This window comes from Pristis pectinata, chromosome 15 (genome assembly GCF_009764475.1).
Source record: "Pristis pectinata isolate sPriPec2 chromosome 15, sPriPec2.1.pri, whole genome shotgun sequence".
Taxonomy (NCBI): domain Eukaryota; kingdom Metazoa; phylum Chordata; class Chondrichthyes; order Rhinopristiformes; family Pristidae; genus Pristis; species Pristis pectinata.
The window spans coordinates 23654973-23723562 of record NC_067419.1 but is presented as its reverse complement, the minus strand read 5'-3'; the positions used below and the strand labels follow the sequence as shown (position 1 = coordinate 23723562).

General features: G+C 41.1%; 2 protein-coding genes across 6 annotated transcripts; both read left to right on the top strand.

The window, feature by feature from the left end:
- The first annotated feature begins 27434 nt into the window (after positions 1-27434).
- LOC127578400 (cyclin-dependent kinase inhibitor 1-like) lies at positions 27435-49107 on the top strand. 3 transcript variants are annotated; one of them, XM_052030382.1, is made up of 3 exons: positions 27435-27521; positions 28706-29109; positions 31536-31627. In XM_052030382.1, the coding sequence occupies exons 2-3, from the start codon at positions 28713-28715 to the stop codon at positions 31613-31615; spliced, it is 477 nt and encodes a 158-aa protein (XP_051886342.1). In that variant the 5' UTR covers positions 27435-27521; positions 28706-28712; the 3' UTR covers positions 31616-31627. The 3 variants fall into 3 exon arrangements, with proteins under 3 accessions (XP_051886342.1, XP_051886341.1, XP_051886343.1); XM_052030381.1 differs by lacking the exon at positions 27435-27521 and adding an exon at positions 27531-27845; XM_052030383.1 differs by lacking the exons at positions 27435-27521; positions 31536-31627 and adding an exon at positions 46037-49107 and having other exon boundaries at positions 28467-29109.
- A 10826-nt stretch (positions 49108-59933) lies between these two features.
- On the top strand, positions 59934-66813 carry gpr19 (G protein-coupled receptor 19). 3 transcript variants are annotated; one of them, XM_052030554.1, is made up of 3 exons: positions 59934-60022; positions 60562-60882; positions 64925-66813. In XM_052030554.1, the coding sequence occupies exon 3, from the start codon at positions 64945-64947 to the stop codon at positions 66175-66177; it is 1233 nt and encodes a 410-aa protein (XP_051886514.1). In that variant the 5' UTR covers positions 59934-60022; positions 60562-60882; positions 64925-64944; the 3' UTR covers positions 66178-66813. The 3 variants fall into 3 exon arrangements, with proteins under 3 accessions (XP_051886514.1, XP_051886517.1, XP_051886515.1); XM_052030557.1 differs by lacking the exon at positions 60562-60882 and having other exon boundaries at positions 59935-60022; XM_052030555.1 differs by lacking the exons at positions 59934-60022; positions 60562-60882 and adding an exon at positions 64343-64455.
- Positions 66814-68590: the final 1777 nt, after the last annotated feature.

Sequence of the window (68590 nt, the reverse complement as noted above, 5' to 3'; positions counted from 1 at the left end):
GGCATTGAGTAGAGGACCTGGTGGCCTGTCACGAGTGTCGCGGCCTGTCGGGGGCAAAATACTGACCTCCGCTCCAGTATCAACGAGGAAATGCCGTCCAGATTTCTTGTCCTGAACGAAGAGGAGGCTCTGTCGGCGGCCAGCCGCCGTAGCCATCAGCGGCGGCTGGCCCTGGCGTTTCCCTGAAACTTGCAGGGTGGGCGGCATCGACGGGCCTCCGCACCCCACCTCTGATGGTAGAAGCACAGCTGGTCACCCGTGTCGTCGTCTGCGTTCCTGGGGCGTGGCTGCTCGGTTGCTGGGGCCGGGCGAGGCAGGCGTTGGGCTCGCGGCCTGGTGATTTGACTGACGGACGAACCGCTCTCGTGCTTGGCCCTCCACAGGACATCTGCCCGGGCGGCCACCTCACGGGGGTTGCTGAAGTCGGCATCAGCTAACAACAAGTGGATGTCATCGGGGAGCTGTTCGAGGAAAGCCTGTTCGAACATCAGGCATGGCTTGTGTCCCTCGGCCAATGCCAGCATCTCATTCATTAGGGCGGATGGGGATCTGTCCCCCAGGCCATCCAGATGAAGCAGGCGGGCGGCGCGCTCACGACGGGAGAGGCCGAAGGTCCGGATCAAAAGATCTTTGAAAGCCGGGTACTTATCTTCCTCCGGAGGCGACTGGATGAAGTCTCCAACCTGGGCGGCTGTCTCCTGGTCCAGAGAGCTAACCACATGGTAGTACTTCGTGGAGTCGGAGGTGATCTGCCGAAGGTGGAATTGCACTTCGGCCTGGTCAAACCAGATGCTGGGCCGAAGTGTCCAAAAGGTGGGCAGCTTGAGGGCCACTGCGTTGGCTGCTGCGCTGTCGTCCATTTCGCGGGTCCAAAAGCCGTTTGGACCATCGGGGTCACCAATGTAGCGGTTGCTACCACGGAATAAAACAAGACTCTACTCGGAGGATTGCCAAACAGAACTGGTTTATTTTCCCGCCTTGTGCGGGCCCTTTAAGGGAGAAAAACTCCCGCCCAAAAAAACCGGCAATGACGTAAGTCCTACATCATCAGGACTTTCCCGCGCGCGGGTTCTCCCCGTCGCTCGGAAAGACGAGGCCCGCCGCCATCTTGGGCCTCGTCGCTCCGACGCCGCGCGACCCGACTGCCGAGCCGGTTCGCCCGACTAGACGGTGAGTCGCCACACATTGTGCTTTCTTTCTTCAAAGTCACTGACTGGCTTCAATTTAGTGATCTTAATATAATTATATCATAAACATTTTGAATTAACTCAATAGAATTATTCAGAATTAAATTAACATAATTAATAGCGAGCGAAATTCACACAATTATCAGATTCCCATTTAGAAAAATTAATATAAATATTCTTAACTGATGCACAGTGGGTTAGGGTGGTTCTGATTTGCATTGGAACCTTGATCTATCAGATTGTTAACCATTCATCTTGTTATCAGGAAACTGTCCTTCACCTTTCTACCCCATGAGATAGCCAAAAATAATTAAGGTTTTATCTCTTAGACCAGCCTATATGTTTGAACCAGAGAGTGCTTGATAAACCCACCAGAATCTATACTCATTTTTTGCAAGTTCAATTCATATTTTTATCTCCTAGCACCTTTCCTCTGCATGTCAGTGACTCACCATTATCCAATAGCCTCACAATGCATGAGCTCCTGCATTTATATTAACTATCCCTTACACATCATTTTCCACATGTCCTGCTCCACACCTTCCCATTTTTTTCCCACTTGGAAAGTGAGGATAAAAACCTTGGTTTTTCTATCTCAACTAGATGTCAAAAAGCTTGTGGGGGAGGGGGGAAATTAAGATAAAAGAATAAATAAGATCTATAGGATCTCTGAATTATCTACATTGAGAGGCAAAAGTGAAGGTGATCAAAAATAAGGATTTGAGATGCAAGGATAAAAAAATAAGAATGTTAGTACTTGAAATTTACTTTCTGCCCGTGAAAACTGGCTTGATTGTCATTAATGGCCATCATTTCCATGTCACATCTTGGTCAGGCCTCTTGAATCTCTGGCACCTTCTCTTTAAACATATTTTTCTCGCATTTACAGCTATGAATAGAATCCTCACTATTTGCCACACCCCCATTTGCAATTTATCCCCTACTCAAGATATCCACACTGAGGAACTCCTCCTAATATCTCTTGGGGTTGAAATGATGGATGAATAACCAGGGGCCATAGATGTAAAGCAATTGATAGCATTAGAAGTTATTTGAGGATTTTGTCCCCCACAGAGATGGTATGGAGGTCTAGAGGTCACTGCCTAGAAGGGTGGCAGTGTAGAAATCCTCACTGCATTTTACAATGATGATCATTTGAGATGCCATAACCCACCTGGCAATGGATCAGATTCCCCTGGATAGGCCCTTTGAAGGCTGGCATGAGCATGATTAGCTGAATTGCTTTATTCTTTGTCAGAAATGCTTCCATGATTTGAGATGTAGGCTCTGCACCAATAATAACAGCACAATGCTATCACAACTTCAGGATGGTCTTCCATGCAGGAAAAACCTTTCTACCTATGGCTTCAGTGTAGTAACTACCATCGAATTGGTAAGCTATTAAAAAAAGATTTTGGATAAATTATTGCTGTGTATCTTTTATTAATTGTATGATTGAGTTGATTTAAATAGTGAGATATATTTATATATTTTCACATTATATATTAAAGCACTTTTTTAAAAAAATATACAATTTCAGTCACTATTTCTAGCATTATAGTTCTGTGTGGGGAATTGAGAGGGAAAAATCCAAGTGCACAGTGAATAAAAGTTTATTTAAAAACACTAGGCTAACTGGGGTGGTGCAGGCCTATGGTATGAAGTGAGAGCTGTGCCAATGTTTATGATGGAACACCTTCCCCAAAATTTAAGTAAGCTACTTGTAAAGATTTCCAAACAGCTTGGTCTGTAGTATACTTAGTTTAACTACAAAATCTGGTGTGGTAACGGCTCTTAAAAGGGGGAGTTTGATTCTTGAAGGAAAAATTGAATAATTCTTCAAAATGTGCTCTTTTTGACGTTATGGACTTGGGGACACAGCTGCTGGAGATGTACCAAAGCAGAGTATTACTACATGAGTTCATGATCGCCCTCCACTAAATGACCAAGTCCATATACTAATCCAGACCCCTCACACTCAGCTATGACTGAGCATGATGGTTTCACTTACCTGGATGAGATCAGCTTCAACAAAACTCAAGAAACCTGACATCATAGAGGAAAAAGTAGCCCAATTGATTGGCACCAATTCCACCCTATTCCCTCCACTTATGGTGCGGTGTAGCTGCAGAGCGTACTTTCTATAAACTGCCATGCAGTTACTTGCCTTAGCTGCACCAAACCCACAACCTCTGCTACCAAGGTCAAGGTCTGTAGTGCAGGGGTACAGTTGGAAGGTTCCTCTTTGAGTCATTAGCCATCTTGACGTCATCACTGAATCCAAATCCTGGAATTCCCTACCCAACAGCATTATGCATTTAACGGAAGGATTGCAGCACCTTCAGAAGGTAGATCACCACCAAATTCTCAAGGACAATTAGGAATGGGCTATAAATGCTGGCCTTGCCAACAAAGTCCACCTCTTGAAAAAATGAAACAATACAAAAAGAATCCTTACATTGGACTTTTTCCAATTTGAAAAAGTTACTGCTTTGATAGAAAAACAAATCAATTCACTTTCTATCCAAGCATACCTTATTTAAATCTCACTGATATCATAGATTTGTAGTACCTTAAGACTTGGACATCTCACTAATAGCTATTGCATATTCTCCTCAGCTGCAGAAATAATTTTCCAAATTTCAAGTTGTTTTTGCTGTCCTATCACCTCTTAGGTTCATCTCTGGGTTAAATCTTAAACTTTATGTTCTATCTGAACATCTGATGGCCATGTGGAATATTATGGTACCATGGAAATCATCCAAAATGCTTTCATTTACACATTGATCTAATTTAGTCCTTAGGGATGTTTTTGTAGAAATATTTGGGTTTAATTACTTTGTTGACTTAATTCATCTTCTAAGAGGTTGATTGAAGTGGGAATATTTTAAGTTACTTTAATAATTACAGGATAATAGAGGCCGCAGTTAAGGCAAGTGAAAAAGAATACCGTATAAAAAAATCGTAAATGCATCACAGACTGGGGTGTGTTACACATAAGCTGACATGTGGGGTAGTATCTCTGTGTAATAAATACATTTGGAAGAAGTTACAAGGTATTCTATTCTGGTCACTGTGACACAACCAAGATGTTCAAGCCCCAAAGGATGAATGAAGACACTTTTCTGGAACATCGGGTGTTTATAGAATGCTGAAAGTTTGGAGAAACCTGGACATTTCAGCCTTACAAGAAAACATATAAAGTTAGTGACTGTAAACTTCAGAAAATTAAGGTTAGTACACCAATTGAAATTAATCCAGGATAATGGGACTGGAGGTCAGGTCTGATCACTGAAACATAAATTTGAGATTAGTCTAACATATGAACATACAAGTTAGGAACAGTAGTAGGCCCCTCAAACCTAGTCTGCCATCTGACTGTAATCTCAATTCTACATTCCTGTCTACCTGCAGTAACTTTTCACCACCTTGCTAATCAAGTATCTATCTACCTCTGCCTTAAAAATATTCAAAGACTCTGCCTACACTGTTCTTTGAGGAGGAGAACTCCAACAACTCACACCCATCTGGGAGAAAGAACTGCACCTCAAGCAAAACTTATTTTTAAACAGAGACATCCAGTTCTAGATTCTTCCTCAAAAAAGAAAATGCCTTGTAACATCCGCAATGTCAAGACCTCTCAGGATCTTATACATTAGAATTGTCACCTCCAGTGGATACAAACCTAGCCCATCCAAACTTTCCTCTCAAGACAAGGTTCCCATTCCAGGCTCTAGTTCGGTAAACCTCTGAACTATTTCTAATACATTAACATCCTCACTAATGCCTTGTATAACTGAAGAATAACCTCCTACTTTTGTATTCAGTTCCCCTAACAATAAACAATGATATTCTGTAACTTTCCTAATTACATACAGTATCTGGATACCAGCCTTTTGTGAATCATGCACCAGAACACCCACATCCCTCTGCAATCTCTCACCATTTAGATAATGTGCTGCTTTTCAATTTTTCCTGCTAAAATGGACAATTTCACATTTTCCCCAATCTTTGCTCATTTAACCTACCATATCCTTTTGTATCCTCTTTGTATCCTCACAGCTTACTTTTCTACCTTCGTCATTAGTAAACATAACCTTGGTATCTTCATCTAAGTCATTTATATGAATTATTAAAATCTGAGAACTAGCACCAATCCCTGAGAGTCTTTTCCAGGTTGGCACAGTGTGCCACAGGGATCAGCGCGAGGATGTCAACTTTTTAAATAACTATATAAATGGTTAATGGCACCAAAGATATGGCTGCTAAATTTGCCGATGTAATGCCAATAAGTAGGAAAGTCAACTGTGAAGGAAGCCACAAAAGGATGTAGATTGGATGAGTGGGCAAAGATCTAGCAAATGGAATATAATATGGGAAAATATGAAGTTGTCCATTTTGACAGGAAAAGTAAGTAAATATATTATCTATATAATGAGACAATGCAGCACACCAAGAAACAGAGGGAACTGGCTGTCCTAGCACTGATTCGCAGAAAGCTAGTATGCAGGTTTAGCAAGTAATTAGGAAAGTAAACAGAATATTATGATTTATTGTTGGGGATGAATTGAATACAAAAGGAGGTAATACTTCAATCATATAGGTATTACTGAGATGACACTTGAAGTACTGTATACTGTATTGGTCTCCTCATTTAAAAGAGGATATTGATGCACTGAAGGGAGTTCAAGGGCTTTCTAAACTAATAACTAGAATGGATGCCTTGTCTTATGAGGGAAGGTTGGATAGACTAAGCTTGTATCCGTTGGAGTTTAGAAAAAAGGTAACTTGACTGAAATGTACAAGATACTGAGAGAATTGACAGCATGAATGTGGAGAGGATGCTTCCTCCTGTGGGAAAATTTAGAATCAGGGTCATTGTTTAAAAATAAAGGGTCACCCATTTAAGACTGAGACAAAATTTTTTTTTTAATCTCAGAGGATCTGTAGAACTTCCACAAGGTGTGGTGGATGCAGAGTCTTTGAATATTTAAGGCAGAGGTATTAATATGAGGAAACGAAGCACCATCTTAAACTGAAGACACACTCCACAATACTGTGTGTTAGAACATAGAACAGTACAGCACAGTATGGGCCCTTTGGCCCACTATGTTGTACCAACCTATATAAACCTACACGATCAATCTAAAACTTCCCTGCTAAATAGCCCATAACTCTCCACTTTTCTTACATCCATGTGCCTATCTAAGAGTCTTTTAAATGTCCCTATTGTATCAGCCTCTACCACAACCCCCAGCAGTGCGTTCCAGGCACCCACCACTCTCTGTGTAAAAAAAAACTACCTCTGACATCTCCCCTAAACTTTCCTCCTCTCATCGTAAACTGATGTCCTCTGATATTGGCCATTACCACCCTGGGGAAAAGGTGCTGGCTGTCCACTCTATCTATGCCTCTCACAATCTTATACACCTCTATCAAGTCACCTCTCATCCTGCATCACTCCAAAGAGAAAAGCCCTGGCTCGCTCAACCTTTCCTCATAGGACATGTTCTCTAATCTAGGCAAATCTCCTCTGCACCCTCTCTAAAGCTTCCATATCCTTCCTATAATGAGGCGACCAGAACTGAACACAACAATCTAAGTGTGGTCTAACCAGAATTTTATAGAGCTGCAACATTACCTCGCGGCTCTTGAACTCAATCTCCTGACTAATGAAGGCCAGCACATCATATGCCTTCTTAACCACCCTATCAACTTGCGCAGCGACTTTAAGGGATCTATGGACTTGGACCTCAAGATCCCTCCGTTCCTCCACACTGCTAAGAATCCTGCCATCAACCTTGTACTCTGCCTTCAAGTTTGATCGTCCAAAGTATATCACTTCACACTTTTCCGGATTGAACTTCATCCGCCACTTCTCCGCCCAGCTCTGCATCCTATTTATATCCCGCTGTAACCTATGACAACCTTCTACACTATCCACAACACCACCAACCTTTGTGTCATCTGCAAACTTACTAACCCAGCCTTCCACTTCCTTATCCAAGTCATTCATAAAAATCACAAGAAGTAGGGGTCTCAGAACAGATCCCTGTGGACCACCATTAGTCACCAACCTCCAGACAGAATATGCTCCATCTATTACCACCCTCTGCCTTCTGTGGGCAAGCCAGTTCTGAATCTCCCTGGATCCCATGCATCATGACTTTCTGGATGAGCCTACAATGGAGAACCTTGTCAAACATCTTACTAAAATCCATATACACCGCATCCACTGCTCTACCTTCATCAATTTGTTTTGTCACCCCCTCAAAAAACTCAATTAGGCTTGTGATGCATGATCTGTCCCTCACAAAGCCATGCTGACTGTCCCTAATAAGACTATGCTTCTCCAAACGTTCATAAATCCTGTCCCTAAGAATCCTCTCCAATAGTTTGCTCGCCACTGGTGCAAGACTCACTGGTCTATGATTCCCAGGATTATCCCGATTAACTTTCTTGAACAACGGAACAACATTTGCAACCTCTGGTACCACTCCTGTGGCGACGGAGGATGTAAAGATCATCGTCAATGCCCCAGCAATCTTTTCCCTTGTTTCCCGTAGTAATCTGGGGTATATCCGGTCTGGCCCAGGGGACTTATCTATCCAGAACCCCATGCAAGTGTTCCCTAAACAGCCTCCACATTTCTGCTGTGCATTTCCCTGAGAACATTTGTTCCCAATTACTTTCATTGTAGTCAATGGAATAGCTATAGAACAGATCCAGCAGCTCAGAACTGGGCATCTGTGAACTCTGTAGGCCTTCAGTTGCAGCGAGGTCTGTAACAGCATGACCTCTCATATTCTTCTTTCTGAATTACCATCAAGCCAAAGTCCAACTGTGGTCCAAAGAGGAGTGCAGCTAAGCACACCAAGGGCAGTGCCAAGTATATGTAAAAATGTATAGGTATATCTAATCTGCTGAAGCTACCACACAGGACTACATGCACATTAAAGGGCAGAAGCAACATGGTACAGATATAGATTTAGCAATCCAACAACAAAGAGATATGCTCCAAGCTCTTTAGTTCTGCTTCATTCAAGCATGAGTGGAGATTTAATAACTAGCAGGTGTAGAAAATTCCCTTTTGATACTGGTGTACCACAATACTTGCATGCAAAGACCAAGGTTGCATTAATTCCTACAATGCAAAGCTGCAGCAGGTAGAACATTTCATCAAGAATGTCCTTACTGAAGCACAAATGCTTCAATGCACATTTCCTTGCCCAGGATCAATAGGAGATTTGTTCTCTGAACATATCCTTCTCCCTTGAAACAACTTAGAAAACACCAACACTTGTGGAATTGTATCAACAATCAGAAGATATAAATCAACAACCGTCCTGTAGATATCCTTTTAATTAGGATTGGTAGGTGAAAGCTGGTGGTGCAAAATACCTGGCATTAAAAAGAAATCGGCATTGACATCTGAGATCATGAGTTGCCCCCTCTACATACACCCAATCAATATTCATTGAACGTGTGCTGATACAATCACCAATATTGCAGTGACAAGATTCACCTCACAGTGGCCTCATGGATGCCTTTTTGGAGATCTAAAGGCATCCGTAATGCCTGGTTTCTTGTTATGTCTAGAACGAGCCAGTGACTTTAAAAATAGACTGGGTATCCTTGCTTTGTATTCAATACATACAATATGCAACAAGAGAAATAAGAGGATACACTTTGAAGCATCTTGCAACTAAACAAGAGCCTGCAGACAACCCCCACATTATGGTTGTTTGGGTTACGGAAATTTGCCCTTACAGAATTCACAAATCACTACCCAAAAACTTGATACAGAATAAAATTTGCGGAATTTATGTGAAAAGAAGTAAATAAATTAACACACAAAATGTTTTTTTTCAACTCGCGTTTCTTAACAAGAGATAGCAAGGCCTTGCATAATGGAAAATCACAATACCGCCTATTTTGTAGGAATGCAAACCCCTCCTCCCTATTACACAAGGGCCGTCTGTACACTCTGAACCTCAGAAATTGGCATTGTTACACATTTTCAGCTAAACTAAAAAAAGCTACAACTTGTCTCCAACCTGCCTGTGGCGAATGTTAAATTCACAGTGGTATTTGCCAAGTAGTAGTGAATTTCTGGAGGTTAAGACACAAATATTTCACAGTGTGCTTTCCCTCATTCTCTTGTTCTTGCTAATTACTTGGCTGATGAAACTGGAATAGATGCAAATCAAGTCACAGAGCCGCAAGTCTTAACGTAACAGATTATGAATTCATGTCATGCATGTGTACGTGTGTGTTCCCTCAGTGGTGAGAACATCGGACAGTGCAGTGACAAAAAAAAGTGTACATTTACCTGAAATTCCACTGATAGTTAATAGTAAAACATTGGCATATTAAAATTTGTGCACATGATCTATTGATAAACTTAGTAAATAAATACCAATAAAAACAAAAAATATGATGCATCCACCAATCAAATGTACAACTAGATCTCTGTAGAATCAATGTTAAGGCTATGATTGGCTACTGGCCAGAACGTTGATCTTTAACTGTGCCCACATATCGTGTATGAAGACTTTACCCACTGCTTCCTCCACTCATTCTAAATTTAAGCTCATTCTGAAATACCAGTTCATGTGTAGGCGAAGTGTTTAGACAACATTAAAACAAATTCTAAAATTATTTTACTTATGTTATATAGTATTCAAATGACAACAACGAACTCAGTGTTTCAGCACACCAATGATTATTTTCGCACTCAACTTCACTTACTGCCAAAACAATCAATGACACGTTAAAGGGGCACCGTCTTCTGCCTGCACACAGAAACCATCTTTCGTGGTGATTTTTGGTTTGGGAAAGAAAAAGACCCCCAAATCATTATCATGATAATGAAACACTAATAATGAGATTCTCTTCCATGTTTCAGTGTATTTTTTATTGATAAGAAAAAGTGAAAACCAAATTTAAAAAAGTGCCAAAGTGATGTCAGAACAAGTAATTTCATCTTATGGTTCAGCTGCAAGTTAAAAACTGTTCAAGTGATGTTTTCATAGTTTATATTATCTGAACTTTTGGGGAGACATACCTTTCAATCATGCTCGGATTACAGACCATGATCTGAAAAAAATGTTGGATAAGATCAGAACTTGCAAGAGTGCACTCCAACGAGATTATGCCTGTCATCTGTATACTGAAGATGCAACCTCAAGCCTCAAATTTTATCCATTCCAATGTATTGTTCATAGCAAATTGGAATCACTTGGCTCAATTTTGGAGGCCTCTTAAAACCCATGCCAAAAATACCTCATCTTGGTGCAAGAAACACAGACGCTGCTGTGTCATAAGTCAGAACACAGAAGCCACTCTGCTGTCAATGGGAGAAAGGAGACAGCAGCTCCCTGACCACAGCAGTCACACCTTCTGCTTTCTTCAAGGACTTTCCGGATTTTATTGCTCTTATTAGATCAACCAATTTGTTTATGATCGAGGTCATGAGAATGGCAATAGCTCTAACCACCCTGATCTTGCTGCCTCTCAAGACAGCAAGAAATCACCAGGAGAATCAAAATACGAGAAATGAGGTTGGCTTCTGTCAGTTCACTTTCATACTAATGAGATATCACACAGTTATTCTTGAAGATTAGAATTATGAAGGAAAAGTTCCCCACATGTCGACAATTTATTTACTCAGGTAATGATTATTGCTGCACCAGAGTTGAGGAAAGGCTAAAACACCGGCCACTTGCAGTCACTGTGCAGATTCCATTTGCCTTGCACTTACCCAGTACAGATGTGGAAGACTGAACTCATTTGCCGAGACCATCCTGGACTTGGCTGGCGGGGTCCTGGGTGGAGCCAGGGCCTTGCACAATGTAATCAAGTTACAAGGGTGAGTCAGAACAAGCTCCACCCAGAATGTCCCAGACGTTCAGAAACATTCCAAAACAACTGAAAATAATTTAAATAAACTTAATTATGAAAACACCCAAAATATTTATTTAAAATTATAATCATTACAGCAAGCAATTAAAACAAACTAACCTTCTTACCTTGCAGCTACAAAATCTCCATGGTTTTGCAGAACTGGTGCAGAATTCACAAGCAGGTTCCCTACCTTAAATACTGGCAAACTTTCAGCAGTTATATTTTATATTTAGTCTGGACGGAAAAATGGGTGTGCCTTTTGGCTTTGATCAAAGTATTGCACAGATTACCTTTCAATGTCATTGTCCAGTCACCTAGAATGCTCGACAACTGTTACTTCATGAGCCAGGAACAGCACCTTACCAACTCAAGCAGCAATGAACAAGAACTATCCTGTTCAACACTCTCAGTTATTACCAACAAGAGATGACGTGATGATTAATATCTGTAGTTTCAGGCTTTCTAGAGACATGCTTGCTAATAATCTCACTTCAGGGGCTCAGCCATGCTACGAGGTCTTTTTTCATCCAGGCATGTCATGATTTGATGTTAGAAATCTTATTAAATGTCCATCCAGCACTTGTAGTACAAAAGATACAACTGCAATGAAAGATAATACAGCTTCATAAGTTACAATGCAAGTACAGTTTAAAAGAACACCACTTAAAAGATTCAAATGCAAAATAATGCAAATGATGGAAATCAGAAATAAAAACAGGAAATGCTGGAAATATTCAGCAGATTAAGCAGCAGCAGCTGTGGAAAAAGAAACAGAATTAACATTCAGGTCCATGACCTTTCATCAGAACTGGAAAATATTAGAAATGAAACAAGTTTCAAGTTGCAGAGAAAGCATGGAGGGGTGGACAGAGCAAAAAGGGTGGTCCATTATAGGGTGGAGACCAAGAAAGATTGAATAACACATCTGGAAGTGGAAGGGATGAATGAAATCAGAAATGCCAGAAGAGGGAGAGAAAATTTAGGGAAATGAGCAAGAAATATAAAATAATAAGCATGGGAGATTGCAAGTACTCAAATTTTAACTAGGCCAAAGCAGTAGCTAAAGCGAATAAAGGATTGAAGTTCCTAAGATGTGTATTCAATATGCAAAAAGGCCAAGTAATGAGGAATGAACCAAAGCAGATAAGAGAGCTAAAAGCAGGGCAATTCTAACCACAAAAAGTAGATTAATAGGCTGTAGAAAAGCTGAGATAGAGAATAGAACTTGGGAGGGCAAATTGGGCAACAATATCGGCAAACAACAATGATGTTGAACAATAATGGAAAACATTTAAAATGTTCCTGACTTTATTTCACTAAAAGGAAAGAGCAAGTTCAACATTGAGGCTCCATGGATGAATAAAGATTTAAGACACAATTGAAGGTAAGAAAAGAGGCAGTATATCAAGTAATAGACAGCAGAGGAATCCATGATAAGGCAGAATACAAAGGATTTAGGAGAGAAGTCAAGGAAAAAAGTTAAGGCCAAGAACAACTACAAACTTAAATTTTTAAGGAACGTAAAAGAAACATCTTACAGACATCAAAAAAAAAGGAATCTTGGAATAGGATTAGAAGCACAATGGGAAAGATAATACCATGGGTAACAATAGGAAGAAGGTAGAACTAATAAATTATTCATTCGCTTTGGAACAGGTGGACATAACACTAAATGATGAGATGAGTAATAAAGTAGGTGTGGTTAAAATAGAAAAAAGGAGATATATTGAATAAACTGATCAGAAGAAGATAAGATCCCTGGTCCAGATGGATTACATCCACACATTTTCAAACGAATCAGAGGAAGAGATTACTAAACATTACAATACATGCTTCATAATTGATTACATAAAAATGTAGAACTAGGGGGCTGTTGGGTAGGTATGAAAATGTCTATATGCAAGAAGGGGTAAAGAACACATCCAGGGAACTACAACCCAGTCAGCTTAATAGTGGTGATAGATAACGCAATGCCTACTAAAGGGGAAAATACAATAGCTAGAAAAAAGTCAATAATTAATAGACAGCATGCTTTAAAAGATAATGTCTTGCTTGATCAAACTTGCTGTATGCTTTGAACAGGTAAAAGAGAAAGTAGACCACAGTAATTTATCCAGATTTTCTAAAGACCTTCTAAAGACCCTGCAATATACGAATGAATTGAGTCAGAGAATGCAAATCAGGGAACAAGCAGCAGAATAACTACTGGCCAGCAGAATTTCTAAATTAGCAGATGATATTTAATTGGAGGCAATGGGGGTTAAGTCAATACCGAAGACAACTGCAACAAATTACAAGAGGTCATTAAGCACAGAGTGGTTACAGTATGGAAGAAGCTCATTTGGCCTGTCGTCCATATCAGTTCTTTGTAAGAGTAATCCAGCTAATCCCACTCCCCAATTCTTTCTTTCAAGACACTTATCCAGTTTTCTTTTGAGAGCCAGAATTGAATTTGTCTTCACCACTATCCCTGACATTGTACACTTCATAAAAATGTGGGTTTTTTCTCCCATATGTCACCTATGGTTCTTTGACCAATCACCTTCATTTTATGTCTGCTGGTTATTAATTGTCCAGCAATGGGATCAATTTCTCTCTATTTACTGAGTCTTTATCTTTCCTGACATTAAATACCTCCATCAAATCCTTTGCATCCTCTCAAGGTCCTTCTCAATTTATTAAATATCATCCGCACCTTCTCCAAAACCTTTACACATTTCTTAACGTGTAGTGCCTGGAACTGGATTCCAGTTGTAGCCGAACCAGTGTTTACAAAGGTCCATCATTACTTCCTTAATTTGCAGAATGGACAAATAATTGATAAATGAATATCAAAACAGATAGGGGAGGTCATGTTACTTGGAAGGTACAAGTGTAGGTGCAGTAGAGTAATAAGAGGATCTCAAATTACAGATACATCAACTACTAAAAGTGGCACCATGGGTTAGCAAGGCCTTAAATAAAGTTATTTCCAAAGAGATATAATTGAAAGATGGAGAAGTTACGTTAAACCTGTAGCAAACATTTAGAGTAGTGCATATTGTTCACCACATTATAAGAGGATAGAGGAAATGCAGAGAAGATTAACAAGAATAATGTCAGAAATGAGAGAGTATACATGTCAGGAAAGGATTTATCTCTAGTTTCTTGATAAAACAGAGCTGAAAGATGACCCAATTGTGGTCTTTAACACGTCTGAAGGTTTTGATAGAAATTTTCCACTTTAATGAGAAAGAGCATAACTAGAAGCCATCAATATGATTATCACCATGAAATCCAACAGTGAATTCAGAAGAAAGTTCTAAACCGAAAAAGTAGTGAGAATTTGGAACTCATTACCACAGGAAGTGGTTTAAGCTAACAGTGTTTGGAAAGGAAGTTAGACAAGTATGCGAGGAACAAGGCAGTAGAGGTTATACTAATAGATTTAGAGGAGAAAAGATGGGAGGTTTGAGTGTGACATAAATATCAGTAAAGACTGGTTAGGCCAAATGGCTCGATTTAGTGCTGTATATCCTATGTAAAATTCTACTGCTCACTTTCACATTACTTAAGTTGTCACCTATTTGTGACACCAGTAAACTTAGAGGTGTTGCTTTCTGTCCCAACATTAAAGTAATTTATAAATGTGGTAAATATTTGCAGCCCAGTGTGCATACTTATAGGACACTACACTTCAAATCCGGCCAATCTGATTGCCTGTTCAGTACATGCTTTTTTTTTAAACCACTGAATTTCCTGACTAGGTCAATAATTTGCTTGATTCACAAGCAATTCCCTCTCTTTTATCAGAACAGCTGTGAAGTATTCATTAAAAATCCTATCTGCATTGTCCACCTCCATAACTAGTTTACCTTTTTGTCCAGTAACACTGTACTCTTTCCTTAGTTATCCCTCTGATCTTTATATACTTTGGATTTTAACTGCTAATATGTTTAGATGCCTCTCTTTGCTTTACTGATTCTGTTTTAATTTCACCTCTATACTTTCAATATTGTTCTAAGCCTTCTGTAGTATTATGTTCTCAATATATGACAAACTTTCTTTTTTTGCCTTATGATACCCTCTGTGGACCTCATCCTCTATTGGAGCTGCAGATTACACAGTCCCATCGCTTTTCTTTGTGGGAGCATGTTTATCCTGAATCTCTCAAATCTCCTTATTGAATACTTCCTATTGTCAGAGACCAACTTATCATGATTGTTCAAAGGATCATCAAATGAAGCTGTATGGACTGAACTAAAGAACAAAGGGGAAATCACTGTTGTACATTATAGATCTCCAAACGATCAGAGGGATATTGAAGCGCAAATACAATCAAAACAAAATTGTTTTACAATTATAACAGAAAAAGTAGGGAGGACAGAAATTAGGAAAGCAAAGAGAGGGCATGAAATCATAGGGCAAAATTCTTCTAACATATTTCCTCTCTTCACAGCTGTCACCATTTCTTAAAGCAACATCGTCACCGACTCTCTTTTCCGATCCCCATCTATCTCAGCCAAAAACTCATAGTCAGAATGCTAAGATGCCATTCCTGTCCCAACTTAAGCCACTAAGGCCAAAATAGTGGGGGTATTTTAATTAACCAAATATTAATTTGGAAACAGTAAAGAGAACACAGAATTCATAAACTGCATTCAAGGGAAGTTTTTTTAGCCAATGGGTTGTCAGCCGAAAGAAATTTGATGACCCTTGCAAGTTTCTTTTCATACAGCCTTTTTGTAGTTCTCTCTATTTTGGCACCTTTTGTTACTGTTTCCCAGTCACCAGGATCTATGCGAGTCTTTGCATTTCTGTATGTTTTTTTCTTTGAATTTAATGTGGCTGTTTTCCTCTGTAGTTGGGTATCAAATAAAATAAACCTCCTTTAATATTATGCCAATTAACATCATTAAAGGAGTTGTCCTATTTATTGTGGCATGCCATCATGTTGAAACTATCTTTGCCTTAATCTAGAATCTTGGGACAAAAGTAAAATAATGCATACTGAAATAAAAACAGAAAATGTTGGAGACACTCAGAAATAAGGTAGCATCTTCAAAAATGTTAAAAAGGCAAAAAAGGCAAAATATATCAAAGCAAATGCTGCTTTCACAACGAGGTAGATGAATTAACAGGGTAAAGTGAAGTGAACGTGCACGGTCTAAGTGCCGTTATGGAAATACGGATGCAGAGTCACCAAAGCTGGGAACTAAATATCCTGGAGTATTCAACATTTAGGAAGGACGGGTAAAAAAGAATGCTGTAGTAACAAAGGACAAGATTAATGCAATGATGAGAAATGGCATTTGTGTAAAAGATCCTGTAATAGAATTAGACTCAATTTGGGTTAAGCTAAGAAATAGCAAAAGGTAGAAAACCCTTATTTATAGGCCACCAAATTGCAGTGTAACGTTGGGTGTGGCATAAATCAGGAAATTTGAAGTGAAGTGACAGGGATTATACAATAATCATGGGGAATTTTAATCTACATACAGATTGGATAAAACAAATTATCAGTAGTAAAGTAGAGGACAAATTCATGGAATCTATACAGGATTTTTTTTTAAGGTCAATATGTTGAGAACCAAGTGGGAAGGTGGTTATTTTAAATCTAGTTTTGTGCAATGAGAAGGGTTTGATCATTAATCTTGTTGTAAAGGGCTCTTTAGGGAAAAGTGGCCATAATATGATAGAATCTAATACTAAGTTTGAACATTATGTATTTCAATCTGAATAAAGGAAACTATAAAGGTATGAACGAGGGGGATGATTGTTGTTGATTCAGAAGCTGCATTAAAAGGTTAGTATTTAAAGAAATAATATAAAATTTGCAAAGCCAATGCTCCTTTCGGGCACAAAACCCCAAAAGGATAAATGCTCTGACCATGATGGACAGGGGAAAAAAAAAAGTAGCATTAAATCAAGGGAAAAGGCCGAAAAAAATTGACAGAAATAACACCAGGCCTAAAGGTTGGGGGTGTTCCAGATCTCCACAAAGAAGGAATGAGAAATTGACAATGAAAAGATAGAACATGAGAATAAATTGACAAAAAAAAAACAAAGATTGAGCTTCCATGGGTATGTAAAAAGGAAATGACTAGCAAAAGCAAATATATATCACATATAGACAGGCAGGAGAATTTCCAAAGAAATTGATCAAATACTATGTGTCTTCATAGAAGATGTGAAAAAGCTGCCAGAAATATTTGAGAACCAAGGGTCTAGTGAGAATGAGGAACTGATGGAAATAATGTGAAAAATAATACCGGAGAAATTGGCAAGACTGAAAGCCAATAATCCCAGGGACCCAATGATCTACATCCCAGAGATCTGAAGGAAGTGGCTATTGAGATAGTGGATGCATTGGTTATTACCTTTCTCTTTCTTTCTCTTTATCAATATTTTTATTAATTTCAAATAAGAAGTACAAAATGCATGAAACAAAGGAAAAAAAGAAAATGTTACAAAATAGATTGTATTGAATCACACAAGAAATCACAATGCTTCGTATTGATAAACAAAAAAAATCAATGGATATTGACGTTGGAATAATTTTATTATTAAAAAATCTAACCCCTCTACCAAAACCAAAGCTGTTTAGTAACATCCTAAAGACATAGTAGTATTAGCCAATATCTTTCAAAATTCTATAAATTCTGGAATGGTCTCTGCAGATTGGAGGATGGAAAATGTGATCCCACCATTTAAGAAAGGAGGGAAAGAGAAAGGAAATAGGGAACAATCAACCTGTAGGCCTCACCTCAGCAGCAGGGAAAACGTTGGACATCTAGAAAAGAATAGAACTGAGTTAGCATGGATTTATGAAAGGAAAACCACATCTGACTAATCTACTGGAGTTCTTTGAGAATGTTACTGGCAAAATAAAGAAGAGGGAAACCAATGGATATGGTATATTTAGATTTTCAGAAGGCTTTCAATAAGGTTTCACACAGGAGTTTGAACAACAAGGAATTGGGGGTAATATACCAGCAGGGATCTGAGAGAAAGCAAAGAGTCTCAAAATAGGGGGTCAGGGAGGTCAACCATTTAGGACTGAGACAAAGAGAAATTTCTTCACTCACAGGGTGGTGAATCTTTAGAATTCTCTACCCTGGAAGACTGTGGAGCCTCAATCATCAAATTTATTCAAAACAGAGATTGACAGATTTCTGGATAACGATGGAACAAAGGATATGGAGATAGCCCAGGAAAATGGCACCGAGGTAAAAGATCAGCCATGATCTTGATGAATGGCAGAGCAGGCTCAAAGATCCAGATGGCTTACTCTTGCTCTTGCTTCTAATATTCTTATCCATGGTAGCTGTTGCATATCTTCCCTTCAGTCAGTACAATTATATTCGGAGAAAAAGAGCAACTGAGGCTCGCTCCTTAAAATCCAGTAACAAGGATATTATAAATAAAAATAGGGAAATATCAAATATATTGAATAAAAACTGTGTCAGCATTTACAGCAGAAAAAGAATAGCATGATGGGCATCCCAAGTTAAACATGTTTTCTACAACAAAAACAGAAAGTGCTGGAGATACTCAGCAGCTCAGGCAGTGTCTGTGGAGAGAGAGAAACAGAATTGACATTTCAGATTGTTGTCAGACTGTGACAGACATCAGAACATATTTTTACGCTCACATCCTGAAATACACTCTAACTAGCTCTGCTGGTAGATGCAATAGCTGGTGGACTGCATCTTCTTTAAATGTCTAGTTACTCAGGGTTGCTCTATCTGTGCTGTTCTGTTCATCCATGAGGTACTTGGGAAGTTTTGTATTTAGGTGATAAGGTTCCACACAAACTCGTGTGTGGAACCTTTAAAACAAATCTTCATATTCTGCAGTATCTTCCTTATTTCAAAGCAGCAGGACCAGCTTGTAAACTCTTCAATAACTTACCAGTGTAGCCAACAAAGCCCATGGATCTTGTAAGACGACACAGCAGCCAGGAGTAGCACGCTATAGAAAGCCTCCCACTTCTTGCTAAATAATTCAAGTTTGCCATGCTTAGGGTATTCACCAACTTGTACTCACTAACTTGCAGTTGGCTAGCAGGCTACCTGTAAAATGCAGATGACCAGGAGTTCGTCACCAAGTCAATGAAGCACCAGTAACATGCATTAATTACCTAGACATTTATGGACACTTTTTGATATGGGTGTAGGGGGCTTTTTTTCAAATGGCACTTAAAGAAAGTATGAATTTTGGAAGAGGATTGTAAATAAATCAAGTACTTGGTTTTTAAGCAGGCATTGGAATGGTAATGAAAACATTGAAATTAGCACATTGTGTGGAGCAAGGAACAATATGCACTGCTGGTACAAGTTTTCTAATTTAATTAAATGGCATTCACTTCAATAATATTAGAGTTATAGAGTCAAAGTCATATGGCATGGAAAAAGGCCTTTTGGCATGCCAAGTCAATGCCAACCACCAATCACTTATTTTATTCAGCCCACATTCCTATCAACTCCCTGTTTTGTGGAGGGTCGTGGCTGTCATGTGACAGCACTGCCCATTACCTGGTCAAAAGACACACCACCGTCAATCAAGATTTGGCTCCACCCCACCCATCAGTGCACACCTGATCATTGGTCCCTTTAAGCACCTTTGTACTTGGCCTCGGGCCATTGGCCTTTTGTGATCGATTAGCCCCTGCTGGCACTGGGCCATTGGCCTTTTTGAACTACCTGGGCTGGACCACACCCCCCCCCCAAGCCCTCCAGCACTACAAAGAGTGCCACATGTGCTAGGTTTGTCCTCGTTCACTGCTCCGAGGGATTCACCCTGCTTCATTCCAGGCCGAGGAAGTGTGGAACAGCACTGGAGAGATCATTGGTAAGGTGTGCACTGTCAATAGGATTAGGAGTGTTCTAGTTAGTATCCCTAGTAGTCTAGAGCTGTGCCTGCACTGAGTCAAGGGGTGGCGGGTATCGTATTGTTTCTCCTTGATTGTCTGAACCCAGTTTGTTGTGTGTGTGTGTGTGTGTGTGTGTGTGTGTGTGTGTGTGTACCCTTGTTGTGACTTTCCCACGCTCAGTATAACCGGTGCATGTGTGTGTGCATTGTTCCCGTTACCTTTTCCCTGCGTTTGTCTTTGTAAATAAATCATTTATCTCTAAGACTGTGTTCAGAGCCCTTGTCCTTCAAGACCTCGAATCTGTTTCGCAACACTCCCCCCTCCCCAAAGATATCTCTATTCATCTACATAGAACATAGAACGGTACAGCACAGAACAGGCCCTTTGGCCCACAATGTTGTGCCGACATAGCTATTCCCTCCTACCTACAGAATGTCCAGATCCCTCTATTTTCCTCTCATTCATGTGCCCATCCAAGCCCCTCTTAAAAGCCCCCAATGAATTTGCCTCCACCACCCTATCAGGCAATGCATTCCAGGCATCCACCACTCTCTCAGTAAAAAAACGTACCCATCACGTTTGTTCTGAATCTACCCCCTCTCACCTTAAATGCATGCCCTCTAATATTGGATCGCTCAATAATGGGAAAACGATATTGCTTGTCCACCCTATCTATGCACCTTATAATTTTATACACTTCCAACAGATCATCCCTCAGCCTCTGCCGCTCCAGAGAAAAGAGCCCGTTTGTCCAGCCTCTCCTGATAGCACATGCCCTCTAAAGGCAGCACCCTCTCTAAAGCCTCGACATCCTTCCCATAGTGAGGTGACCAGAATTGTACGCAATACCCTAAATGCGGCCTAACCAGAGTTCTATAGAGATGCATCATAACTTCTTGACTCCTATACTCAGTACCCTGATTAATAAATGCAAGCATTCCATAAGCCTTCTTAACCACCCTGTCCACCTGTGTAGCCACTTTCAATGAGTCATGGACTTGCACCCCAAGATCTCTCTGCTCTTCAACACTGTTAAGGGTCTTGCCCTTAAGAGTGTACTGCCTCTTCACATTAATCCTACCAAGGTGCAACATCTCAGATTTATCCGGGTTGAACGCCATCTGCCATTTCTCTGCCCATATCTGCAGGTGATCTATATCATGCTGTGTCCGTCGCCAGTCTTCCACACTATTCACAACTCCACCAGTCTTGGTATCCTCTGCAAACTTACTAACCCATCCATCAACATACCCATCCAGGTCATTTATGTACATCACAAACAGCAGAGGTCCCAGCACAGATCCCTGCGGAACACCACTACTCACAGGCCTCCAGCCCGAATAAGTCCCTTCAACCACCACCCTCAGTCTTCTACGGGCAAGCCAGTTCTGGATCCACACAGCCAATTCTCCACTGACCCCATGCAGCCGAACTTTCTTGATTAACCAATTATGTGGGACCTTGTCAAATACCTTACTGAAGTCCATATAATGACATCCACAGCTCTACCTTCATCAATCTCTCTCGTCACCCTGTCATGCTGGAGGAAATTTACAGTAGCCAGTAACCTGCCAAGACATGCATATTTGGAAGTGGGAGGAAACCAGGAGAAAGGCATATGGTCACAGGAAGAATGTGCAAGCTCCACACAGACAGCACTGGAGGTCAGGATTGAACCCACAGATCACTGGAGCTACATGGCAGCAGATGTACTGGCTGCACCACTGAGCCACCCGGTTTTTCAAGTGCTGCACATTGTTTTATTAACCAAGAAAATTGAACATATTCATAAAAATACTAATGAATCTCCATTCTATTCTTTTCCTTTGTGCAGATATTGTCTTTGGTTCAAAATGAGCTGTAGTCTCTAGGTATACCAGGCCCAGTACCTACAATGATTTTGGACCCAAGGTAACAGGGCATGATGAGCTAGCTGGAAGGCTAAATGGCTGCACAGGAGCAGTGAACATGTGCCTGAAACTCCACAAACCACCAAAACCCTGGTAACTTCCATAAATAATCTGCCCATAGAGACATCCAGAGGATTACCAGGAGTTAAATGTTTCCCACAGAAGACATCAAGCCTGTCCTTCAAGAACTGGGGGAGAGGAAGTGTGCAAAAATCCACTGGTGGTCATCGGAAAGAATGAGGGGCACAAACACTTTTCTTGGTATTGGTATTGGTTTATTATTGTCACTTGTACCAAGGTAGTGAAAAGCTTGTCTTACAAACCGATCGTACAGGTCAATTCATTACACAGTGCAGTTACATTGTGTTAGTACAAAGTGCATTGATGTAGTACAGGTAAAAACAGTAACAGTAAAGTGTCACAGCTACAGAGAAAGTGCAGTGCAATAAGGTGCAAGGTCACAACAAGGTAGATCGTGAGGTCATAGTCCATCCAGTTCAGCTTCACTGATCAAATTCTCCAGACATTACAGAGCAGAAATACTCACATCCACCTGTGCTTATTGATTCTGGCAACTGTGTAGTTTAGAGATCTCAGGCTCCTCCTCGGATCACCGCACAACCAGAAGCCGTGGCCCTTTGTTGCCCTTTATGTAAATGTGGGCACTCAGAACTGGGCGAACGGGTCGCGGGGAGGGACAAGTGCGAGGGAACGACTGAATCTTGGAAAAGTGAATGGAAGCGACTTCTGTTCCGTTTTCCTGGCACCTGCCCTGAGTGCACACAGGAACTGTGCGAAAAACTGCTACGAAATTCTCCTCGCAATATTTATGCTACCATTAAAGATCTCTTCATCCGACATCAACATTGAATGTAGTTTGGTGTCATTTCCTTATTTGGATCAAGCTGTTACACACATAAAACTTGATTGAATATAAAATGTGTCCACTTGGAATTTTACACCTTACATTTAATACTAATTTTCGTAATTTTCTGCAGTATAATCTTTGGTATTCTCCTCGGCGTCACACGGTTACATAGAGTTTAACTTCTAGAGATTTGTTTGAAAATCAGTCTTCTTTCACCGTTTTAGATCACGGGACCCATCCCCCTATCACTGAGATTCAGCATTATGCCAAAATCATAATCTTATACAATAGCAAATATTAAATGCACCCACTTGGTAAAATATGTACTGACTTTTTTTGTTTAAAAAGACAGCTTTTATAATGCCATCCGGGCTTGAAATTCATTAACTAATCATTGATATAACAGTGAGCAGTGTAACAATGGGAATCTGCAGCAATGCAACTGCATTCAGGCTTACAGAGCTCCGCTGGCAAAAACAATACTCGCCCACGTCAATCTTGCTCGTGTAACACTAACTCGTTCCTCCATGCCCGAGCTGAACGCCTCCAGTACACACACCAACACTACTCGGGACAGTTAAAGTGAGATAGCAAAGAAAGCGTATTTAATAGTGAAACCTCGTATCACGTACACAAAATGTAAACGCACGGCACATGTAAAACTTAAGAGCCAATACATGTTTTATAAAAAGCTTCTCCTTTTATTTACCCTGGATCTGGGCAAGATTCCAACAGTGCGCGCGCGCGCTCCCTCACGTGTCTACTCCACGTGCGGCATGGGATCCGGAGCAAATAAACACAACGCCGGCTCTGCTGCGAATGTACAAGATAGTGGCAGAGGTTGTAGGAAAAAAATTGAAGCATTAGCTCTAGATCTTAAATATATGGACATTTGCTGCGGGATTTACGGAAAGACAGAAACCGGGGCGAACCTGAACAAACATCGAAAGCTTTGAATTGAAAAATAACCCGCTTCATTGATTAAAATCCAGGAGGTTGTGAGGCTGCTGAAGATACAAAACCGGGATCCACGAAGAACAGATTTAACTGACACAAAAGTCTTCATGTCATTTTCGAGCAAGGGAAATAAACCTGTAGACGTATGCCTAGGAATATACTGGGCTCACTTCACCGGTAGCCGATAAACATTTTGATATTAAGATCTGACATAATTGTCAATTTTTGATCACATTAAAGTTTTATTTTAAAAAAAACTAATGATCCTTGGGAGGCTTTAAAGTCTGATTTTTCACCAATAAGACTGCAGTGCCAAAGAAGGAAAAAGTTATTTAATACGCTTCTATTGTTTAAAGATAAATCCATCATAATAAGGAAATACCCGAAAGGTTGAACGTGAATTTAGTGCCACTAGTGCTCAGTGGAGGCAGTTCGGTATTGTTCAATTATGAATGTGGACATTCAGGAGGAGTTCCGCTCTCCTGCTATGATTTAGTTAGGACATCTCTGGAACCCATGGAGAAGTGACATAAAGGCCATTTCAAGCCATTAATTTAATCTAGTCAAGGTTACATTGGAGGAATGCACATGGAATTTCAGAGCTAAGATGAGAAAGTGTTCCAGTGCTCCGTGTCATTGATGAGGGAGTATCATCAAAAACATGGTGGAAGATTTGCCTGTAGTTTCTCCCACCCCTCACCTCTTTATTGCCAATCCATGTGCAAGTAAAGCAGCAGCAAGTTTCTGCTAAATTGACTCCTGATTGTGTCCTGACTTCACCCCTCCCCACCTGGCTCCATCTGCCCATCATCTCCTTCTCACCTCCTTCCACCTGTCATCTGCCGGCCCCTACCTCACCCCTCCCTCTTATCTCTCTATACTAGCTCTCTCCCCTCTACACTCTCAGCCCTGATGCAGGGTCTCAACCTGAAACATTGACTATCCCTTTGCCTCCAAAGATGCTGCTTGACCTGCTGAGTTCCTCCAGCAGTTTGCTTTTTGCTGGTGTTGGACTCTGCCTATGGACTTGGCAAACTTGTGAGATGAGGATATTTGTGGAGTTGTCCCATCTAGAGTATGTATTTGTGCATTGACTATTATGTTACACATATCTAAAATGCTCAGAGATAAATGCAGTCCCCTTCTTCTGACCTCTTGATCATACTGACTGTTCATTCAGTACTTCTACATTCATAAGTTGGTACGTCTCTCCTCCTTTGAACGTGTCCCTTTCACCAAGCTTTTGGTCATTTATCTCATTATCTCCTTAGTCGGCAGACTGTCAAATATTGGTTGAAAATGCTCCCCTGGTGCCTTGGGTTGTTCTACTACATTAATGGGTCTATGTGGTTGTTACAGGGCAGTTTATGATTAATTTATTGTACCCATGTGCCCCAAGTTGCACTACATGTGGTTTACTGCAACAAACAATCTGCTGGAGGAACTCAGTGCGTCAAGCAGCATCTGTGGGAGGAAAGGAATTGTCAATGTTTGGGTCAAACCTCTGCAGCAGGATTCTCATGTGATTTACTGTTTAGAGTGCTGTGAGTTCCATATTCCATATTTCCTTATGACATAGGAGACCATTTGCCCATGAAATCTATGCTGGCTCCCAGATAATTCCTATTCACCTACTTATTTTCCCTATAACCTATTCTTCCTGCATTTCTATAAACTCTCTCCCCACCCCCTATCAGATTCTAACAGTCACTTACCCACTAGGAGCAATTTTTGGTGGTCAATTAACCTAGCAACCATCATGTCTTTGGGATGTGGAAGGAAACCGGAGTCCCTGGAGGAAGCCCATGCAGTCACAGTGAGAATGTGCAAACTCCACACAGACAACACTGAATGTCAGGATTTAACTTAATGCTGTAGGGTAGCAGCTTTACTAGTGCTGCTATGCTGCACACAGTGAGTTGGCAGAACTCTCATGTTCAAATCATGCATTTTATGTATAGTTGGTAGCTCACAAACTAATATTGTTAGGAAATATCAATATTTTAAGATAATCATAGTACCTGTCAGTGAACTAATCTGCCCTGTCACTTTACAAATTTGTTTTCATCACTTCCTCTTCAATTGTGCTTTTTCTGCTTCTCATCCAGCCCACCACAGTGAGATTTTACTCATCAAAATGAGAAATGGTTACCAAAGCTTGATTTAAATCTAATTCCACCTGGTGATAATGGGACAGATTTGAGGCAGAATATAACCTATCATCCTTTACTTTCCCTTCAAAGTCAGCTGGAATGGTTACAGGTGTGTGACCTTCCCTTTTCCTACCCGGAGATAATATCATCCATTGGCCATGTCAGCGTTCCTCTATGAAGCTATTTCTCCTGCTTTGAAAATACCGCATTTTCTCAAATGATTCCTCTCCCCATATCCTAGGCGCTACACCTCAACCTATGATCCAAAAGTATAGGGACAGCTTGTACACCAAATACACCCTGTTCATCTGCCCATCCAATACTCTTGTATTCCTTCCAACTGGCTATTGAATGGTACAATTTTATTTAAGCTAAAGTTTGCCTTCACAATGTGGCAAAACTGAAACTTCAACTCCTGCAGCACTTATCCATCATGTCTGGGTCCCACTAAATTGGGTGGCACAGTGGTGCAGTTGGTGGAGCTGCTGCAGTACAACTCCTGTGATTCGATCCTGATCTTCAGTGCTGTCTGTGTGGAGTTTGTTTGTACTTCCTATGACCATGTGGGTTTCCTGTTGTTTCCTCCCATAGACATGTGGGTTGGTAGGTTAATTGGTCACTGTAAATTGCTTAAAGTGTGTAGGTGAGTCGTAGAATCTGGGGGGAGTTGATGGAAATATGGGGAGAATAAAATGGAATTAGTCTAAATTGCAAGAGTGTAAATGGATGTTTGATGGTCAGTGTGGATTTGTTGGGTTGAAGGGCATGTTTCCCTGCTCTATGATTCTTTGACTCCAATTCTGGTGCCAACCCAGGAGAGATTGGTTGGAACCTATAATTTAAAGGTGAGGTAGCAGTGTGAGTCCACATAAAAGATTCCATGGCAGTATTCAAAGAAGAGCATGCAAAAGTCTCCCAGTGACCTGGCCAAAAACTTTCTCTGAGTTGCAACTTCACTAAAGGTTAGCTGGCCATTAATCTCAAAGGAGATGTGCAGTGCAAGATTTTACACAGAGAGTGTTGGGTGCCTGGAATGCACTCCAGGGGTGGTAGTGGAGAAAAGTACGTTAGAGGCATTTAAGAGCTTCTTAGATAGGCACATGAATGTGCATAGAATGGAAGGATATGGACATCGTGTAGGCAGAAGGGAATAGTTTAGTTAGGCGTTTAATTACTAGTTTAATTAGTTCAGCACAACATCGTGGGCCGAAGGGCCTATTCTTGTATTGTTCTATGTTCTATTGTAGTTTGTGAGATCTCGCTGTAAACAAACTGCCTGCTCCATTTACTTATTCAACAATAACAATGCTTAAGTGATTGATTGATTGAAAAGTACATGTTGAGGAAACGAAAATGCCACTGTGTTGACAATCCCACCCTGACCTTCCTCTTTTGCCTTCCCTCGTTTCTCCTCCATGTAAAACACATTTTCCCAAAGATTTGTTACAGAAATATACATTGTTCTGCTTCCCTGCGAAGTACTGCCATGTATAGTTTACAATATCCTTTTGTTATATTGCGGTACCGTGAGCAAAATGTTGTGAAGCGAGTGACATCTCCAGGGTTGGATGTGTTGGTGTATCATCACGTGAGGAACATGGAAATCCCGAGGTGAGGCGGAGGAGGCGGCAGGACAGTGTGCGAGCAACAGAAACTCCCGAATCCCGATCACTGTAACTCCAAACGGCGAGTGGACGCATTTTTGCTTTTTTTTCCCCGTTAGTGTCGTTTACCGAAAAGCAAACTGTTCGGCAAAGCAATTTCATGGTTTAATGCAAATCTGCATGAATGCCGGATAACTTTAAATGCTATTCATACCGATTTAGTTCGTGTCTCTTAAAACAGAGCAGGAGTGGCCTTCGAAATTTTAAGACGATATTGATATTAATATATCTAAACAAAATTATTTGCTGGACAATGCATACGACGATGGTTTTTGTATTGCTGAATTCTCCAGACTGATCAACTCAAGAGGACAACTGGAGAAACTTTCACGCCGAGGCACTGGTTGTAAGCGTGCAGTCTGTTTTCCAAATGGTCTTAAGTGGAAGACTTGCTCACTACTGTGGTAAAGTGCGCTGGAGTGTTGTGTTCGGCTCTGGTCGCCTGTCAGTCACTGTCTGCCTGACCCATTCCAGCCTCTCCTGAAATGGGCACATCGATGACTATTTATAAAGTTAGACCAGAGAGAAAGGGTTCGTGCGTGCGTCACTGGGTATGGGTTTGGGTTGGTAACGGGAAGTGCTGCCTGCGGTGTGTGGAATGCGATTATTACACAACCTACAGTTAGTGGGATTTAGCGCCACTGAACCGCTGGCGGGGAAATGCGGCTCGGAGGAGGCAATGCTCAAGCGTCTGATGAAAAAAAAGCATTTAAGCTCGGTCACAGGGTGCACATTGTGGCGAGAGGAGTGAAAGTTAGTGGTTTCAACGCGGGAGAACATTGCAGACCTGGCGCTTAAAAAGTTACGTGATACACTAAAAGACCACAAATACCCGTAGGTGCGTTTGCTGCAAGTTTATCAACCGTACAAAACTCCCCAAAATAATTGGATAATTCCCAAAATCTCCTCCCCACCTCTCTCTCTCGCACAAACACACATTAATTCTGCCGTTTCACAGCAATGTACAGTTACGCCATGTAAACCAGTTCTGTAACAGATAATTTTTGCAGCGCCACGATTTGTTGTGAATTGTTCTCAACGCTCAGACTAATGTAATTTTTGCTGTAGTAACTGACACATCCGCAGGGGCAATTTAGAAAGGAAATATCACCGTGGAATTATAGATGCGAAACTTTGAGATTATATAATTTTTGTCAAACTACAGCTTTGAGTTAAAGATTGTCTCCTATGTGGTTTTCTGCCCAGGGTAACAATGATGGGTCTAAATTCTGAAGAACAGAAACTGGAAATAGATCTGAAGAGCAAATCTGATCGTGTCCGGAGAAACTTATTTGGTCCCGTTGATCACGAGCAGCTACAGCAAGATTTTCAACATTTACTGCGGGCAAATATTGAAGCTGCCGAACAAAGGTGGAATTATGACTTCAGTAAGGAAATTCCAGCAGAAGGAACCCTTGAATGGGAAGAACTGAAATGTCAAGATGTCCCAGCTTTTTACAGGAGCCGTGTTATCAGCAAAGCAAAACACTTGTGTGGACTGCAGGAAGCTTGCGTAAGGAGTAGCTCCGATCAGCCAGCGCCTCCGAGCAAGGAAATAGAAACTCAGGTGACTCCTGAGCCAAAAAGAAAAAGGCAGACCTGCATAACAGGTACATATGGATTTAGTTTTCACTTAAAATTATTTTCACTTTATGCAGCTTCGAGCCGAATCTTTAAGTTCCAGCTGCAGTTTGGCGATCAAGCTCACGGCAGCTTTCAGGTGTATTGACGCCCATTTCCACCTTCCTAACTGTCTTGGACAGGACTCAACTTTGTTCAGCCAACACTGAAAACAACAAGGATAGAGTCTGTCTCTGCCACTAACTTTGTTTCCTCATTATTGACCGCATTTCCCTTCCCTCTTACTGGGTAAGGCGGAATCAGTCTGTATCTCCGCCATGCTGTTTGACTGCAATATGATTCTCCAACTGTCCTTTCTCTCCATCCCAAAGGTCACCATTCCACACTGCCCCTGCCATTACATCACCTCCATCTGCCCTACCACTTTTGAAACCCTGATCATGCCAGGTCCACTAGATTTGGTTATTAACATGCTTTTCTTAGTCATAGAGACATAGAGATGCACAGCATAGAAACAGGCCCTTGGCACCCACCATGTCTGTGCCAACCATCATGCCTATCTATACTAATCCCACTTGCCTGCCTTAATTCCATATCCCACTAAGCCCTGCTCATTCAAGCACCTGCCCAGATGCCTCTTAAACATTGTTACTCTTCCTGCCTCCACCATCTCCTCTGGCAGCTTATTCCAGATACCAACTACTCTTTATGTGAAATATTTACCCCTCAGATCCCTTTGAAACCGCCCCTCTTGCACCTTAAAACTATGCCTTCTAGTGTTGGACACCTCTTCCATGGAAAGAGGTGTCCTTACTGGCTATAAATCCTTCACCCTCCATAAATTGCAGTTCAAGTTATCCCCTTTAACACTGACCTATAGTAGCTCCCACATCCCAGTGCCTCAATATTCAAATTCTTGTCCACGTCTTCAAGTCGTTCATGATTTCAGTTCACCTCATACTGTAAACTGTTCCAAACTGCAACCTCCTTGCTTGTCTGAACACTCCATTCCTCTGACTACAGCCCCTTTTATGTACTTTCCACCCTTTATGGGGATTGGAGGCCACCTTCAGCCCTCATGTTGCTCTTTTGAAATTCTTTTCCAAGTTCACTTGCCTCTTTACCTTTAAGAACTTTAAAAAATCAATGTGATATCCATTTCAACGTTCAATATGGAATCCATTTTTCATATTTCACTGTAGTGCCGGAGAAAATTGAGAAGTGTTAGTTATACAGTAATAACGCATTATTGATTGAGGTATTATTTTTGACATTGATGATGGATGGCATTTATATGCTTTGCCACTTTGTGATCCAATCAATTTTTAAAAACCTGCCAGATTCTTATCACATGCTTTCCATCAAGTATATTTGCATTTGCAACTATTTTATTAATTGGTTAAAAATCCTCCAGCTGGTATTGTTGTTTACTGTTTTCTTGGAAAATTTGATCACTTTATACATAATACTTCTTTGAATCTTTCAATTACAATGTTTCTCATTTTATAACTTCTCAAAAACTGAACTTAGTGAACTCTATGGCAGAGGAGACTGAACGGCCAGTGTGAAGCCCACCTGAGAGTCCTGATGGAAATCTCAGTCTATATTGAGGGTCAGACTTCATTAACATTCATCAAGCAGGTTGCAAGAAGAGATTGAGAATCGAGGGGCGACCCACTTGTGGCCCAGCAAGTCACTGGGCTGGAAAAACGTAGATCCCAAGGTGGCGAGTGGCAATTCAATCTCAAGAGGCTCACACTCATCTCTGTACTATCCTGAATTAATAAAGATGGAAATACACATATCATACAACATTAACTTGGATATAAAAGAGGCCACTGCCTAATTCTGGCTTGTCTGGTCTGGAGTAGGCCTGAGCCACAGTGACTGCAGGCATTATCCTGCCATTCCCCATCCCAAACCTCTGCTATCCAAATTTTCTGGATGGATGCCTCAATTTTTTTACTTTAAATGGAGAAAATTAGTTATAAAAATTGTATTTTCAATTTAAAACTTAACTCGTTCTTTATTTGCAGTCTTAGCTATTTCTTTGACAAAATTGAAGTAGGAGCCGCAGTTAAAGATGATTTTAATTGTAGAGTTCCAAACCTTTCACCTCTGCCTCAATGTTGCAAATAGCGCTCTATTAATGGATTGTGTGTAGAATCCACCCTGAGTAAATGTTAAACCAAATCTCAACTGCCTAATGCCAGGTGCCATTAGTATCAACATTTTTTTAATTCCCAAGTTTATTTTAATAGCTGTACAAACAGCTTATAAGTTTTCTCTTAAGATTCCTAAGTCAGTTTTTTTTTCAGTGTAAAAGTTTCAAAAAACAATGATATGAAACAGAAAAAAGTACATAAAGGTTTGTAGGGAAACTTGAAGAGATCAAGCACTAATTTGGGTCCAACTCTAATTATAATAAGGTGAGTCATTGGTATCTTCTTTGCAGGAATGCATCTTGAGAAGTGTGGCGGCCTGCACACGCGGGACTCGAACCGCCATCAGGAGCCGCGGGCAGACACGCGGTAGCGCGTTTGGAACTACCCGCTCGGGGCGGACCCTCCGGGGACAGTCAGACGTCACGTCCGCCCCGTGGGTCGCAGGGGCCAATGGGATGGGAGATTTAAGCGCGCAATTTTGAATCAGTAAAGGGTTTTTGAGTTCAGCACTCTCTGCCTCCGTGTGTCCCTTTAGTAGCGCGTTGCGTGCGGCTACATTGGTGACCCTGACGTTCCAGACGGCACCTGGAGCCGGCGACTCAGCGACCAGCCATGAGTTCGAGCAACTCGCACAGCGCGGTCTTTCTGAAGCTCCCGACTTTCTGAGCCACTCAGCCCCACGTTTGGTTCGAGCAGGCTGAGGCCCAGTTCAATATCGGAGACATTACAGACGATGCCACGCGGTACTACTACATGGTCAGCACGCTCGACCAGGACACGGCAGGCCGGATCATCAACTTCCTATGCCAGCCACCAACGGAGGACAGGTACACTAAGCTTAAGGCACTCCTGATCCATACCTTCGGACTCTCCTCCCGCAAACGGGCCGTGCGGCTCCTACACATGGATGGTCTGGGCAACCACACGCCATCCGAGCTCATGAGTGATATGCTGGTGCTCATGGACGGCCATAAGCCGTGCCTTTTATTTGAACAGTTGTTCCTCGAGCAAATGCCAGTGGACATTTGCCTGCTCCTCGCGAGTGAGGATTTCAGCGACCCACGCAGGGTCGCAGCTAAAGCAGACGTCCTTTGGCAGAGTAAGCAACGTGGAGCAGCCTCCATTGGCCTAGCCACGAGCACGCGCCCCCAAAGCCCAGGCCCCGCAACCGAAGCCGTCGAGACCCACAGGGGAAAAAGACGAAAGTTCGGAACAATGGTGTTTCTATCACCAAAGATGGGGTTCAGGCGTGTGCCACTGCTGCCCACCATGTGCTTTTCCGGGAAATGCCGAGGCCAGCCGTCGCTAATGGCTACGACAGTTGGCCACCGAGACAGCCTCCTGTACCTCTGGGACCGACATTCCAGGCGGTGCTTCCTGGTAGACACCGGGGCCGAAGTCAGCATGCTTCCCCCCTCGAACATGGACACTCGTAACGCAGTCGCAGGCCCCGAACTCACCGCTGCAAATGGCACCAGTATTCGGACGTATGGCCAGTGAACTATCTCACTGCGTTTCGGGTCCAGCCGTTTCACTTGGACTTTTACGTTGGCAGCCGTGTCACAGCCACTACTAGGGGCAGATTTCCTATGAGCCACTGCCTCCTGGTTGACCTAAAAGGCCGGCGTTTGGTCCACGCTGAGACATTCCAGACTTTCCAGCTCGGAGAAGCCAAGCTACCGGCCCTCCACCTGGATTCCGTGACCCTCTCGGGTAACGAATTCACCAGGGTGTTGGTGGAATTCCCCTCCATAGTCACCCCGCGGTTCGCCACGGCCGACCCCAAACACGGCATGCAGCACCACATCCCCACGCAAGGACCGCCGCAGCATGCCAGAGCTCGCAGGCTCCCACCCAACAAGCTCCACCTCGCCAAGGAGGAGTTCTGTAAGGTAGAAGAGATGGGAATCGTACGCCACTCAGACAGCCCGTGGGCATCCCCGCTGCACATGGTGCCCAAGTCCGCAGGAGGATGGAGTCCCTGCGGAGACTACAGGAGGCTCAACAATGCCACAACCGCCGACAGATACCCGGTACCCCATATCCAGGACTTCATGGTGAACCTGCACGGAGCGACCATCTTCTCGAAAATCGCAGTGCACCCCAACAACGTGCCCAAGACAGCCCTCATCACCCAATTCGGCTTGTTTGAATTCCTGAGGATGCCTTTCGGTCTCAAGAATGCAGCCCAAACTTTCCAAAGGCTCATGGACTCCGTGGGACGCGGCCTGGATTTCGTTTTCATTTACGTGGACGATACCCTGGTGGCCAGCAGTTCGCACCAAGAGCACGTGGCATATTTGTGCCAGCTCTGCCAATGCCTGAGCAACCATGGACTGGCAATCAATCCAGCAAAGTGCCAGTTCGGGCTGACGAAGATCGACTTCTTGGACCACAGATTCAACCGACATGATGCAGTTCCCCTACCGGACAAGGTCCAGGCCATCCACCAGTTCCCCAAGCCCAGCACGGTCAAGGGCCTGCAGGAGTTCGTAGGGATGGTCAACTTTTAACGTCGGTTCGTGCCAGCAGTGGCACGCATCATGAGACCCTTGTTCAGCCTGATGGCCGGCAAGGCCAAAGAGGTGGCATGGGTCGCGGAGTCCACGGAGGCGTTCGAGCAGGCCAAGGAGGCGCTGGCAAAGACAGCCCTCCTGGTGCACCCGAGAGTTGATGTACCCATGGCACTCACAGTCGATGCTTCTGACACGGCAGTCAGCGGAGTCCTGGAGCAGCTCGTCGAGGGCCAGTGGCGACCACTCGCTTTCTTCAGCCGGCACCTACGGCCTCCAGAGGTGAAGTACAGCGCTTTCGACAGAGAGTTGCTAGCGCTCTACCTGGCTGTCCGGCATTTCCGGTACTTCCTCAAGGGAAGGGAGTTCACCGTGTGTACGGACCACAAGCCCCTCACCTTCGCACTGGCCAAGGTATCAGACCCATGGTCGGCTCGGCAGCAGAGGCACCTGTCCTTTATTTCAGAATTCACCACGGACGTCCGCCACATTGCAGGGAAGAACAACATCGTCGCCGACACACTGTCTCGCCCCTGCCTCCACTCAGCAGGCATATCGTCCTCAGGAATAGACTACGCAGCACTGGCAGAAGCACAACGGTCGGGCACTGAGATCCCGGCTTACCGCACCGCCGTTTCGGGGCTCCAGTTGGAGGACGTCCCCATCGGCCCGGCAGCAGATCGACTCCTGTGCGACATGTCTACTGGCAAACCCCGACCCGGGGTACCAGCAGCGTGGAGGCGCCGGGTGTTCAACACACCGCACGACCTGGCCCACCCGTCCATCCGGGCGTCCATCAAGATGGTGGTGGACGGATTTGTCTGGCACGGTTTGCGCAAACAGGTCAGACACTGGGCCAGGACCTGTGTACACTGCCAGACCGCCAAAATCTAGCGGCACGTGAAGGCTCCCCTCCAGCAGTTCCAGCCGACACACAGGAGGTTCCAACACATCCTCGTGGATGTCGTCGGCCCCCTGCCAGTCTCCCGGGGTGCCAGGTATATCTTTACCATGGTAGACAGGTTCACCAGATGTCCGGAAGCTGTACCGCTCGCAGACACATCCACTGAGTCCTGCGCCAGGATGCTCATTGCAAACTGGATCGCCAGGTACGATCTCCCAACGGACGTCACCTCCAACAGAGGGGCGCAGTTCACGTCTGGTTTGTGGACAGCACTGCCGCAGCTCCTGGGCACCCAGCTGCATCACACCACAGCGTACCATCCCCAGTTCAACGGTTTGGTAGAGCGATTCCACCGGCATCTCAAGTCGGCCTTGATGGCGCGCCTCAGGGGCCCCAACTGTACAGATGAGCTTCCCTGGGTCCTACTAGGCATCCGCACAGCCCCCAAGGAGGACCTGGGCACCTCGTCGGCGGAATTGGTCTAGGGCGCCCCACTGATGGTCCCGGGCGAGTTCGTACCAGAGGCCTGAGGTTCGGAAGAAACTCCAGCAGCGGTGCTAACGAGACTGCCAGACAAGGTAGGGACCCTGACCTCCAGGCATGGTCCCACGCCATCCTTCACCCCTAAAGACCTCCGAGTCTGTGAGTATGTTTTTATTCACAGGGGCATGCACAGGTCACCTCTACAGCGGCCGTACAAGGGACCCTTCAAGGTGATCCGGCACAACGGATCCACATGTGTCATGGAGGTGGGTGGCTGGGAAGAGACTTTTACAGTGGACCACCTCAAACCAGCACACTTGGACATTGAGCAACCAGTGAGGGTACCCGGACCGCGCTGGCGAGGCCGGCCACCCAGGCAAGCCACACAGACTTGGGGCTCCGCTCCCCCGATGGATGTTTCTGGGGGGGGGGGGGGGGGGGGGGGTGGTGTGGTGTGGCGGCCCGCACATGCAGGACTCGAACCGCCATCGGGAGCCGCGGGCAGACACGCGGTAGCACATTTGGAACTTCCCACCTGGGGCGGACCCTCCAGGGACAGTCGGACGTCACATCTGCCCCGCAGGTCACAGGGTCCCATGGGATGGGAGATTTAAGTGCGTGATTTTGAATCAGTAAAGGGTTTTTGAGTTCAGCACTCTCTGCCTCCGTGCGTTCCTTTAGTAGCGCCTTGCGTGCAGCTACAGAAGCATTTCTGCCAAATTCCCATCAACATGGTCCATTGGATAGGAGAATACAGAATCTGTTATGCAGCTCAATAGAGCTTTTTAAATGGTATCTGTATGTGTGACATTCTCAGAACGTACAATATTTGCATTTGTCAATGGTCTAATGTAATCCTTTTTTTATACTTGCAAGTATTTTTTAAACTATCCTCTTAAAAATATACATTTTATCCATCTGATTAAAAGCATCCAGAAGTAAAATTATGCATCATATTTGTGTTTCCTTGATTCATGATAATCTAAAGGACAGAGTCGCAAGAGGTCCGGACTGAATGTTGATAGTATGATATGATTTGCCACAGGAAAATTGTAGTATATTGTGACCTGTTCATTCATTTCATTTAAAATCAAACTGTTGATTTATTTCTTAACCTATTCACATTTATTTTTCTTTTCTGCTCAATACACATAAAGCACCAATGTTAGTTTCTGTGTTCAAGTCACAGTACAGGATATGAATATTACTAATCTTTGTTTGTAACTCCCTCTTTTTTGCTTGGCCTCTGCTTCCCTCTGCTCTAATGCACTATGTCCTAACTTCCGATTCCTTGCTCCCGTCCATAGTGTCCTGGCTTACAATCCACCTGCTCCCATCCACTAGGTTTGGGCCTTTAAAATCCCCCACTCCATTTCGCAATCTTCTGGCCTCCGTTTGCTTTCCACTCTCCCTGAACCACTTCTATTCAGCTACAGGCCAAATTAGGCCAGTAACTAACAACTTCCTACATGCCTGACCTCATGAAAATTGACAGCTGCATTGGGGCTGCTTCCTGCACCCGTGCTGAGCTCCTCAGTTTCATCAACTTTGCCTCCAACTTCCACCCTGCCCTCAGATTCACTTGGTCCATCTCTGACACCTCGCCCCCCTTTCTGGATCTCTCCGTCTCCATCTCCAGCGACAGATTAACCACAGACATCTTCTACAAACCCACTGACTCCCACAGTTACCTTGACTACACCTCTTCCCACCCTGTCACTTGTAAGGCCGCCATCCCCTTCTCCCAGTTCCTCTGCCTCCGCTGCATCTGTTCCCATGCTGATAGTTTCCATTCCAGGACATCAGAGATGTCCTTCCTTTTCAGTAACGGGGGTCTCCCTTCCATCACCATCAACGCTGCCCTTGCCCATATCTCCTCCACTTCCCACACGTCTGCCCTTACTCCCTCTCCCAGCCGACATAACGGGGACAGGGTTCACATCGTCCTCACCTACCACCCCACGAGCCTCCGCATCCAACACGTCATTCTCCACAACTTCCGCCACCTCCAACGGGATCCCACCACCAGGCACATCTTCCCCTCACCCCCTCTCCGCTTTCCATAGCAATCGCTCTCTCTGCGACTCCTTTGTCCACTCGTCCCTCCCTACTGATAACCCCCCTGGCACTTATGCCTGCAACTGCACCAAGTGTTACACCTGTCTCTACACCTCCTCCCTCATCATTCAGGGCCCCAGACAGTTCTTCCAGGTGAGGCAGCACTTCACCTATGAGTCCGAGGGTGTCATTTATTGAATCCAGTGCTCCCGGTACAGCCTCCTGTACATCGGTGAGACCCAACGCAGATTGGGTGACTGCTTCATCAAGCACCTTCGCTCCATCCACTGCAACAGCCAGTTCAATTCCACATCCCACTCCCATACTGACACGTCTATCCACGGCCTCCTCTACTGCCACGTTGAGGCCAGACGCAGGTTGGAGGAACAACACCTCATTTTCTGCCTTGGGAGTCTCCAACCTGATGGCCTCAACGTTGATTTCTCTAACTTCCTGTAAACTGACCCCTCCTTTTTCTTACCACCCCCCCCCCCCCCACTGCTTTGTCCTCCCTTATTCCTGTGGCTCCCTTCCTCTGCCTTGATGACCTGCCCATCTCCTCTCCTCCCCTCCTCCATCCTTTACTCCATGGTCCACTGCCCTCTCCTACCAGTTTCCTCCTCCTTCAGCCCTTTGTCACTTCTACCTATCACCTCTCAGCTTCTTACATCTTCCCCCCTCCCCCACTCACCTACCTTCCCCCTCTCACCTGGACTCACCTATCTCCTGAACTCACCTATCCTCTGCCTGTGTGTGCTCCTTCCCTCCCCCCACCTTCTTATTCTGGCTTCTGCCCTCTTCCTTTCCAATCCTAATGAAGGCTCTCGGCCCACTGCTGCCTGACCTGCTGAGTTCCTCCAGCACTTTTTGTTGTATTGCTCCAGGTTCCAGCATCTGCAGAATTTCATGTGTCTTGCTCATGAAAATATGGTTGTTCTCTTGGAACTGAATTTGATATGATGGATCATCAATCAAAATAGTCATGTGCACCCTGGACCTTCTAGTGCACCTTCATGCACGCACTAGATTTTCTGGCAGTGATGTTTTCACCCACTTATTATTACAGGATTAGCCCATCAGATTCCAGACAGTCCCATTTAGTCCAAAACTATATGGAAAATGTCATTTCAAACAGTGTCTGTGGTTAAACAAAAGTATAATACTGCAGTTGAGGCAAATTAGAAATTGAAATAGAAACTGCTTGAATTACTCAGCACATCAGATAAGATGGAGAGGAGAATATTTATTGGTCTGAAACTTGTTGAATATGCCTCATTGTCTGCACTCATTACTGAGGCTATGCACATTACTGATTCATACTCGTATAGCTGAACTTGCTTGATGAAAGCATTCAGGATCCATTTAGCAAAGCCCTGTGTGGTGACTGAGCCTCATGCAGTCAGAATGAGCCTTGCTGATGAACAGGTGAAACAACTTTTCTATGAGTACAGGGGAAGTACAGCTAACTCTCCCTAGCGGCTGACCCAAGTTCCTATACTCTGTGTTGCTGTACATCAGTACAATTTGATAATCGTGAATAGTTTTAAATAGTGACTATTTTGAAGTGTTAAAATGTTTTCTTTTTTAACAGTCATGTAACGAAATCATAAATATAAGGAATGTTCCTGCAATTTCACTACAAATAGCAAGTGAAGAATGTTGATCATTTCACAATATTATTCACATCAGTTGGGATGGAGTGATTACATTAGGAATAAGAGCTCTTTAACAGAAATACTTAACCTGTCTGCTTTTACTGTTTGCAGGCTCAATAAGTTGGTAGTCAAAGATGTACCCATTCCATTCCTGCCATTATGGTATTCAAATAAAAAAAAACTCCTCCATCTGCCATGTAGGAAAATGAGGAGGAAGAATTCTGGGATTAGTGAAGGAGGGGAGGAGTCTTGAAAGACTAGGGTTGGTGCTCATTATTGATAAATCAGGGCTGAGAATCAGAAGAGGTACTGACAAGCAGTGCAGGGAGAATTACTTGAGCATCAGGACTGAGAATTAGGGGTGTCAATTGGGTAAATGGAGGGAGGAATGTTGGTTCTGGAGCTCTCTATTGGGGGCTTCAGGATTGGGAGGATCAGAGGAGCCACAGTGGGTCTTGAGGATCAGAAGGTCAGAGCCTGGGCCTTAGGAGGTCAGGTCAATATCAAGGGGTGGGACGGTTGGATTCCAAAGGAATAAAGTACCTACCTCACAGTGGTCTCAATCCAGAATTGTAATGTGAGGACCTGGATGTGCTGGGAGTGACAACAATGGTTACTCCTGCAACAACTTAGTTTGAGCTCCCCCACAACACTTCAAAAGGAACATTGCACAGGGAATTTTATCACCCCACGCATGGCTGAATCAGAAGTAACATCAGAGGCATAAGAGTGCTTTGCATTAGGAAGTGCACGGTCGAATGTTCAGCACACAACTGGCCTGGGAAAATCTGAGTTTTTAGTTGCATAATAATGCAAAAAAACAATGTCTTGCAATTGAATTTTATGCAAAGACAGTACACAGTATGTTAAAGACCTTCCACCTTGGCACACTTTCTGTTGGTTGAATTTGTCTCAAGTCCTGTATTACTTAGCCTCTCGGATAGGGGTCACTGTTGTCCGCTGATTCTCCAACATGGACAACGCTATGGCTTTAGCTTCTTGGAAGGCAAGTTAAATAAAAATAAAATTTAATTTTTTTGGCTGCTTCTATTGCTAGTGGCCTAAGCTGAACCATCTTCTGTTATTCCCAACCTCTCCTATTCTCAGGCAGTCATCTGCATACTGCATTACCCCACATACCATAGCCTCTTGTTGATGGTAGTCTCCTCCTCCTCTTCCACCTCCTCTTCCTCCTAAAACTGTAGCCTTGTTGTTGATAGTGTGGAAGGTAGTTGTAGGCTGTAGAGAGATATCAATGTTTTGGGTAAATGGGCTGAAAAATGGCAGATGGATTTTAATCTAGACAAATATGAGGTGCTGCATTTTGGGAGCACTAGTGAGGCTAGAACATGCACCATGAATGGTAGGGTCTTAGGAAGTTTTGAAGAACAGAGAGACCACAGAGTATAAGTCCATAGATCCTTGAAGGTGGCAATGAAGGTGAATAACATGGTTAAGAAAGCATACAAGATACTGGACTTCATTAGTTGACACATTGAACAATGAAGCAGAGAGGTTATGCTCCAAATTTATAAAGCCTTGTTCAAACCTCAGCTGGAGTACTGCATCCAGTTCTGGTCATCAAGGTTTAGGAAGTATGTGATAGTGTGGAGAGGGTGCAGAGGAGATGCCACAGGATGTTGCCTGGGATGGAGCAGTACATTTACAAGGAGACACTGGAGAAGCCAGGTCTGTTCTCCCTGGAGCAGAGGAGGTTAAGAGGGAACATGATTGAGATATGTAAAATTATGAGTGGTATAGATAGACTGCAGGAAACTTTTCTTCATATCAGACGGAGATAAAACTGGAGGACATAGGTTTAAAGTAATGGTGAAGAGATTCGGAAGGGATATGAGGGGTCCTTCTTCACCCAGAGAGTGGTAAGTACCTGGAATACACTGCCTGAGAGAGTGGTTGAAGCTGGGTTGCTGACAGCATTTAAGAAGTGGCAAGATGAGCACTTAAATGGCTTAGGCATAGAGGACTATGTACCAAGTGCTGGCCAGTAAGTCCTGACCTCAACACTCCCAATGCTCAAAGATCTTGGGAAGTCTTCCCTGCCATTAAACAGTACTTACCTCTCCCAAAGCTGGCACCCATTGTTTGCCAACTTGCTATGGATCTAGGATCACAAAAAAAAAGTTGAGACAAAATTGGACAGATATGTATAATACTGAAAGTCACTTGTTTTACTGTCACACAAAAACGTCACAACAGCATGAATTTCTGGCATTCTAGAATTGTTAATAAAAAAAGCTTTCTTCTGGGCTTCATTACATGTTCCTCTAACTATAAATCTGAACTCAGGGTAAGAAGAAATGTCAGCTTTTGAAAGAAAGAAACTGGAGCAATTTCAAATAACATAATTATATTGTAAACAATAGTATTCCAGTACACATTTCTGCAGGGCATTACTTCCCGTTTTATGACTGTATGAAAAAGTTTCCCTAACTCCTAGTCTCTGCTTTCTGGTTTGGACCCATCTTTAATTTCATAGTCTCACTCGCTGCTGGCTTCAAGCACTCTAATCTTCATCATGACTCTTTAATAATGCTGGTTAAACATGAATTTCCTTTTATAATGCCATGGTATCTCTAATTATATTTTACCCTAGATGTATTGTACAGGCTGAACTGTATAATGGAAAATGAATTTTGCTAACGTTTATGATTCCTTTAGGGCACATTATGTGAACACAGAGATTCAAAGGCCATCTTGAACTAATGTTCTCAGATCAGTAAACCACATGATTGAAATGTGTTTGCAAGTTTCTCCTTTTTAAAATGTGATTGTATTGATTTAAAGTTATTGGGGGCAAACATAATCATTTGCATTTTTTGAAGATGATTGAAAAAAATTACTTGAATTTAAATCAGTAAGAAGACATTTATTAAAATAAATTTCACTGCATATTATGTCCATGTCTCTATGGTGACATTGGTCACAGTAATTCAGAAGATATGCTTTTTATGATAATAGCATCACAATAAATTATCATTGCTATTGATTTACAGTGCCTGAAAGAATAAAGTTCTATCTCTAACATAGTGTTCCTCCCCCCAAAAATTAAAAACTTTTCTGCAACAATAAATATGGAAAAAAACTACATATCTAAGAATAATGATTATCTTTAGTTCAATAATAATAATATCTTTAGCCCAAAAGTTAGATTTCCCCAATTTTTGGTGCATTAAATGGATGCTGAGTTTGCCTTAACACCAAATTGGGAGTCACCAAAGATACTATAAAATTAGAAGAGCCTTCCTTTAAGAGATTGCTCTGGTGGTTTCCCTCCCATTTATCAGTTTCAGAATTTAGCTCATTCACAGATGGCAGCTAATCGCAGGGAGGGAAGCTGATGTCTCTCTGACAGCTTTATTATATATATCTAGTGTACTCCCGCCTTATGGCAGTTCGGTAATGGAAACTGGCCCTTATGGAATTCATAAATCACTATCAAAAAAATTAATATATGGAATAAAAATTTGCGCTTTTGGAATTTGTATGAAGATAAATCAAAAAATAAACACAAAATGTATGTAGAGAACGGAACTACTTTACAAAGGACAACATCACAGGCTGCCGATTAAGGGCTTTACTTTGGAAACTAACAAGGGAGTTCTCGGAGCAATTTCTGTGATTCGGCTTTTTTCTATGATCTGGCACTGGTCCGGTGCTGGATGAGAGTGCTGGATGAGGGAGTTTCGAACTCTAGAAGAAGCTGGTTTCTGGAATTGTAAATTTTGTGTAGATGTGAGAGGACTGAAATCGGGTGCGCACAGAACAGTTTGACTTAACTTGCAGTGCACCAAAATGTGCTACGTTCATCAATTTTGTTACTTATCCCTGCATTCCTTTTTGATCGGTGTACCATCCATTTTTTCCCATCACCAGATTCCCTAATAATATCTACCAATTAATTAAATGAAATTGCAAAGAAGCATTGCAGTAAAATTATTTATAAGTTTTAGATGAACTTGTACAATCAAAACTATAAATACATCACTGTAAGGTATTCAACTTCTCCATTTTTTTAAACATTTTAAGTTATTAAAATGCACCAAAGCTGTGAGCTCAGGCCAGACTATATCATGCTCTGCAGTGGATTCCCTCCCCTTTATGAGATTATTTATGTTTGCCCAGGTAATTTGGGCTGTTGCATGCTTGGATAGGGAATACTTAGATGGAAGTAAGGCTGACACTCTTAAAGAACTATTCCTTATTGTTAAAAGAGAGGCAGTAATATTGACAGAAAAATTGACTCATTTTTCATCATGCCCAGCAGAGAGCTGTGGTCAACTCCCTTTCCAATGCTGTAAAATTAAACGTGCACCATAGGAGTATTGCCCTGCCTATGATTAAAGGGCACCATCTAATTAAAAGGTAAGTGGCACCTGCTCAGACTGATAGGAGCTGCTCATAGAGGAGCAAATATGCTGCAGACCCACTGGAAGAGGATGACAAGCAGGTGTTCTCAGCACACAGTAGAACGTTGCACTGTTTTGTTGAGATAAGCTCCAGTTATGTGCACATCAAGTTACCAACAAACTGTGTTCTTGTTGTGAAACCTTCAGACCCTCCCCATAACAAGAATGCACCACACATTCCAGCCACGTGGGTTAAGCTGTCAAATTTTAGTAACTTTACTGCCTTTGAAGCCTTGCCACAGCTTTTTTCCGGGAAAATCAGTTTACATTAAAGAGGACTAAGTAGGTCAAAAGCTCCTCCAGGTCCACAGAGAAAGGTTATGCCTCTTCTGACTCCCCTTCCTGAACTAACTAGGGGCACACTAATGAGGATTAGGAGTAGCTGGATTCATGCTGTTGAGATTGGAAAGATTTGGCATTTATCTGGTCACCCGATACTAATCAGGGTTAAAGTTAGGCCTAAAGTCTTTCCATTTCAATATATTTTTTGTGTAGTTGCTCATAATTGCATTCTTTCACTACACAACGGTGTCTTGGAAGTTTTAATCCAAGGAAAGATTATTGATCTACACAGCTTTCAAAATAAGAAATTTGTTATCTCCAAAACAATCTATTTAAATTATTAATGCAAACAATTCTAAAGTAACCTTTGCAAACCATAAAGATTTACTTATAAGCTGTATTCATTTCTAGAAGAGTTCTGTAGAACAACTGATGTTAAACTCCTGGCATGACAGTTACATGCTTTCATGTGCTTTACTGATAGATTCTGGGAGTTAGGACAAAATGAGTGTTGCTCCCAAATTCAATTCACATGGCTTTTAAGTATGAAAACTAACTTCAAATATTTTCATTTCTGGTAATTATAAAAAGAATATAAAGAACATTTGTGTTTTCACTAGGAAAAAAGCTCTTCACACAGGTCATAATTGCAAGATCAAAACTCCAGTGGCTTTCATTTATCTGATCCCCAGCTCCAAACCAAAGCCCGATATTGTCTACATCCTATCAATAGGTGAACTGTGAACCAGGTCCATAGACCTGTGAAGCTCCTGTTGAGAGCATTGAGTGGGTCTGTTTTATGGTGTAAATGTTGCTACTGATGTTCGCACCCAGTTGATGCATAATGACAGCCTTACTGAGCCATCAACTTAGGATGGAATTGCTACAAGATTATTGGATTGTAATGGACCATTGGATCAATTCTTTCAATCACTTTTTTCCATTTAGCATTCATTTAGCATAAATGGCAGGTGAGGATGATCATTGAACTTCCTGTAACATTAAGCAACCAACTGAAGTTTAATTGTGAAATAACTCAGTTTGGTAGAAATATTTGATGTACACATTTAAGGTGTTATTCAATCTGCAGCACCAGTTTTAGTATTTACGTGTATTGCACCTTACGATAAATGGGATAGAAAAAGAATAAATCAATAGCTGTGTCCACAAATGCTCAAATGATATTGGGATCTTTTAAAGAGGGTGTCCTGAAGTGACACCCTTCCCCATCCTGTACTTTCAGTAGCACTATTGTCCACAGTTTTATTTTTTAAGTGTTAATTTAGCAGGAAAGTAGATTTAGATAAACAATTACAATAATGTTAAGGGAAATCTAAGTGCCTGTATTGGATTTAATTGTTTTACTAACTAAACATAAGATCTTCACCTCGAGTTTTAAATGCTGTTGTATGTTTACTCCTCATTTTGTCAGCATTTTCTTTAGGAATTTTCAATAACAAGCTGCAGAAAAGATGCTGCAGCCATCATTTTACCTCTGAAGTCTGCAGCCATATATGAAGCACACTGCGGTTCTTGTGTGATTTTGGGAAAGTTATTTGCTCTCTCCTGTGCTTAACACCCACCTGCCCCTCATGACACAGTTGTTATCAGGAGCGCAACACATCAGGAAGTGGATCACAACTGTGCCGTAGCACTATGGTCATACTAGCATGCCATCAGTATTAAAATATTTTATTACCCAGCCAATAACCATGACCTGCCTGAGGCTAACATACTTACTTAGCTTGTCAGCTGCCCCTCATGGCAGCGAGTTTATAATTCTACATAGACATTTTTTTTGAGTGGACAAAACATTTCCGTTCAGCTGTTAAACTTGTAAGAAGATTTATATTATAATTGCTTCATTCAATAAATTAACAATGTGCTGTCTTCATTCATTAATTCAGGTACAAAATGTTTTGGGAAGGAATCATGTACCAGTGTCCCATGGGACCAGTTTTAACTCTTACTACCCATATTATAGCCTGGAGAAATCTTGTAGGGGAACAAGGGCTTTAAAATCAAGGCCATCACATTCCCCTCATATCCTACTGCTTTCTCTTTATGTCTTTGCATTAATTTGCTCTGTTGAGCTCGCTGGAGGAACATCAACAGGAAGTTAACAGAGCCCTGTAAAAATTACAATTATCTAATTGAAACCCAAAGACGATGTTAGACACCTAAGTTGCAGCTTCCCTTTTAAACCAGTGCTTTCGTGGAGAGAAGTGTGGGCCAGAAAAGGCTTAGAAAGGTGGTAATTGTACTTTGTTTTAGATTTTCTGTGGACCAAAGGGAAATACTGCTCTGAGCCTCCTCGTTACTTATCAGCATCCCTGGCTGGGCCTTTTGCCTCCCAGCATCCACTGGCCAGATGGTTGATTTAACTGGGTCTATTTTGTATTGTTAGCTTGTGTGGTGTTTGATTGTTGCACTGATTATGTACTCAGCCTTGCTCTCTTTCATCCACAGATTATTATCCTGCAAAGAAGAGGTGCACACATCGAGTCCGTCACAGCAGAAGAAAGTAGTAATCCAGGAGAGAAAATGGAGAGGTTACAAAAGAACTGAACATAATCTGTGGATTCCTAAAGAAATTGTAGCCTGAAGGTTTCTTATTAAACCACAGATTATCTATGAATTTTGTTAAACTAATTAAGTATAATTGTTTACAGATTATTTTAAACAAGAGAAAGGTTTGCCAGTGGGTTGACACTCACTTCATTGAAGGCCATTCTGAGTGGGATTTTCTTTTGCTGGATTTCTTTTGCATGCTACAAATTAAGTCTAAAATTCATTGTGTTTTTGGACAAAATCAAATTCTGACTTCTTGTCACTCTTTCTGGCAAAAAAATAATTTCCATCTCTTCCACACCATAAGGACTTTGTGCACAAAATGAATTTCAGCAGCAGCTTCTTCATTGCAAATATCTGCAAATAATCTGAACTTTATTTGTTCTTATTTTAAAACTATCCTCTTTTGCAGTACTCTGATTTAGCCTCTACCTTTACATAAAGAAAGCACAGCGTACTGCACAGCAGTGGTACGTTGAGAGGTCATGATGCTGACATTGTCGACAATACGGTCAGATTACAGGCTTCGGATCATTAGCCAAAGATGAGTAATCTCCAGCACCATTGCTTTGAAATGAAAATGAAAAAAGCTAAGGCTGCCCTAGATAATCTTGAAACCTGCTTGATTCAGCAGTACAAGGATACAGACCATATACAAGTTTGAATAGATCAGAAATCCTGGAAGAATTTGGAAATAAATATGCAATTTTCACTGGAGCATAGAAGCTAACTGGCTAGGCAACTCTTCTATCATCCCTGTCCTCCAGTAGTGTTGGAGTCCAGTCCTTTTACAGAGACTTGCATCAAGGCTTGATGTTATTTTAATATCTACTTTGTTTAAATCTGTGTGGACATTACTGCTTTTTTTCATATTTAGGTTTCTCCCAATCTCTTCACTCCTAAAAAAACACGACAACTGTAATGAGGAGTGGGATATTTTGGAGAATGGAAAGTGCCGTGAACATTCTGGTATATTAATTGTTAACCAGACACAGACATAAAAACAGGAATTATCCCATTTTAGCAGGGGCGCTACCAATTTCTTACTCCAGAACTGCTCTCACCTTGCTCAGCTGAAGAGAACATGAGAATTCACATCTTCCATGTAAAGCAATGGTTAATTATATTTAAGATGACTAATTTGACATAAAAAATGTGGAGCTTAATGAAAGGAAACACAATGTTAGAAGTTATAACGATCAAAACTACATAAAGACTCATGGAATCATGCAGCACAGATATGGGCCCTCCAGCCCACTGAGTCAGCACTGATCATCAAGCTCCCATCTTTACACTGATACCATTTTTTTCTCCCCACATTCCCAACAACTCCTCACAGATTCTACCACTAATCAACACAGAGAGAACATACAAACCCCACGCAGAGCGACAGAGGTGAGGATTGAACTTGGGTTACTGAAGCTACGAGACAGCAGCTCTACTGTACTTCCTAGTTCCAGATTAGTCTTCATCCTTACACTGTGGATTTCTAAATATTTATGTAATTCCAGACGGACATTCAGCATAAAAAAGTCTATGCCAGATATCTAGAAGCAAAATGGGAGAGGAAAAAAACTCTACTTTCCTTTATTTCCCTTTCCATCTAGTTTGCAATAATAATACCAGCTAATCTTAACCAGAGAGGAATACACTTGTTACCATGATTTAACTTCCTCCTCTAACTTCTTCCATCCCCATAACCTTATCGTCCCGTAATCAAAAGATCTATGACCTGATACCTCAAACACTTCTTCATTGTGCTTTTAATTTTAGTCAATTAAAGCAGAATTAACTTTTGCTCATCTGATTACAGTGAAATGCAAAAGACCGGGTTCTCTTCACACGTTTTCCCACACCAGTGTATTAGTGAAGAGACCCATTTTTCTGAGTTCAGTTCAAATAGCAGAATAATATTAACCATATAAGTAATTTCTATAAGTGAGATTTAAATTATTGCATTATGGTTAAATTAATTTTCAGTTATTAGATCATATGGCAGAACAGAGTAAAATAAATCAAATAACATGACAATCGTGAGAGATATTTTGATAGCTGTAATAGCTGCTGTCAGTAGAAGACATATGAGGCTCCGTTCTTAATAAAGGGTTATCAGTGCCACTGGAATTAGTGAGTGAGTTCCAAAGGAAAAGCAGAATGAGTTAACTACTATGTGCACTGATTAGTGTGCAATGTGGCCATAGAACCAAGAAACTCTCTGGTTTGATTCATGATTTATGCTCCTGGCACCTGATAGCTCAAGAAAACCCATGTCTTTCCTTTAAAAGTAGCCTCTATTCCCAAGTTCTCCCCATCCACCCAAAAGCATCCCCTTCCACAGAGGCTTTTTGACACCTCACTGAAATGACCATTTATGAACCTAAGAAAGCATTATCAGGCTATTCAAGGATGTTTAGCTGACAACCGAAACCACCCCTTCCTTCATCCAGTGTCCACTTATCAGGTTTAAAAGACAGTTGGACAAGTACATGAATAGGAAAGGTTTAGAAGGCTATGGGCCAAACGCTGGCAAATGGGACTAGCTGAGACGGGCATCTTGGTCGGCATGGGCCAGTTGGGCCAACGGGCCTGTTTCTGTGCTGTATGACTCTATGATTCTTCACTGACTGAGGATAAGAACCTTCACTTTTTTTATCATTTCCACTTACAAGTAACTAGCTCGTCACCACTTTCAGTCGATTTAGAACAATTGTGACCTTGTGTCTCAATATAATATGGCTGTACATATACCCACTAAACTGCTGAGAGATTTTTAAAAATTGTATGTGTTATATTTCATGCTATTATTAAGACTAAAAGAGACTTTCCTGTTTTCTTATAGATTAGCGGGTTATTCTTTATCTTACTATTGAGCGGTGAGGATATGTAGAAACATCAACACCCTATTGGTGCAGCTGAACAGCAACTAAACAGAAAAATGTTGGTCTCTTTTTCAATATTGAATAAATATATTGCAGCAATGGCACAGTAATATGCAGCTTTTGTTTTGACAGCACAAATGTATTTGCATCTTTTTGCTCAATGATCTAACATTGATAATATGTGCACCACTTGTGGGCTAGTAGAGCTGATGGAAGGTGAACTCTGAGAATGACATTTTGATGAGCTGTATCCATAATGGTACTTCTTCGGGTCTTCCCCCAATCTTCCACAGGGTTGTAATGGGGAAGAGAAGGCTGTGTAGCTCTCCGCTGTCCAAAAACCTCTCGATGGTAATAAGCTCAACAGTGGTCACTAGCCATTGACCCTGTTACCAAAGAGAAATCTGTGAACTGTGGAGACCTTTGTAACCAAAAAAGGAGAGGAGGTTATGGTAGCTTCCATCATGTCCAATAGGAAGGATGAGGGAGGCTATAGGATCTGCTCAGTCTTTCAATACATGGAGCAGGTGCTGCCCAGTCCCCAGACATGGCCATTCCCACACCAGCAGAGTGCAGTCTGAGTCCCATATCTCAGCACTGCCCACCCTGGCCTGCTCAGTCCCAGCCTTCACAGGCAGCCCCTCCACTTTGAACCAAGGGCTATTCTTTGCTGCAGAACCACCAACAGAGCACAGTTATTCATGCCAGTTTCCTGGCACACCAGTGCACAGGAATCGGGAAGGCTGTGGCATGTGCCAGGCTCTAGGCACCCAGATTCCTGGCAGAGCAGCGCTGACAGTAAGACATTCTCTATGTAACATGCCATAATGACTCCCTTTTATCATTGATTCTAATAGCAGTCTTATTCTCTGGAATACATTCTGAGCACTAAGTAGTATATTGACTCACATATATAGAGCTCTATGCACCTATTATCTTTCTTGAAATTCATTATAGGGATGTTGGCATTGCTGGTAGGGCAGGCATGTATTGCTCATCCCAAACACTCCCCCACCACACCGCATCCCCTAAAGAGGTTTTCCTCCTTAAAATGAATTTCTTATTCAGATTTGTACTGAAAACTAGTAACTAGCAGATCTCTTTTATCCATGCTGCATGACTAATGGAATTTGGAACTATTGAGTTTACTCCATTGCTTAGATTCCTGACAAACAAAGTCATTTACTTCCATTAATCCTTCCTTCTTTTGCTCTTCCTCCTGCCTTATCTACTGCATCACACTGCAAAACACAAATAAAGCCAATTCTTTTTTCATCTTGGCAACAATAACATTTATTAGAAATTCTAGTCAAACCTAATCAGCCATTTTAACAACACAAGAAGAGCCATTCAGTGTATGTAATGCTTCAGCAGTGTTTCAACAATGAGTTAAGCACAGTTAATGGGTAATCCAAATCTACAACACTACGTTTTGATTAGATGCTCAGAATATGTTCATCGTGGTTCTGTATTATTGAAAGCTATCCATCAAAATTGAACTACTCATCAGTTAATCCCAATAGGATTAACAAATGCCATTAATCCAAATTGTTTAACTGGATGTACGTCTTTTACAAGCTGATTAAATAAGCAATATCATGTATCTTTTTTGAATGTAATGTCAGCCATTGGGTGAAGGCACATTGTGCCATCTGGTGGTAATATTGGATAGTAATATGATCCATTAACCAATTGCAGAATGCCTTCTTTTTTTTGAACACTTCTGACTTCTCTTCACTGCACGCCAATGTCAGGTCAGCCCAGTGTATGGAACTCTGGCACAGTATTCCACAAGAGTGAAACCTACATCAATACATATCTTTGTCCAAACCCACCAAATAAGAGTCTGTATTAAAGAATGGGTGAGAATATAAGCTGACACTGGACACGGATGTCTTGAAATCAGAGAGAATAACAGAGTATGAACTATCCTTCCACCATCTGAAGGCAAGTTCCCCAATTGCCCATCCTTAATTGACTTGAGAAGATGGCAGTGAGTAATCATCTTGAACTGCTGCAGTACATTGGTGAAGGTACTCCCAAGGTGCTGTTGGGAATGGAGTTTCAGGAATTAGACCCAGCAACAATGAAGGACTGCTGGTATATTCCCAAAGCAGAATGGCATGTGACTCAGAGGCGAACCTCCAGGTATGATGTTCCCATGTGCTTACTGCCCTTGTCCTTTTTGGTCGTAGAGGTCACAGGTGTGGGAAGCCCAGGTGAGTAACTACAATGCATTTTGTATATGGGACACAAAGCAATCTCTGTGTGCCAGTGGTGTAAGGAATAAATGTTAGCGTAACATATCAGGTAACAGTCAAGTGGACTGCTTTTTTCCTAGATGCTCTTAAGTTTCTTGACAATAGTTGGAGTTGCATTCATCCAGGCAAGTGAAGAATATTCCATCACGCTCCCGATGTGCCTAATAGTGGAAAGGCCTTGGTGTATCGGGAGGTGAGCCACTTGCCACAGTTTGTGGTTGGGCAAGTTGAATTTCGGGTCAATGGTGACTCCCAGGATATTGATGGTGGGAAACCCAGAGATGGTAATCCAATTGAATGTCAAGGGTTAAACTCTATCTTGTCGTGAATGGTCACTGCCTTGCATTTTTGTGCATGAATGTTACTTGCTACATTTCAGCCTATGCCTGAAAGTTGCCTAGGTCTTACTACATGCAGGCATGGACTGATTCATTGGAAATAGAATTGAACATTGTGCAGTCTGCAAAAACTCCATTTCTGACCTTGTGATGGAAGGAAAATCATCGATGAAGCAGCAGAGAATGACTGAGCCCAAGACACTGTCCAGAGGAACTTTGAAGAGAAGCCCTGGGGTCCTGATGATTGACTTCAAACAATCACAACCACCTCCTTTGTGTGCAGTACAATCCCAAGAATAAGAGTGTTTTATGTTTGCTGCCCACTGGCTTCAGTTTTATCAGGGTTCCATGTTGTCACATTCAGTCAAATAGTGCCTTGCAATGGAGAGCAAGTGCCACTTGATGGAACTCTCAACCACAACTTCCATCACTTTGACAATGACTGAGTGAAGACTGAATGGATTTGTTCTGCTTTTTGTGATCAAGATAACACTGTCACCAGTTGTGTTGCAGAGCAATTGTGAATGAGTGTCTGCTGGTTTAATTTAACGGTGAACTAAGCTTAGTCACAAGCAATGTTATTGTTTGCTTAGTATACATAAAAACACTAAATACTGTTAAATAGGGGAAGAGCAAATTCTTAACGTAATTACATACAAGGAGCATGCCCTACCAATGCCAGTTAGTTCTGCATATTCCTGGATATCATAATGTACAATGTATTTTTTTGAAATTAGTAATATGCACTTGGGCTTCTAATACAGATGCCTCTCTAATTTGCTTCCACTTTTTATTGTTTAGGCCTGTTCGTGTTTTTTGCAACTCAATTACTACTTGAAAATCTTACTTCCTGATCATACAAGATAAACAGATGATTACTATTTTTAATTTACATAGTATGACTTACAATTGCAGAAATGTCATTACCAAACTAATCTATGGATTGATGTCAGCCTTTGCCAAGGTGATCCACTTTTTCCACAGGGATTGCTGTGTGTCCTATCTATAATATGCGCTGCAGGTACTCTCCTGGTTTGCATTGTGGACTTCTATTGCCTGTTGGGAATGGCAATGTTGTGCAGTAGGGTCAAGCTGATAGACAAGCTTTGATTTGCAGATGTCTAATGTAGGACCCACTTTCTTACAAGCTTCAATAAACATGTCATCGATGATATGGAACTTGGCCTCCAAATGTGCACAAATACTTTTATATTTTCTGTACCACAGCATAATTATTGATGTTGGAGTGATGTTTATTCTAGCATAGAGGTGATAGAAGTTGAACACAGTCCCATTCATCCTATAGAGTAACTTAGCCATTGCAACAGATTGTTTGAAGATCAAGACCTCAAACCCACCACTAAGCCCATTGCTTAATAGACAGTAGTGATCTCTGACCTCCTCAGCTCTTCAGGGACATGACCATCAAAAGCTGGTGTCTCAATAAACTTGAGGGATACCACGAGCACTGTGCAAAGTCATCCAAATCAATTGGCAAGAAACTAATGTCACCACTCTTCCAGGCCAATATAAAAGGTCTAATTACATTCAGCCAGCTTCAAAGGGCAGGCCATATCATTTGTATCCTCAACACCAAACTCCCTGCACAGGCACTCTATTCTGAGCTCTGTCATGAGAAGAGCTTCCAAGAAGGACAAAGAAAATGCTTAAAGGATGTTCTCAAAGCCTCTTTGAAAACAATGTAATATTGTCACCAATTCATGGGAATACCTGACCCATGACCAATCGCAGACAGCATTGAGGTATTTTTGATTTTTATTGTTTAGATGTGTTTATATTCATTTGCAATTCAATTACTGATACAAGAGAAGCAAACTATGCCTATTTATCATTTAAATGGGGTGACCTGAATCTCTTAGCCAAGAGCATGCAAAAGCCCACCTTCCATATTACCCCCCACCACCACCAAACATCTCCTTTCTCACCTGTGGCAGCTCTGTGGGTCTCACACTGGCCTTGTCAAACACTTCAGAGCCCAAAGAATGATAGTGAGAACAAGTTATCCTTGATCCTGAGGGATTGCTTATAAAGAGAAAAAAGAAGAATCTGCAAAACACCCCATGCTCTTTGATATCCATGACAATGATGAAGGCTTAACAAATTTTATGCATATAATTAATTATTGGAACAAAATCTGCAATGAAGACTGCAGAGAATGCAGCTAACTTCAATTTATGTTACTCTAATTAACAAAATAAAATGCTTCCTTATTCTATTCACTACAAATTAGTGCAGCCTTTAGTGCTCCCTTTTGTGTGGAAATTCAGCTTAGGCACAACAAAATGCTTTTACTTTGATTGGTTTTAAAATTATGTTTATTTTGAAGGGATGGCACAGAAGTAAATGAGTACATGTGGAAATTCTCAATCTCAATTGTCATGAGCCATTTTGACCAATGAGAGATTCCTTTTTGCTGATCTAACTCTACAGTTTGACACTCAAGACTGTTGGATTACTTGCAAAAAAAAAGCAACAGAAATGGGAGGGCATAGAGAACCACTTCAAGGAACCAAATAAAAAGCATGCCAAAAAGCTATACTGCAGTCTATCAATCAAGAATAATACCGGCCATTACAGGTTATACTGTCACTGTTCAGGAAAGAAACCATATAGAACCAAAGCATGTTGGAATTTTATGGCTCCAGGAATACCTTCAATAAAATAGCTATAAAAATAATGCTGTGTGTATCAGCAATGTTTTAAATACATTACCATTATTTTTCACTTGTACATTAGAATATGTTAAATTTGGAATTATAAATATGTATGTCTCATCGATATTCAAAAAATATTATTGGGAACATAAAAATGGTATATTAATGGTGTAGGGAAATAATTTGTCCCTTATTTTCAATTTTGGAGAATGCTAACTGTAAGTCTTTTGAACATCTGAACAGCTCCCTCAGAGGATAACAATGAATATGGAGATGGTATGTGATATCCATAATATGTGACACCTGAATAAAAATTACCCTAGCTATTGCCATATCATCTATCATAATCTTTCTTTTAAAGACTCTGTACAGACTCTACAAAAATAACTGATTTGATACACTCCAGTGAAACAGTTTTTAAAAATGAACAATTCCTACAGTAAATTTAGAATGTTCTGGTTGTAATATTGATATATTTATGATATGTTGTGGCTTTCTCTTTGGTGTCTAGTTATTTGTGATCACTGGTTAACTTTAAATTAAACATGATTAAGAATTTTTGCTGGATATACTGTATCTATGCTAAACTTTTTAAAAATGTAAGCAATTAGATATTCCTCCCAGCTCATTGCTGTATCATTTCAGTCATTTGTTGTGATTATTTTTCCAAGTTGGAAGTACTTGAAAGTTTAAAGTAAATAGTTTGTGTTTATATCCCAAATGAAATAAGATTCCAGTGTAATGGAAAGCAATGTTCCTCCATATAAAATTTTTCATCAGATTCTTTGTAACAATATTAGTGAAGTCATCTAAGTTGAACAATTCTTGGCTGATATTTGTATAATCAAACCACACAACCTCCATAATATCAGTATATAAATCTACCATCTATTCTATTAGTTATTATATTGGAACCTTGTTGAAATAAATCAAGGTTTTTTGATAAATTATATCTTGTTCAGACCTCCTTCATACCCATCAGGATCTATTATCCCATAATGTTGTACACTAGCTCAAATAGAGCTCCATCTACTCAATTCTGCTGATCTACCATAACCTAATCTTTGAGCATCAATGTGAATTTTCTCCATTTTTAACACCACACATCTGCGGAGAAGACAGTTGAGACAGGGCTTCACTTGAACTAGGCTGAGACCAATGTCCCAGTAAATTTATTAACTCCGGCTGTAGATAAGGGGGAAGGGGTGGGTGGTTGGTGAGGGGAAACTTAGAAAGGGAAACAGAGTTAACATTCCAAGATAAAGACCATTTGGCTGAATTGGGGAAGAGAGAAAGAAGTTAGTTTTAAGTTGGGAGTGTGGTGATGGATAGGATGAAGGGAGTATCTGTGATATAGTGAGGCCGTGGTTGCTGTGGGGATATGTTGTAGAGGTCCTCCAGTCAAATGGTTTAATGGGGATAGTTAGAGATATCCACCTCTAACATTCATCCCTGGATTGAAAGACCTGACATTTCAGGCACAGAATCTCATTAAGACATAGTGACTGAATCGTCTTTTTTATGTGGTTCATTGAAAGTGACAGGTCAGGTTGAAAGGTTAAAACAGCATGCAAGATCCTTGGCTTTACAAGTTGAAGCATAAAGCATAAACACAAGGAAGACATAAAGAATCTTCATAAAACACTAGTTCGACCACAGTTGGAGCATTATGTCCACTTTTGGTCATCACATTTAGAAATGATCTGAAGGCTTTGGAGACTGTGTAGAAGAGAGTTACTGGGACGATTTCAGGAATGAGAGAGCTATGTTATATGCACAGACTTGGAACATAAGAGGTTGTGAGATCTGATGGGGGCATTTAAAATCATTAAGGGAGTAGGTAGAGGGGGTAAATAGAAATTGTTACCATTGATGTTGGTGTCAAGAAGTTGGAGATGCAGGATTAAGGTGACTGGCAAAAGAACCAAAAGTGACAAGAGGAAAACTTTTTTTTAACATAGAGTAATTAGCTACAGGTGCCTGAGATTCAACTGTAGCATTTAAAGAAAAAGTGGATAAGTATCGGAAAAGAAAGAATTTGGAGGACTGTGGGGAGAAAAATGGGGTGGGGTGAAACTCACTGGATTCCTCTTACTTAGAGCCAGTATGGACTCAGCGGGCCGAATGGTCTGCTTCTTGGATGCAATCATTCTGCAATGCTGTATCCTGAAGGAATAAGTATTGAGCCACCTGATAAAATAGTGAACTATAGGGGGAGACGAGAATACAGTTATGGGAAACAGGTGTTTGGCAAACCTCCAAGTTGTTCTTTGAAGAGATGACAAATCTTAAGTAAATCAAGGATTAGGTGAATTTCTGTAAAGCTTTTGAAGCCGCTTACATGGGACAATGGTCTATGAGGTTAGAAGCGCAGCGCACACAGCATGCTTTAGAAACAGATCAATGATTGTCTCCGTCTGGAATTATCCTTTCGAAAGTTAAACACTGATGGGAATTTTCACCATTTTGTTCCAAATTTCAGTGGTCCCAAATTTCAGTGATAAGCACGCATTTTCAAAGATGTGGTAATCCATTTATACAGGACATTTATGATTTATTTGCAAAGTTATAATTGACGGGTGTAGCATTCACTTTGTAATTTAAAACAGTTTCGGAATTGATCAAAGAAAACGCGTGATCTTGCTGGGTTCGAAAAAGTATGCATGTGTCATAAAAAGATATGTTGACATTTTATGCTAATTAGAGAAAATATTGTATAAATAATGCTGTAAATGGAAACATTCAAGCAGTTCATTCATCAAATTCCGTAAAAGGCAGTCACGTTTGCTTCTAACTTGCATCCGGAGGTCATGAAAGTAATTTGGTGTGCCACGGTGCCCGAAAAGTTCTGTCACCCCCTTTCCACCTACCACCAGATGGAATTAAATTCTAAGACCAAATGAAGCTGTGTTCTAAAAGGTGGTCTAGTCAACCACCTGCATAGTTCTACAATTTATATGGGATATTAATTACAGTTATGGCCGTTCCCGTCTAATCTTTGTTCATTTTGAACAGCGTTGCATTGTGGCTGACCTCCGTTCTATTCTGTGTTTTCTCAGCTCTTTGCATTTCCCTTTGTAACAGTGCTCTGCAAACTGCCGTTCAATCGAGTTGAGACTATTAGCAGTGCTATAATTGCACTTTGCGTTCACTGGACAAATTTCTTACAGTTAAGTCGACACCTTTCAGAGTACAAAAAAAAAAGAAGTGCCGAGGGGGAAAGATCTTCTCCTGTGCTTAACATCACACTAAAATGCCTCGCCATCTGCACTCAGCTGTAGGTTGTTTCCAAAAATGGCGCTGGTCGGCTGGAAGCAGCAGACTCCAACAGTTCAGTCGTCAACAGTTCCCAATGAATTGATGTTAGGAACAAAATCTCACACGCAACAAGGTAGTCTTTAGTCCAAAATTATTCACCGTAAACAATGTTGCTGAAACACGTCTACCAAAAACTAAACAGAATCAAGCTTTTTACCTATCAACATTGCTGACTGACGATGAAGCAAAAGGGGAAGGCGCTGTATCTGCATTACCTCAACGTTTCTATAATCCTAGAGCCGCGCGTTACGCTTTAAGTCTGTGCTAATGATATGGAATCAGATTCTGAAAATAACAAAACTAAATGTCCACAATGAAACAAAACATTCACAGATGCAAGAGGTACTTGAGTTCAAGAAAACAAAATCTCCACTATCGATAATTAACAAAAACGGGTTCATTTATTTGCAGCAGAGATATATGGTTCTATTCTAGAAATCAAATGAATAGCCTTGCAGCTGGTCCTCTTCCCGTCCTGTTCTCAACAGTTACCAGGATCCCATGGTGACCATCAGTAAAGGACTCATCTCTTCAGCAATCAGACGGAGTCCTGGCAACAAACACGTCACTGCAACCAGGGTATCAGTCGTCCAGTAAGCGGGGCTACCACTCGATTTAATCTATATTTGGTCTGTATAATTTGCAACTACTACACAGAAAACGGGTTTATAAGTGTTATCAACGATTGAAATCCTGTGATGCTAATGAAACAGGAACCGAATAAAGTATTCTGGAAGAGTGTGTTCTGACAAAACAGCATGCTTTCTAATGTATCACTCATAGAATGATGCAAGTGAAAAGCAAAACAGGTATAAGGTGTGGTATAAAAGCAGAAAAGGCTGGAAAAAATCTCAGCAGGTCAGGCAGCATCTGTGGAAAGAGAAAGTTAATGTTTCAGGTCCAAGACCTTCCATCATAACTCTTCGACTTTCCACAGATGCTGCCTGACCTGCTGAGATTTTTCGGCATATTCTGTTTTTATTTCAGATTGCCAGCATCTGCCGTTATTTGATTTTCATGTACTCGAGAAAGCGTGGTCATTGTATTTTATCAATGCAAGTGTAGATGTAATGCTGATACCCAGCTTCAGGTCGCTGTTAATGAAAATTCTTTAAGGAATGGTAATAATTGGCCAATGCATTGCATTTTAATGTTTTATCGGACCGCGGGCTCAAATAAATTATGCAACGTTTACTGACAAACCTTTGACTTTGCGTAATTTTTAATGTCATTACTTATTTGGAGAGGTTTTGTTCAAATAACTCTTTTTCTGTAATATCATTAGTGTTTTAACACTTTAAACAAAAGATAAAACATCCCTTAATTTATAAATTTGGACTGTGCCTCTGAACTATATTTTGAAGTGTAACACCCAAGATGCTAGAGGAACTCATCGGGTTAGGCAGCATCTATGGAGGGAAATGACAGTCGACGTTTCGGGTCACACATGGAAGGAAAGGCAGCAGCTAATTTATGCATAGTGTGGTCTACAAACAGCAAAATAATAATGGCAAGATATCTGTTCCCTTAAGTGATGTGAGCCGAAGGCCAGGATACCAAAGATTCCCTTACTGTTCTTACGTCCCATGTCCACACGGGAAGACGATCTTAATTTCAGATTCCAAACAAAAAAGGGCACCTCACGTAGTCCTGCACATCCTCAGCAATGTACTCGAGTCTCAACCTGGATCATGATCTTTAATTTACGGAACTCACAACGTCTCAGACGCGAGAAGAGTAGAACTCATCCAAGGCAGATTCTCTGGGAATCGATCTTGGATCTTCGACCTGAAACATTAAACATGTTTCCATCCGAGTATTCTTAGCATTTTCTGTTTAATCTCTGAGAACACGTTTTTCCTGCCTAGTATTATGCTAATTCTAACAATGTTACATGAATATGTTTAACCGTGTGCAAAGACATTTAACCAATCACCTTCGGCCAAATTCGGGCTGTTAACCCTTCGCCTTACGACCGTGCGCACATTATGTTCAATGTCAGGGCGAGAAGTGATCGCGAAGAGAAGATTGGCTTCAAATGGAATGAGCTCTCCGTGGTCCTGAACAACTATTGTGAAAACAAGGTGAAAATCCTGACATTATTTCCAAGGACTGCTGAAATAGTTTCAAATGGAAAAGACAAAGTTTTGAGCGGGCCGAATCTGCTGTTTTTGTTTTGTTTCTAAATGAGTGGACTACATTGCTGAAATACATAAATATATAAAAAAAACTTCTAATAAATCTGGGAGGAAAATCACATGACAATCTCCCCACGTGACTGTTTTCTACGCAAGGGAGAAAAACGGCGCTTTGGCCAGGATACCCCGACATCTTGTTTCAATCCAGAGTAACAGCTTTTCGCCGTACGGGCAACCCACTGGGGAGCCGAGCCGGGGTTGAGCGCCCAGTGCAGGTATGCAATCCTAGCAGACTGGGGTTGTAGTAGTAGAGGGGTAATATAAACATCTCAATCTGGGCAGGTTGCTATAATTTGAGCTATTTTACTATGGGAGCAGAAGTCTGTCCAAAACCAAGCGTTTCTCCAGTTTAACAAAGAAATATACTGACCAAGTTAGGGAACAATTTTGCTTTTTTTGTTCTTTTATAACTGTAAATGGAACCAGGATAGGTTCTTGCAGGAGGCAGTTGTTTCTCCGTGCGAAGAATCACAAAATAAAAACAGTACAAAGCGTTTTGGATACGATGGATCCTTCTTCGGGTGAGAGGTATGAACAATGGTAATCGGTTAGGATGAAATACCTGATCGGAAGTGGTAACAGTTGCTACAGATCAGCGGTTATGAGCTCGCGATTAATCTGCCAATTCTTGACCGCATCTTCTCAATCGATCTGTGTTCCTGTGACTCACTAGGAGAACGTGATCTCGAAGTTGTAATTTCCACTAGCTGAAGAAACCGCAGTTTCATGTTATTCCCTTTCTTCCACGTCCTAGGTTCTGGACTTTAGGTCCCTCGCGTTATAGCTACAGGGTATCAAGGACTTCGGCCATGAAAGTGATCTGAAACCAATTTCCCACTAGCAAGACTGACCACGTTAAGCCAGGAGCTTTTAAAATTGCAATTGTCAATACGGATACAATTTTCCTTTTTTTGATTGCTTATTGCCTTTTTGAAAAGGCAAAGAGGTATTCTGATGAGTTTAGAATGAGTCTGCTTCATCAAAAGCAGAAGACAATGCCCACAAATAAACAAAAACAGGATTTTTAAGTCATCTAAAACTAAATTGAAACATCGCGGGCTCTTCAATTGACCAGGTAAGGGAAAGCAATGCAACAGTATACATTTACATCTGCGATCATTGCTTACGTGTTCAGCGATTTATCGTGTTATTGCCAACAACTTTTTAATAATTCCACGATCATATTGTGTTAATGTACATATATGGGCGGGCTCCTTAGCTAATGATTTACTCCGAATGATTATTACTACGGGACCTGTGAATCACCGATCTGTGATTTGTTCCAGACGCCACATGCAAACATTCCTCTCCCGGGGGTATTTTTGTTCAATAATGAGATGTTTCATGTAATACAACAAACAGTATCACAGCAATAAATTGATTTATAAGGAACGTGACAAGACTACAATGGCAATAACCGTCCTCCCAATTTTAAAAATTCTCTCTGATTATGTGTATTAATAAACGTACATCTTAACGAAATAAGGTTTAAAATATTAAGGATTTGTAAATTCTGTGTTGAATAACAAGTAAATTATTTGGTGGATATTTTCTTAAAACGTCATATTAGGACACCAGCAGACCAAGAGGTTCTGTTAGTTTGACCTGTGTTAATTGTTCTTCCGGAAGGACCTCACCTCCCGTGTCCCCACCGCTTTCTCATTTCTTAAATGATTTCATTTTCATCATTCTGCCTGATCAAAATTACTGATATCAGCTCCAGAGTTATCAATTTGAATAATCCCTTGTCCAACAATATAGTTTAGTACATAATATTCTGAATAAACCTTTTCAATATAATTCATTAACATCTTCTCTTCAACATCTAAGTACTGTTTTTGCCGTTTTTGGCCACCAGAACTGGAAGAATTTCTCAAGATGTGGTTGATCGCATAATCGCAAGATTTGATCATGGCTTACATTCTATTGTTTTGAATTGTTTTCTATTTACTGGTCAGGAGCCTGGAATCTGCCAAAACCTTTGAGTTTCTTTCAGGTTAATCTTTAGGTATTACATTTGTTCAAATGAAATGTTGTCTTATACTTTTGGATTCACTCATGTAGTTTGTCTAAACCAAGTCTACTGATCCATCTTGTTTACTGACATTTACAAGACAATTACTTTGCATTCAGTTTCTGAATCCAAACCGTAGTAAATTAAGCAAAGAAGATGTAGTCCTAATCAGAATTTAGCAAATTAGAAACACTGAATTCCTGTGCTGCCTACACAATGCTTCCCCACTATGAGTCATCTGACCAGTATGTCTTGTTCTTGCCCTTAAGACAATTTATTACCCATTTCCCAAAGTTACCCTGAATCTCATAATCTTGCATTTAGCCCCAGTTTACAATGCTTTTTGGCATTACAGATACATAACTTCCCAGATAGGTTGGTTATGCAAGCATATTGGCTGCTGTTTATCGGATCATTGTGTGCATAAAATCAAGTTTATTCCTCAATCATAATCCATATAACACTGAGTCTACTTATGATTCAAGACATTCAAATGTTATAACATATCTTTTGTTCTGCAGAAACCCCCCCCCCCAATAAATTTTACATTGCAGTTTCAGCTAAGCATCTTCAAACTTTGTTAATCACTAAGCTGCTTTCAATTCACAGTTTTAAGGTGATTCTCTCATTTTGGTTTTGAGATGTAGAAAGGGTTTAGATTATTAGAAACATCTGACAGCAACAAGTTAAGAACATGAGAACAGTACAATGCATAAATGAGTATAAAACAATTGACATATAGGGAAGGTCTAAATTACTTAAGGAGCTGCATCGTCCAGCCCATCTCCTTCTAACTGCATAACTATCTCCTATCAATTCATGCTATACAAAATAAATGGCTTCATGTTTTCACTGGATGAAAGATTGAACTAAACATATTTAACATTTCAATCTAATATTCCAGATTACTTCATCTAAAGATGCATTTTTTTCTTAATGAGATCAAATACTCCAGATGTTTTAACAATGATTGCTGCTGGACTATTTTTTTCCCAGGTCACCATTCATTTGTTCTATTTGATGCTGAAGCTATGGCTGAAAGAGGAAACAGTTCTTAGTTTCTGTAACAGAAATGGAAAACATTGATTTCCTTTCAAGCAGGCTATTTATTCTCACCTGGAAGATCACCATCGTAATGGTGTTTTAATCAAAAACATTGTTTATTGGTGTAAGAAATGAAAGTGTTTCTTGTTATGCAATAATTAGGTCAGATGACACCATTACCCATTAAATAAACACATTACTCAGTGAGGTTGGATTTATCAATTTATATCAAAAAGTGCAACTGTCAATGGAAGCAAAAGAGAACATGGTAATGTTAGAAATCAAAATACAGCAAAAAAAAAAGTAAAGATATATTTGAGATGTGATTTCCAGTATGATTATCTGGACTCCAGTTTTATATTGTCAATTCTATCAAGTGAAACAAAACATTTGTTCATAAGAATGAAGTATAACTAATTCCTGCACAGGTATTTGGCATCTGCATAACTTCTTAGTAGGCCCTCGAAGTTGATTGATGACTGTTATGGCTACTGCCCCTCAATCCTGGCTGTACTGGAAACAAGAAGACAATCTACTCAGACAATATGACACTAATTCAGGCCAACCAATTGTACTGTCAGTTTCAGATTCTTGCAAAATGATATCAGATTAGATCCCAGCCTCTGTTTTGGAAATGGCTTGAATTTTGTACCGAGTGGAACAGAATTCTGGTGGAAAAACTAAACAACCTGGTCACTCTATAAAATTAGCACACAGTCTTTTTAATGCTCCCCTCTGAGATGCTTTAAGGTATGATTGCATGAATTGATAGAGGTCTTTTTTGATGGAGAGAATGTGTATCAAAATGTAGTTTAATTCTGGTCTCTATCTGCCAGTCTGAAAAGAATGGTGTAATATAATAAGTATTAACCTGTGTATTATCTGGTTGAATAGCTGCACTGCCTATATAATGTTGATGAAGAACAATTTATAATTGGAATGGATGAAAACCAAATAACATAGTTTGAGTCTGCAATCACTTTAAATGAAAGTAGTCAAGAAATATTAAACAAATCTCAAAATAGATTAGTATCAAATGTGCAGCAGTTTAATTGCAGCCAATAGAAAGCCACATTTAAAAACAATCTCAAGGCCAACACACTACCTGGAAACCCTGCAAATCTCAGTTTTCATACATTTGATATTAGCAGATAGCCTCATTATATACTTAAGGTAACTTCCTGCAAATGCTGGTGCGAGATATCTGTGTGGGAAAGTGGTTTGGAAGTTGCACACACAGTTTACTTCTGCCAGCTGTGCTGATCAGTGGAAGATGCTGGTGATCAGTTAGCACCTATATTTTCACTATGTCTTTAGACTGAGGGGGACTTGTTTGGATGTTGTCTGAGTAGATTGTCTTTTTGCTTCCAGTACAGCTAGGATTGGATGGCCACAATCAGTTTCAGCTGCCCACAGTTTAGCTTTAATGGCAGTTTAGAGATGTCACAGTGGCACAGCAAGTAGAGCTGCTGCTTCATAGCACCAGAGATATGGTTCAATCCTGACCTCTAGTGCTTTCTATGTGGAGTCTGCATGTTCTGTTACCATGTGGATTTTTCGTGGGCACTTTGGTTTTTCTCCCACACTCAGGTTGGTAGTGTAATTGGCCACTATAAATTGCCCATTGTGTGAAGTGGACTGGTAGGATCTGGGGAGAGTCAATGAGAATATGGGGAGAATAAAAATAGGACTATTGTAGGATTAACCTAAATGGATGACTGATTGTTGGTGTGGACTCAGTGGGACAAAGGGCCTGTTTTGTGCTGTATGTGTCTGACTCTATGACTATGACACCTACCACAAACATTATTATAGAGTGGGGTAAGCACTATTACAATTATTACAATTTTTTAACATGACAATCAATGCTTTTGACTCCACCCTTCACTGCATCAAAATGCGGCTGAATATTAGGATGGAAAGAAAAGGAGTTAAGATACAGCTATTTTTATGTTAAATTGAAAGTCACTTTTAGAAATCTGTTGTATTAAACATGTCAAATGTAAAGGAGAAGTGTTCAAATGAATAATATCTAATTTGTGTTTCTTCTTATCCCTAGATTAAGTATAAAACTTGAATATGGTGTCAGCTGAAATGAATCTTAATATGACATCCTCCATTACAATTCCAACAGCTACAACTTTGGGCAATTTCATTGAGGTATTAAACACATCATCTGGAGATAGTAGAGAACAACTCAATGGACAGAACCAGAGAGAAATGAATAATACCACATTTCAGGAACTTACGACAGGGGAAATTGTTGCTGTCAGCTTTATTTTTGGTGTGATCTGGCTCATTGCATTGTTTGGGAACTCACTTGTTTGCCTTGTAATCCACAGGAGTCGGAGGACACAATCAACAACCAATTACTTTGTGGTGTCTATGGCTTCAGCGGATTTGCTCATCAGTGTGGCCAGCACTCCCTTTGTCCTTTTGCATTTTACCACAGGGAGGTGGTTATTAGGGGATGTCATGTGCAAATTGGTTAGGTACATTCAGTACCTTACTCCTGGAGTGCAGATTTATGTCCTTCTCTCCATCTGTGTGGACAGATTTTATACCATTGTATATCCTTTGAGTTTCAAAGTGTCTAGGGAGAAGGCTAAGAAGATGATTGCAGCATCCTGGATTTTTGACGCTGCATTTGTATCTCCAACTTTGTTTTTCTATGGCACAGAAGGAGGTACCTGTAATTTGTTCCTACCCCAGTCCTGGAGCGGTGTCATCTATGGCACTGTTCACCTTTTGCTGGGATTTCTCATTCCATCTGTCCTCATCATACTATTTTACCAAAAAGTCATAAAATACATTTGGAGAATAGGTACAGATGGCAGGACCGTAAGGAGAACTATGAACATTGTACCTAGAACAAAGGTCAAAACAATCAAGATGTTTTTGATGTTAAATTGTTTGTTCTTGTTGTCTTGGTTTCCTTTTTATGTGGTTCAGATCTGGCAACCAGATCAGATGGATTACACAGGGTGTTCAGCACTCTTTCTATCCATCGCACTGGTGTCTTTTAGCTCTTCAGCATCTAAACCCAGCCTCTACTCAATCTTCAATGCAAACTTCAGGCGTGGTATGAAGGAGACTTTCTGCATGTCATCAATGAAATGTTACCGTAGCAATGCATACACCATCACTACCAGTTCCAGGATGGCAAAAAAGAATTATGTTGGTATCACTGACATTCCTGCACCCACCAAAACCATTACTAAAGATACAATATATGAAACATTTGACAGGGAAGCAAGAGAGAAAAAACTTGCATGGCCTATAAATTCAAATCCTCCAAATACATTTGTGTAAAGTATTGTTCAGGCTTCATTTGTTGGCTTCACTGTGTGAATGGAAATAAGACATTACATTGAAAAAACAAGATAAGGCATTCAATCAATGGAAAAGTCATTCCTCCAATAATTCTCCTATCACAGAATATTAAAATATTTAATATTTATATTGTTTGTAAAAGACCATGTATTATGCACAATCATGATCTCAACTGTGATTGCCTCATCTATTTAAAATATATTTTACAGCATCAAGAGCAAAGCAAATGATTCAGCTAGTAAAACAGCTCTACAGTATTTTTAAATCTAGGGCATTTCACTGAACTTCATGTTTTTAATGTAACTAATACCAGATGGTGTTTAGAAAAATCCAATAAAAATGAATCATATTTGTATTTACCTGTTTCTAGATATGCATTGCAGTGTAAGTGTTATTTTGTTTCAGAACAGTGTTGGAATACAGGAACTAATAACCAGAGAAGCAATATTAATTGTCATCACATTGATGGTAACTATTAAAAGGGTTTACTAAGTAACTATTATCATTCAGTGCCACTTAGTTTAATTTCTCACTGTATGACTATGTTATTTTGTTTGCACCACAGAACTATTGTGTAGTTACTAAAACATTTATTTGCACAGCTTGTGGACTGCACATAAAGAGGGCTTCATGTGGTATGTATCACCATACCAAGTTTTGTCTTCTGTCAAAATAAACTCATTATCAAGCTTAAAATGAATGACATTTTTTTAACATGTGGTAAAATTGTTCACTTTTAATAACCACTTCTACAATCATTTCTGATTCCACAAATATACGTGCTATCATTCTGCTACATTGGACTCAATGCCGCACCAGATTGTGGTGCTTGGGTATCACTGACATGTTGCTACTGGGACAAGCTACATTATAATTTCAGTTGCACAGGTAACAATGCTTCCATTCAATGCAGTTTATTTAGAAAATGAACTTTCAAAAACACACGAAGATAATTTAGTTCATGATAATCTGCAAATTTCAGTAGCAGCTGTGTTGCAGTTTTCAAAAATTGAAAATGAAGAACATAAGAAATAGGAGCAGGAGTAGGCCATCTGGCCCATCCAGCCTGCTCTCCCATTCAATAAGATTGTGGCTGATCTAGCTGTGGACTCAGCTCCACCTACCCGCCTTTCCCCCCATAACCCTTAATTCCCCTACTATGCAAAAATCTAACTGTGTCTTAAATATATTTAATGAGGTAGCCTCTACTGCTTCCCTGGGCAGAGAATTCCATAGATTCACTACTCTCTGGGAAAAGCAGTTCCTCATCTCCATCCTCAATCTACTCCCCGAATCTTGAGGCTATGTTCCCCAGTTCTAGTCTCACCTACCAGTGGAAACAACATTCCTGCCTCTATCTTATCTATCCCTTTCATAATTTTGTATGTTCCTATAAGATCCCCTCTCATTCTTCTGTGTTGTCTGGGATCAGTTTGCAGGTGGTGGGTAAAAGAGGACTGGTGGGCACAGGCCAAGGATAGGGGCTGTGGGCTTATGGGTTAACTGTATGGGTTAGCCCTGGAATAGAAATGGGGAACAGTGGGGAATAGCAATTGGGTAACTGGTTGAGGATCAGTGACAGGGTCAAGAACTTGAGTTTTGGATGGTTTGAGCCTTGGCTTCTGGATGTCAAAAGCAATCAAGGAGTAGGTTGGTATCCAAAGTACAATACCTTGCAGCAGAGCTTTATTAAGACCCAGTTGTCCTAAGAGTGCTCACTAAAGATCATTCCCAGCACAGCATGGCCAGATTTTCCCCATGGTGATTCAAAGGAGCATTGCAAAAGAATCATCTGTGCATGCACAAGTGATGTGGAAATCACTAGATGTCCATTTACATTTACTGAGTGATACAAAATAAACAAAAGCAGTCATTATCATATTTCACTCCAAGGAAAGTCAATTTTTAAATTGAAGAAAAAGTAAATTTTGCAAACAAATTTCTCAACACATGACCAACTTGTGTTGTCCTAGTGGCTTTATGAAAATACCTCCCCGTGATTTTCATGAAGTTGCTATGTTAGTGCATCAAATGCTTATTAAACTCACCAAAAAGCTCAGCCAATTGTTAAAAAAAATTACACTGAACCCATTACCAGAAAGTTATATGTTAGGAATTACATTGATTCAGATTTTGCAGTCAATTTAAAAATATATTTTTGCTTTGTCAATTTTCCTTCTCAATCTGATCTTTCTGTACTCTTGTATATAGATTTGCCCCTGCCTAATTGTGAAAATGATGTTGGGTCAGCACTTGAGTCACTGCAGTCTTTTTCTTTGAAGGCATTTCCATTGATGTTAAACTAAGCATTCCAGGATAGAGACCCAGCAACAATAAAAGGAACAGCGATACATTTCCAAGTCAGATGGTATACAACTTGGGAGGGGAATCT

Excerpts from the sequence above, each read along its gene's own strand:
- LOC127578400 (XM_052030382.1), top strand. The coding sequence starts at position 28,713 with ATGATGGGTCTAAATTCTGAAGAACAGAAACTGGAAATAGATCTGAAG. Across the intron at positions 29,110-31,535 it reads AAGGCAGACCTGCATAACAG|GAATGCATCTTGAGAAGTGT; the intron begins GTACATATGGAT and ends TCTTCTTTGCAG.
- gpr19 (XM_052030554.1), top strand. The coding sequence starts at position 64,945 with ATGGTGTCAGCTGAAATGAATCTTAATATGACATCCTCCATTACAATT.